Genomic DNA, 67066 nt, shown 5'->3' on the forward strand with positions numbered 1-67066 from the left:
ATTTGAATCCAAAATAAAATAATTTGTTCATTAGTGAGGATTGAATGAGAGAAAAAGTAAAGGAGAAAAGAAGAAAGAGAGAGGGAGAGAAAAGAAAAAAGAAAAAAAGGAGAATTAAGTGTTTTGGAGTGTAACCTTCATTGAAAGGAAAAAGAAAAGAAAAAAATGGTAAATGTAACACCTATGGGTAATGTAGTTCAAGATGAAGAGAAAAGAATAAGATGAGCAGAGAATAAAAGGACCAATGTGGAAGAAAAATAAAAAATAAAATAAAATAAAGATAAGAAGATGAAAGAAACAAAAAAAAGTGGAAAAAGTTATAAAGACTGTGGATTTTTCTTGATTTTGAGAGGTTCTCTTCTTCCTTTTTCTCTTCTCTCCCTCTTCCTGGTCGGTGGCACTGTACCCCAGGCTTTGCCCCTGTGGCCTGCTTAGATAGAGATTTGCAGTTGATGTGTTTCTATGGAGATTTCATATACTAGGCTTCAGTCTTGTTGGTAGTCAAGGCTTGTTAGCGTTTGCAGGCTCCAACAATGAGAGAGTCCATTTTCCCGGTGCCTCTCTCCTAGTCTCTTCTTCCTGAATTAGCAGCCTAATTAATGATCCAGCTATGAGGTTGCCGCTGCTTCTGCCTGGAGAGTAAGAGGCTCAAAGACCTGGAAGATCCCCACTCTATCCCCACTCAGTGCAGGGTTCTGGGTAAGGCTCTGTCAGTCAGAGCTGCCAGCGTAATCAGGGAGGGTTGGGAGCCAATTGCTCTCAAGGTGTTTTTCTATGAGCCTTCAGGCTTGTCTAGTATGCCTCAGCACTCTGTGGGACCACTGTCCCCAGGCTTTTTGCACTTTGTATCCTGTATTGGCTGAGAAGAAGATGCCCTAGTCACTGCCTGCAGAACAGGAGGTCTTAAAAGCTGCCAAGTCCGTCTTTTTAGTGCACAGCCCTGAGTATGAAAGCTCTGCCAATCAGAGCCACCAGCTTAAGCAGGTGGGGGGGGGCGTGTTGACTTCTGTTTAATTCCCCAGGTATACCTAGTTAAGTTTGCCTTAGCATTCCATGGGATTGCTTTTTGCAGTATTCTTCCTTATTAAAAAGCCTATAGCCCAGCCTGTCTAACTTCTGCAGTGTTCTCTGAGGTTTGTTCTGTAGGAATGTGTTTTTCACTCTGTATCAGCTGACAGGAAGTTGCCCCTGCCCTTAAGTGCAGAGCAAGAGACACTAAGAAATATCACATCTCTTGTCTTAGATCACTGATCTGAGAGAGACCTTGTCAACTAGAGCTTCGTGAGCCAGTTGAGCAGTGAGAAGACTGCGGGTTAAGCTAATTTCAGTGATTGGATCCGCAGATCTGCTCCAGAGACAGTCTGCAAGCTGCCTGCGTGCCCCTCCGCCTAGCTCTTCTGTATTTTTTTTCCCCAGGTTATTAGCCTGAATGGCTGGGTGAGGCGCCCCTCCCTGCACACTGTTGCTGGGGGAGCAGGGGCCACACCGAGGTTCTGGTTGCAGCCCATGCAGAAGCCTCTGACCCTGTCCCTCTGTCCAGGACATGGGTGCCCAAGCCCGGAGCGCTAGGAGGAATTTCTCACACACTGTCCATACTCACCGACTATGATATGATTGAACAACATCTCTATTCCTTGTTCCTTTTCTTCTTCTTCAGGAACCCCTATGATGCGGATGTTATTTCTCTTCATGTTGTCACAAAGCTCTCTAAGAGTTTCCTCTGACTTTTTGAGTCTCTTTTCTCTTTTCTTCTCTGCTTTCATGCCTTCATTCCAGTTGTCCTCTAACTTGCTGATTCAATCTTCTGCTCTATCTATCCTGTTTTTAATTCCTTCCATTGTGGTCTTTATTTCTGATATTGTATTTGTCATCTCCGACTGGTTCTTTTTTATACTTGCTATTTCTTTATTTTCAAACTGCCCCTCCATTGTTGTTCTAAGATCCCTAAGCATCCTTACAATCATTATTTTGAACTCCGCATCTGGAAGTTTGATTATTTCCATATCACTCAGCTCATCTCTCAAAGGTGTCTCTTGTGGTTTCATTTGGGTTGCACTCCTTTGTCTTCTCATCATGGTGTTTTATTTGTAGAGTTGGTTGAGTCTAGGCTTGGTGTTGTCTGCCTCCAGTTTTCAGTTGTGTTATTTCTAGGTCTTCTTGGGTTGGTATCAGCTATTATTTGTAATCCGCTTTCGGATTTGGGCAGCTTTGAAGTCTTGATTTGTTTGTTTTCTTAACAGGTGATAGTCTTGTTAACTGATCTCAGCAGGGGGCTTCCTTGAAACTGTAACCAGGAATGCTGTGGGTGTAACCTGAGATGCTGAAGGTCTCTTCCACCAACTAATCTCACTGGGGGCAGGGTTTTTTCTCAGCTTCAGTAGGGGGAGGTGTATCTCAGATCTCCATGGAGACCTGAGTTACTGCCCCTCCTCCCCATTTCTTGTTTTCAGCTGTGTCTTGTTGTGTTGATTGGAGCTGGATAGATGTCCGGAGATCTCTGATCCAGAAGCACTTCAGCTCTGTTTTGTGAAAGGTTCAGTCCCTCCCCCAGCTATGGCCGCCTCCAGCACGAATGAGTCAGCTTTTTTATTTTGTTTCTTGCATACCTTAGCCCCTCACAGTCTGTCCCTCTCCCTGTCCTTTCCACTTGGGAGATAAGCTGGTCTTTTCAACCCACCTTGCTCCCTGGTCGCCAGGTAAGTGGCTGTGAGCAGTAGTTTCTGCTCTTTTTCCTCTGTGAAATCCTCTTTGGGCTCTCAGCCTCACTCCCCCCCCCTTCTGTTCCTGTAAGCAGAGGAGATTCAGGCACTCCTTACCAGGATTATTGTGGCTTCCTCTTTGCTCCTTGGTTTTTGAGAGCTGTTCTTGCAGTTCAGTGTTGGTTTTTCATGCTGATTTTTCCTAAATTGATTTGTATTCCAGTTTGGTGTTGAGAGCTGGGCATCTGTGCGTCTGCCTAGTCTGCTGCCATCTTGGAGTTCTCAATCTCAGATTTTTTTAGAGATTAAAATTTTACTACATGCTCATGTAGGGAAGGGTGGGGATAGAGAGAAAGGAAAATTTTATTTTTGAAAAAAAAAGTGAGTAAATTTCTATATTAAAAATCAGAACATTTCACCTAAAATGTAAATTTGTAACTTCTCTTGAGAAATAGGCAGGTCTGAGAACACTGAGTTTATATTCCCAAAGGCTACTTACTGGCTGGAAGTGACAAGTGGCTTTCCCAGTGTTCTCTGAAACTTGCCATTCATGTCTCAGATGGGAAAGATGCCAATTACCATTAATCATGACACTTGTACTTTTGTTTTATTGAAGGTAAATTTTGGGAGAGACAAGTGTAAGGCCAGTGGCCACAGCTGTCATGGCCATTCACATGCAGGTTCTCATAGAATTCAGGCAGACAGTAAAGAAACAGTGGAGCCAAAAAATGGTGGGACATTCCTTTATTCAAGTCTCACACCAGCTGACGAGCAAACTCACAGGGAAAACACTTCCCTTTCACTCATTCAGAGTTCACAAAGCCCTGACACATTCTCCGGTTCCACAACCAAGAAAATCTTCTCTGGTTCCTCCTAGAATCAAAGGCTCCACCAGTCTCAGCAGAGCTAGCAAAGCCCCTCAGCTCTCTGGTTCCCCAGCTACACACCATCTCTCTCTCTCAGCAAAACTGGCTTCTTCTTCTTCAGCACTCTGCATTCTCTCTGCAAAAACTGGCTGGGACCACAAAAACCCCTCCTCCAGCAAACATTAGCAAAAAAAAAAAAAAAAGGCCCCTCCCAAGCAGTAATGAAATCTGCAATTTGCAATCAACTGCCCTGCTCTGAGGGCAAGCACACACCTGGCTACCCAGCACTATTTTTTAACAATAAAGGTGAGCAAACTCAAAAAATACAAATTTTACAAACTCGTTTGCCCAACAACAAGAGACTTTTTTTGTACTCTTATCTTTCTTCAAAACGGAATAATTGAAAAGGGCTGCTCTTTCAACCAAGCTGGAGTTTACTTTGATTATTTTCCAGGCCCTACAGGCACTAAAACTGGTACTGCTTGCACTACAGGAATTTTCAATTTAAAATGGATTACGTTGTGTTGCATTTGGCAAACAATGTAATTTTCTTCTTCATTATGTTCATTGTTTATTGCTTTTTTTCCCCTCTCCTCATTGCAGTGTAAGCTCTAGTAGAGCGGAGATCTTCATGCCTAGAACAATGCCTGACAATGGAGGGGACATAATGAATGCTGAAGAAATTCACTGAGCACCTATTATATGCGGTCATTACAGAATACTTTCACAAATGTTATCTCTTTCAACATATTAATAACATACTTTCAAGCGTAGGTGTTATCATTCCTATTTACTAATAAGAAAACTGAGTCTGGGAGAGCTTAATTGACTTAAATAGGATCAGACTGCTAGGTGTTTATAGAGCCAGGATTTAAATGCAAGTCTGACCAATGATTGCCCCTTGAACATTTCTTTTAAAAGGATCTTCCATAATACATGGGCCAAAATGTTTTTAGCTTCTTAACTCTATGAGAAAAATATGTTTTCTATAAAGTTGTGTTAAATATTTTACATATTTACACCCTTTTATGTACATTTTGATCTTCAGCTGCTAAATTTCTGTGGGAAGGAGGAAGACACCATAGTCTTCCTCATGTTGGAGCAATCCTCTTCACACTGGAATCAATGGGTCCAATGGATTGCTTCCATTTCTAGTTAACCTAACTCTCTGTATAGTGATAATAATCAAATTGAGATGTCTTCTTTGAATTTCACATTCAAATTTTTTACAAAATTATTTCCAGCTTTATCGCTCACAGAAATCTCAAACTCAGTATATTCAAAATCAAATTATTTAACTCCTTCACAAGCTAGCACTTTCTTGCTGTCTCTACCCTTTTTAATTAACAATATTATCCATTATTTGTTCAAACATATATGAAACCCAGAATTCTGTAATTATCCAAACCTACAAAGAATAGAAAATGAATGCATGCCAGAAAAGACAGATTTATATATCAAATAGTGACAACACTTTGGTCAGATAACAAATAACAGAGGAATGTAAGAATATGCTATGAAAATATGCAGAGTTAGGGTAGACAATTAGAGGCAGAGGCAACCTAGAGTGAAAGTCCTGAGCAGACAAGAGTCCAGGGGCCTCACTGACCCTGGGCTGGAAGCAGCAAAACAGCAGTATAAGATTCAGTAACAGAAATGTTTAGGCTCTCAGAACAGAGATAATAAGTCAGCATGTTCCTTGTCCTTTACTTCACATCCTGAAAACTTCTGCAGTCTGCTTCCTTGAGTTATTTGTACTGGTTAATAAATATCTGAGTAAAGTTGGGGATGATGGGGCTTCAGTCCTTTGGTCTGCGGACCGGAGCTGTTGCCTCCCCTCGGCCCCTTGGAGCATCTGGTCTCTGGGTGGTTCATTGTCACTGCGACAGAGGCAAATATTAAAGTTTGTTTGCACACCAAAGACTGGAGGTGCTCTCCCTTACACGAGGAGTTAGGGAAGTCTCCCTGAGCAAAATGGAAGAAAACATTCTAGCTGAAGTGAAAGTTGGGATTACCAAAGCAAACAAAACCAACAACAAACAAAGAAATGCAAAACAAGCTAAAATAAACAAAACAACAAAAACAAGAACTACTAGAATTCCAAGAAGCACAGTTTGAAACCAGTGTTATGGAGGATGGGTTGAAGGGGTTGTGAAGCTGGAAGACCAATAAACTGGTCCTGATGAGGGATGAGGGATCAAATATAGCAATGAACCCGGAGACAGATGCGATGTAAAGTGAGACAATGATAGGGAGTCTAGGATGACTCCCTGGTTTTTGCCTTGAGTGAGTGGGAGGATCATGAACCCTATTTAAAAGATGATGGCTTCAATTTGGGATATTTTGAACTTCAGGATCTGTGGAAGTTTCAGGAGACTATTTCCTGTCTCAAAGTTAAAAAGAAAAGCCATACTTGACATTCCCTACTCTCACATCTTAATTTTTTATTACTTAATATTCATGGAGTTCATCCCCAAATACTAGAAGCTTATTTAGGGCAGGGAATACTTTTTATTTAGCTTCCCATCTAAGTAACTAGTGGTATAAACACTTTTTCCCTCTGTGTGACTAGTATCTTGTCTTTCCTCTGATCAGTGAGAACAGACCTTACACCTCTTCCCTCCCACCCTTCCCAAACCCCCTACTGCAAATCCTACTTGTTATGAAAATCAAGATAGTTAGTAATATGCTAGTGAGAATTACTACTGAGAGAAATAAAGTGAATATGACAAAGAAAGATGTGAATTATATTTCAATGTATTTGTTATAAAAAAAGAAAAGAAAAGAGATGAGAAAAAAAGAAGAGTTCAGAGAATGAGATGATTATTTATTTTATTTTATGTAGTGATGGTTGCTGAAAAATAAAAAGTGAGAAGTAGAAAAAAAGCACATTTAAATTTTCAGGAAGTGCAGCAAACTGTGTCAGAGATATTGAGAAGGCCATGGGAAGAAAAGATTTTAAAGATGGTTGCTGTGTATTAAGAATACACCCTGAAAAAGTTAGAAAAGATATGAAGTGTTTGAACAGGATTTTGTTTTATTGACAGTGTTTTCGAGAAAGTCCGCTCCGCTGATACTCAGCATAGGGTGGAGGTAGGCTAAGAACTAACACAATAGCTAGTTGGATAATTGATTAGGCATTTTTTCAGTTTTATTGAGGTATAATTGACAAATAAATATATATATAAAGTATACAATGTGATCATTTAATATACACATACTTTATGAAATCATTATCAGAATCAGGTTAATTAACACATGCATCAAACTCAAATAGTTACCTTTATGTGTCTGTGTGGTGAGAATGCTTAGGACCTACTCTCTTAGTATGTTTCAAGTACAAAGCACAGTATAATACAAACCATAGTCACCATGCTGTATATTAGAACCCTAGAGCCTATTCATCTTATAACTTTGACCAGCATTTCCCCATCTCCCCCTACCCCCCCAGTCCTGGTAATCACATTTTAATCTTCAGCAGGAAATCTATCTATATCTATAGCCCTCTCTCTCTCTCTCTCTCCATATATATCTATATTTATTAGTTGGTTTCTTCAAAAGTGATTAGATGAAAAATAATTACTGTAGTTAAATAAATTAATTTCTGCTATTACCTTCTCTGCAGCAAGTTACATAGGATTGTTTATATAAAATGCAGCTTAATTGCAAATCAGTGCTTATAATTAGGAATTGTGGGACTTATTATTATACAGTTTCAGCCTCATGTTTTTGAGCACTATTAATAATTTTTATATGCTTTCTGCAACTGAAAATTATGTGAAACTTTCATGCTTTATTTTCAGTAGTTCTACAGTGTAACAGACTTTAGAGGGGGCTCCATCTCAGAAGCCTCATATAAACAGAATGTAAATTTGTTTTGCTTATAGCCAATGTTTTATATGTGATTATATCAAAGTAATATCCTAATCTGTTAATAATTAGTCTATGGATTATATTCAGCAAATATTTATTAAAGGTCCACATTGTAATAGGCATGGCTATAAGCGCTAAAATAGAGATCAATGTAGAACCTCATGAAAATTACATTTTAATACAGAAAGACAGATTAAGAAGGAAAAATAAGTTAAAATATGAACAGTAGATAGTAGGGTGGAGTAGTTTGTGGTAGACCAATGCTCTCACCAACATCAACTAGAAGACTTGGATAAGATACAAAATTTATCTGTTTTGAGCAATCAGAAGTTGCAGAATCAAGATCTGGCCAGCTGGCTCAGTGGATAGAGCATCAGCCCTGCTTGCAGATGTCCCAGGTTCGATCTCAGTCAGGACACACAGGAGAAGTGACCATTTGCTTCCCCTTTCCTCTCCTGCTTCTCTCCTCTTCCTCTCTCTGGCTCAATTGGTTTGAGAGTTGGCCCCAGGCACTGAGGATTGCTCAGTTGGTTTGAGTGTGTCAGCCTCAGATGCTAAAAATAGCTTGGTACTGGAGCATCAGCCTCAGACAGGGGTTGCCAGGTAAGTTTCGGTGGGGGCACATGTGGGAATCTGTCTCAATATTTCCCCTCCTCTCACGTAAAAATAATAATAAAGTTTCAGAATCAACAAGAAAGGAGAGGCTAATATTCCAGAGAGGTGAGCACCAGAGAAAGATGAGCTTATCTTCTGTAAGAGAACTTCACATTTTTTCCCGGAGTATTTGAAGACACGGAACACAGGCTAGCTGTGAGAATCAAGGTTGGGTCCCAGCAGAAGGCTTCCTCTTGGGAAGAGAGAAAGTGGTGGACCTTTTAGCAAATGTGCAGGGCTGAAGAGACAAAGTTAGAGACTAGGGATTGTGCATACTTCTGCCTGTCTCTTCAAGACTGCCTTGAACTAAACCTTCCTGGGCAGGAAGTAACAAAGTAAGGCAAAACCCTTTGATAAAGAGAAAGGCCTCTCCACAGTCTCATGGTGCAGGAAATAAAGACCTGTTAGGGGAAGAGACATGGCAAACTCACCAGGCTCTTAGTTAAACTCCTTAGAAAGGATATCAGATGCTTGATATTTTAATTAGGGAGCTCAGGAAAGGCCTCACAGAGATGAAGACACAGGACACAGGTATCAAAACTTGAGGGAGGTGAGGGAATATGCAGGCTATTGAGGAAAGAGGTCTAGGGAGAAGTGTGCCCAGCACAGTGAGGGAAGAGCAAAGGGCCCCTGTGGTGGAGGTACAGTGTGTGAGCAGATAATAGTGAAAGTTGGGGTCAGAGAGATGCAGGTGGAGAGTGTAAGGCCCTGGGAACTACTTGAAACACTTTAGGATTTGATCTAAGTGAGATAAGAATTATCTGGAGGACATATTTTAAAATCTTATATTTTTGGAATAATTCTGAAAGAGTTTGTATGCTCCAGCTTAATTATTACTAAGACAGCCTAGCTTCTGGGTTGAAAACAGACTGATGTAGGTAATGTTGGGAGTAGAAAGAACAATTAAGAATGGTTTCTGTTTGTTTCTTTGTTTGTTTTTAAATAACTCAAAGAGATGACAGTGGGTTGAACTAGAGGAAGATGGTGAAAGGGGAAGGATTCCAGGTAGAGTTTAAAGGTGAAGTTTATAGGATTTACTGAGATTGGATTTAGAGCATAAGAGAAAAAGAAGAGCCAATGAAATCTGCAAGAAATTTTGGCCTAAACAAATGGACAGATGGAGTTGCCATTCATTGACAAGGACAAGACTGTGGGGTGGGCAGGTGAGCATTTGTAATAGAGAAGATCAAGAACTCAGAACTGGAAAGATTAACCTGACAGTGTCTGTTAGACATATAAGCTAAGATTTTATGTAGACAGTTGGAACCTGGAGTTCAAAGGGGAGGTCTGGGATAGAGAGTTTTAGATTTGTCAGTTATCATCAAGGAGATAGTTTCAAGTCAGAATGCTGGATGAGATCAACATGGGAGTGAGGGGTAGATAGAACTAGAATTAAGGCCCAAAAACTGAGTCTTGAGGCAGTGCACTAGTAAGAGGCAATGGAGAAGAAGGGGAATCAATCAGTGAGACAGAAAAGGAAAAACAGAAACCAAGTGAAGAATATGTCTTAAGGACAGGTGTACCAACCCTCTGCAATTAGGACAATAAGATGGTGAGAAGTGACCATTAGCTTTAGCAACATAAACATCTCTGTAACCTTTCTAATAATGCTTTTGCTGAAGTGATAGGAGAAAAAACTTGTGAATAAGGGGAAAGAAACTCAAGACAGTGTATATAGAACATGTTTTCCCAGAATTTTTTTCTGTAAAGAAAAGTAAAGAAACCAGGTGTCATAGCTGGAGAGAGAAATACAATTATAGAGAGGTAGAGCTTTCTGGTGTGTGTGTATGTTTAGTTTAGTTTGATTTATATAGTATTGGAGAAGATAGAAATGGATCAAACTGATGATGTAGGAAAGAAGGAGCAGAATTGCTAGAGCAACGTCCTTGTGTAGGTGCAAGATGGGAATGAATGCTCATGTGGAGCAGTTGATCTCAGCCATGAACAGGCAGTTCTTCCATAGTAACAAAGAAAAGGCCATGTGTATGGTACAGATGTAGGCAGATGGGTAGATGTGGGGAATCTAGTAGTTCTCCTTGATAATTGCTATTTTCTCTGTGAAATAGAAAGCTAGTCATTAATGGACAGTGAGGGGAGAGGAGGATGCACAGGAGGCTTGAGCAGAGATAAGGAGGTATGAAGGTATTGCCCAGGAGAATGGGGAAGTGAATAGTCTTGGCAAATAGTGTGTAACTGCAGGGCAGTATGAAGGTCTACTTAAGATACTGATCATGCCTTTAAAGTGAAACTTCTGATCCTGGATATGAGTTTATGTCTAGACACATTAAACTCTAGGTGTATAGAGGCTAGGAAGGTGAAGAGTTAGATTTAATCAGGGAATAACTTTGACAAGAGAGAAACAGCTTCCTATTTCTTGTCAGTTCAACAACTGTAAAGGGATATTTTATGATTTTACGATGCACTTCTCTTATTTCTTAAAATACACTTTGTAGGCTCTGAGATTCCTTTATTGTAGAATACCTAGCCATACTCTTGTTCTTTATTTTTCTGTTGAGGTTTCTGTCATATTATCACTAATGTACAGGAGTTCCTTGCATGTTATAAGTATTATTCCCTTGTCAGTTTAATAATAACTAAACTTTTCTTCCAATCTATCATCTATTATCTTTTTTCATAATGTTCTTTGTTGAAATGAAAGCCTGAATTTTAATCTAACTAAATATATCTTCCTATTGCTTTACGATATATGAATTCTGGGTTTTACTTTAAAAATCTCTGTCTACCTCTTGGTCAGATGGATGTTATTTTATATTGTCTTCCATTACCTTTATGTCTTTGTGATCACAGGAAAGTTTAATCCATCTGAAGGCTACTTTGTATGTGGTGTTAAGTAGGGGACTAGTTTTATTTTTCTTTAATAATGAGTCAGTTTCCCCAATGCCACTACTCAGTAATTTCTTCTTTTCTCATTGGTATGTGTTATCAGGTATTAAGTTACCATTTATTCAATGATCTCTCTTTGGGTTCTAAGCTAAAATCCATCAGCTTATTTGTCCATTCATGTGAAAAACCCATATTAGAAATTCTTGGTAGGCTCATCTCACATTTTAACAGATATACTAATATATGCTCATCATGTTTGAGATTAAGGTAAGAAGTCCCACCCTGCCAATCTCACCCAAGACATCATTTTATTAGTCTTTAAAAAAACATTAAAAATAGAAAAATAAAAGCAAAGAATTATTTGCCCCCCAAATGCTCAGAAATCATTCATTTATTTACTCATTCAACAAATACTGATTAGCTGTCCATTGTGTGCCACAATTCATAATGGATAGTGATGGGGATAGCAGGGTAGACAAAAGGACAGGTCACTGCAATCATAGAAATGTCCAGTCCTTGGTGAGAAATAAATATTAATCAAATGATTACTCAGGCAAATTTAGCATTATAATTGTGGCAAATGGTCTAAAGAAGAGGTAGCTGTTTGATGAGAAAGATTTGACCTGATTAGACAGGATATGATGTGGTGGGAAGAAAATGAAAGTTGATATTCATAAGATGGGTGGGAGTTAACCAGGACCGAGGGACAGGAGAAAATTCCGAACAGAGAAAAGAGCATGTACAAATCATCTAAGATAGAAGGAGCATCTGTAGTAAAAAGGTCTGGGGGAGACAGAAGATGTGCTTGTGTATGGTGATGTTTTAGAAGCCAGAAAGCAAGAACGCCTAGACACAGCCAGCTAGGGAAGAAAACAAAGAAGCCAAGAAAAAATATATTCTAGACTAGGTTACCTCACCAGAAGTGAGGTTGTTTTGTTTGTTTGTTGGTTTGTTTTGCCTTTATGTCCATTTAAAAAGTTTACATTTAGGCCCTGGCTGGTTGGCTCAGCAGTAGAGTGTCGGCCCTGCATGTGGAAGTCTCAGGTTCAATTCCCGGCCAGGGCACACAGGAGAAGTGCCCATTTGCTTCTCCACCCTTCCCCCTCTCTATCTCCCTCTCCCCCTCTGCAGCCAAGGCTCTACTGGAGCAAAAGTTGGCCTGGGCACTGAGAATGGATCCATGGCCTCCACCTCAGCTGCTAGAATGGCTCCGGTTGCAGTGGAGCAATGCCCCAAAGGGGCCCAGCATCGCTCCCTGGTGGGCATGCCTGGTGGATCCCGGTCGGATGCATATGGGAGTCTGTCTGTCTGCCCCTCCCCACTTCTCACTTTGGAAAAATTCAAAAAAAAGTTTACATTTATTTCATAATTTATAAACAGACATTAACAAATGATTTTTATATTGGTAATTGTAGTTTTTCATCCTTTAGAGAATGCTGCTATTTTACTTTGCACTCAACTTGAAATTAATCTTCTCTTTTCTTTCAGAAAGAAGTAAACATGATGTAAATCTCAGATGAAAAGTATTTGTTCTACCTAATTTTTAAATACTTCCTTAGGTGCTTCCCTTAGCAAGTGTCCTTTCTCTCTTGTTCACCACATCATTCCAGTGAGGAGTAGGTATTCATTAAATATTTGTCAGATTGGTTAATTAGTAGAGCAAACAAATAAAAAATTCTAGATTTAAGGATATATATATATATATATATATATATATATATATATATGTTTGTTTTTTTTTAAGTAAGAGGAGGGGAGACAGAGAGACAGACTCCCGCAAGTACTGCAAATACCCTGACTGGGATCCACCTGACAACCTTGTCTAGAACTGGTGTTCAGATCAATTGAGCTACTCGTTGCAAGAGGGGAAAGAGAGAACGGGAAGAGGCAGGGGGAGAAAAGCAGATGGTCTCTTCTCTTGTGTGCCCTGACTGGGAATTGAACATGGGACATCCATATGCTAGGCCAATGCTCTATTTACTAAACCAACTGGCCAGGGTCAGGATATATTCATTCATAGCACTCTAGGGGGGGCATATGTCAACATTATCTATTAAGTACAGACCCAACCTTGAGAACTATCTCTGGTCATGTTTTGCACAATTGCCTAAGAATTCATTTGTTGGCTTTTTTTTTAAATTGAGGATCTAAGTAAAAAATACTAAAATAAGAATTGATTTATACTTTACTTCACATTTTTTTCCTTATTTATTTCAAAAATATACTTTGACAATGAAAATTGAACTTTGTTAGTAAACTATGTTTTATTGAGGCTAATTTTGAAAGAGAACTTCAGAGAAATACAGATAGCTTTAAAAATAAATATTTTAAGTGACGTCAGAGAAATGACGCCATGAGGAGTGCGACCTACAAATCTCCCCAAAATTTTAACAAGTTCATCAACCAGAGACAGAAAAATCTATCCTTGGAGAGTGGGAGTCCCACACACTGAAAATGAAGGTATGATGGAACGAAAAATTGACCAAATATATAATCAACTCTGAAGGAAATAAGACGGAGAAAGAACACTCCACCTTCCTCACTAATCTGAGCAAGGGCTTCTTTCACTTGGAACTGAGAGTCGGAGGGGCTAAGGGTGTGGAGGAAGCTAGGCTGCGGCACAGATGTTTAAGCCGAGGAAGAGTGTGCCTGTGGCGACTCAGCCCACATGAGCTAACGCCCGTGCCCTCCTGGCAAGGATGGGCGAGCAGCAGCTGCCAGCGGTGCGTGGGGAGTGCGCCAAAGCAAACTTCCCTATGTCCGAGCTTCTTTGGGCGGGCAGGGCACCACACCCAGCCATTTAAGCTAACAATCAAGCATCGGGGGAGGGGCACGTGGGCAGCTTGCAGTCCTTCCTGGAGCAGATCGGCGGATCCAATCACTGAAATTAGCTTAACCCACAGTCTGCTCACCTTCCAACTGACCTATGCGGCTCTAACTGACAAGATTTCTTTTAAAAGTTCAGCGATCTAAGACAAGAGGCATGATATTTTTTAGTGCCTCTTGCGAAAGGGGTGGGGGCAACTGCTGATTGGCAGAGCTTTCATACTCAGGGATATACGCTAAAAAGAGGGACTTGGCAGCTGTTAAATCCTCCTGTATTGCAGGCAGCAACTAGGGCATCTTCTTCCCAGTAAAAACAGGCTACAAAGTGCAAAAAGCCTTGGGACTGTGGTCCCACAGAGTGCTAGGCATGCTGAACAGGCCTGGAGGCTCATAGAAAGTCACCTTGAGAGCAATTGGCTCCAAGCCCTGCCTGATTGCACTGGCTGCTCTGACTGCCAGAGCCTTACCCAGAGCCCTGCATTGAGTGGGGATAGAGTGGGGATTTGCCAGGTCTTTGAGCCTCTTACTCCACAGACAGAGGCAACGGCAGCCTCATAGCTGGATCATCAGGCTGCTAATTCAGGAAGGAGAGACTAGGAGAGAGGCTCCGGGAAAACGGACTATCTCATTGTCAGAGCCTGCAAACGTTAACAAGCCTTGACTACCAACAAGACTGAAGCCTAATATATGACATAGCCATAGAGTCTCATCAACTGCAAATCTCTACCTAAGTGTGCCATGGGGGCAGAGCCTGGGGTACAGAGTCACCAGCCAGGAAGACAGAAAGAACAAGGAAGAACTTAACCTCTCAAAATGAAGAAAAATCCACAGACTTTATAACTTGTTCCACTATTTATTGTTTCTTTCATCTTCTTGCCATTCTTCTTCTTCTTCTTCTTCTTATTATTATTATTATTATTATTATTATTTCTTTTTCCTCCACCTTGGTCCTTTTATTCTCTGCCCATCTTATTCTTTTCTCTTCTTGAACTACACTACCCATAAGTGTTACATTTCCCATTTTCTTTTCTTTTCTTCTTCCTTTATCTCCATGAGGGTTACACTCCAAAACCCTTAACTCTCTCTCTCTTTTTGTTTTTTTTCTTTTTTCTTCTTTTCCCCTTTTTCTTTTTTCTCCCTCTCTGTTAGTTTCTTCTTTTCTCCTTTTACTTTTCCTCTCATTCAATTCTCAATCACAAACAAATTATTTTATTTGGGACTCAAATTTTTTGTGTGTGGCACTTTGGGTGCTTTTTACTTCACCTTTTAACACATTAGCATTCCTCCCAACCCCGGCTCTCAATTCTATCTAGTTTTTGCTCCATTTAATACAATAGTAATTTTTTTTCTTTTTCCTGTTTCTCTCTTATTCCTCTCACTATATCTCTTAGTCGACCATCACTTACAAGCAAATCATTTTATACTTCATCCAACTTTTTTCCTTTTTTGCATTTTGTGAGTCCATACCTCCTTTTTTGCCCCTTGAACGCTTCCCCCCAACTCAGGCCCTTCATTATAGGCACTTTTTGTTCCATTTAGCATAATATAATTCACAGTTCATCATGATAGTTTCCTAAGGATGAGGAAAGAGGAGGGGAAGAGAAGAAAAAAAAGGGGAAAATAATAAATTTTTTTTCCTTCTTTTTTTCCTTCTTTTTGTCTTTTTACTCTTTATTAATTCTCATTAATGCTATCAACAAGACCACCCTCAGATGCCATTAAGAAAAAGGAAATCGAATATCATGGATACAAAAGATAGAGAAGTAGCACAGATAGATGCGGACAAATCTATGGAGAAAAAATTTAATATATTGGAAACCTTGGAGCTAAATGACAGAGAATTTAAAATAGAAATTCTAAAAATACTCAGAGATATACAAGAAAACACAGAAAAGCAATTTAGGGAGCTCAGAAAACAACTCAACGAACACAAAGAATATATTACCAAGGAAATTGAAACTATAAAAACAAATCAAACAGAGATGAAAAACTCAATTCATGAATTGAAAAATGAGGTAACAAGCTTAGCTAATAGAACAGGCCAGATAGAAGGTAGGGGTAGTGACATAGAAAACAAGCAATTTGAGGCACAAAAGATAAAAGAAGAGAGAGACTCAAAAATTAAAAAAAATGAGAAAGCCCTACAGGAATTATCTGACTCCATCAAAAAGAATAACATAAGAATAATAGGTATATCAGAGGGAGGAGAGAGAGAAAATGGAATGGAGAATATATTCAAACAAATAATAGATGAGAACTTCCCAAGCCTGTAGAAAGAACTAAAGCCTCAAATTCAAGAAGCAAACAGAACACTGAGTTTTTTTAAACTCAAAAGACCTACTCCAGGGCACATCATAATGAAATTGGCACAAACCAATGAAAAAGAAAAAATTCTCAAGGCAACCAGGGAAAAGAAAAATACAACATATAAAGGAAAGCCTATTAGATTATCATCGATTTCTCAGCAAAAACTCTACAAGCTTGAAGAGAGTGGACCCCAATATTTAAAGTCCTGAAAGAGAGAAACTTTCAGCCAAAATACTATTCCCATGAAAGCTATCCTTCAAATATGAAGGAGAAATAAAAGCATTCACAAATACAGAAAAGATGTAGGAATTCATCATCAGAAAACCCCCACTCCAGGAAATACTAAAGGGGGTTTTCCAACCAGGTACAAAGAACAAAACACAAGTAAAAGCTCCACCAAGAACACAATAAAACTAAATTTAAACTGTGACAACAAAAAAAAAGGGGGGGGAGGACTGAGATTAACAGTAGCAAAGAATGATAGAGTCTAGAAACATCCATAAGATAGGGTACTACAATGAATATGGTAGGTACCCTTTTCATTACTTAATGGTAACCACCCTTGAAAAAAACCACCACAGAAGCACATGAGTTAAAAAAGGTAGCAACAGAAGAAAGAAGTATGAAATACAAACAAACAAAAACAAATGATAGAAAAACAAAAGAGAAGAATCAAACAAGACACAAAACTTACAGAAAGAAATCTAAAAAATGGCAATAAGGAACTCACAAGTGTCAATAATTACACTAAATGAAAATGGATTAAACTCACCAATAAAAAGGCACAGAGTAGCAGAATGGATTAAAAAAGAAAATCTAACTGTATGCTGCCTACAAGAAACTCATCTAAGCAACAAGGATAAAAACAAATTCAAAGTGAAAGGCTGGAAAACAATACTCCAAGCAAATAACATCCAAAAAAAAGCAGGTGTAGCAATACTCATATCTAATATTGCTGACTACAAGACAGAAAAAGTACTCAGAGACAAAATGGTCATTTCATAATGAATAAAGGGACACTGAATCAAGAAGACATAACAATTCTTAATATATATGCACCAAACCAAGGAGCACCAAAATATATAAGACAGCTACTTACTGACCTAAAAACAAAATCTGACAAAAGTACAATCATACTTGGAGACCTCAATACACTACTGATGGCTCTAGATCGTTCATCCAAGCAGAAAATCAATAAAGATATATTGGCCTTAAACAAAACACTAGAGCACCTGGATATGATAGACATCTACAGGACATTTCATCCCAAAACGACAGAGTGTACATTTTTCTCTGGTGTACATGGAACATTCTCAAGAATTGACCATATCTTGGGCCACAAAAATAACATCAGCAAATTCAGAAATATCAAAATTGTACCAAGCATATTTTATGATAATAAAGCCTTGAAACTAGAATTCAACTGCAAAAAAGAGGGGAAAAAACCCACAAAAATTTAGAAACTAAACAACATACTTTTAAAAAATGAATGGGTCTAAGAAGAAATAAGCGCAGAGATCAAAAGATATATACAGACAAATGAAAATGACAAAATGACATATCAGAATCTTTGGGATGCAGCAAAAGCAGTAATAAGAGGGAAGGTCATATCACTTCAGGCCTATATGAACAAACAGGAGAGAGCCCAAGTAAACCACTTAACTCACACCTTAAGGAACTAGATAAAAAAGAACAAAGACTACCCAAAACCAGCCGAAGAAAAGAAATAATAAAAATCAGAGCAGAAATAAATAAAATAGAAAACAGAAATACTATAGAAAAAATTAATAAAACAAGGAGCTGGTTCTTTGAAAGGATCAACAAAATTGACAAATCCTTGGCAAGACTCACCAAGGAAAAAAGAGTAAAGACTCATATAAACAAAATCAAAAATGAAAGAGCAGAAATCACCACAGATATCATAGATATACAAAGAATTATTGTAGAATACTATGAAAAACTATATGCCACCAAATTCAACAATCTAGAACAGGGGTCCCCAAACTACGGCCTGCAGGCCACATGAGGCCCCCCGAAGCCATTTATCCGGCCCCTGCCACACTTCTAGAAGGGGCACCTCTTTCATTGGTGGTCAGTGAGAGGAGCATAGTTCCCATTGAAATACTGGTCAGTTTGTTGATTTAAATTTACTTGTTCTTTATTTTAAATATTGTATTTGTTCCTGTTTTGTTTTTTTACATTAAAATAAGGTATGGGCAGTGTGCATAGGGATTTGTTCATAGTTATTTTTTATAGTCCGGCCCTCCAAGGGTCTGAGGGACAGTGAACTGGCCCTCTGTGTAAAAAGCTTGGGGACCCCTGATCTAGAAGAAATGGATAAATTCCTAGAACAATACAACCTTCCTAGACTGAGTCATGAAGAATCAGAAAGCCTAAACAGACCAATAAGCAGGGAGGAAATAGAAAAAACTATTAAAAACCTCCCCAAAATAAAAGTCCAGGCCCAGATGGTTATAGTAATGAATTCTATCAAACATTCAAAGAAGACTTGGTTCCTATTCTACTCAAAGCCTTCCAAAAAATTGAATAAGAAGCAATACTTCCCAACACACGTGATGAGGCCAACATAACCGTCATACTGAAACCTGATAAGGACGGCACAAAAAAGGAAAACTACAGACCAATATCTCTAATGAATACAGATGCTAAAATACTAAACAAAATACTGGCAAATCGAATACAACAACATATTAAAAAAATAATACATCATGATTAAGTGGAATTCATCACAGAATCTCAAGGATGGTTCAACATACATAATACGGTTAACATAATACACCATATCAACAAAACAAAGAACAAAAACCACATGATCTTATCAATAGATGCAGAAAAGGCATTTGATAAAATACAACACACTTTATGTTTAAGACTCTCAACAAATGGGTATAGAAGGAAAATATCTCAACATGATAAAGGCCATTTATGATAAACCATCAGCCAACATCATATTAAACGGCATAAAACTGAGGACTTTCTACCTTAAATCGGGAACAAGACAGGGTTGTCCACTCTCTCCACTCTTACTTAACATGGTGCTAGAAGTTCTGGCCAGAGCAATCAGACAAGACAAAGAAATAAAAGGCATCCATATTGGAAAAGAAGAAGTAAAGGTATCAGTTTTTGCAGATGATATGATCCTATACATCAAAAGCCACAAAGACTCCACAAAAAGATTACTAGAAACAATAAACCAATACAGTAAGGTTGCAGGGTACAAAATTAATATACAAAATTCCATAGCCTTTCTATATGCCAACAATGAAATATTAGAAAACGAACTAAAAAAAAAAATAATCCCCTTCAGGATTGCAACAAAAAAATAAAATACCTAGGAATAAACATAACAAAGAATGTAAAGGACCTATATAATGGAAACTAATAAGCATTGTTAGGAGATATCAAAAAAGATACAATGAGATGGAAAAATATTCCTTGTTCTTGGATAGGAAGAATAAATATAATCAAAATGACCATATTACACAAAGCAATTTATAAATTTAATGCAATTCCCATCAATATTCTGATGACATTTTTTAAAGAAATGGAACAAAAAAATCATCAGATTTATATGGAACTATAAAAAACCCCAAATGTCCCAAGCAATCCTAAGAAAAAAGAATGAAGCTGGGGGCATTACAATACCTGACTTCAAACTATATTATAGGCCCACGACAATCAAAACAGCATGGTATTGGCAGAAAAATAGACTCTCAGACCAATGGAACAGAATAGAAAGTCCAGAAATATAACCACATATATATGGTCAAATAATTTTCAATAAAGGGGCCAACAACACACAGTGGAGAAAAGAAGGCCTCAACAAATGGTGCTGGGAAAACTGGAAAGAAACATGCAAAAGAATGAAACTCAACTACAGCTTGTCCCCTTGTACTAAAATTAATTCAAAATGGATCAAAGACCTAAATATAAGACCTGAAACAATAAAGTACATAGAAGAAGACATAGGTACTAAACTCATTGACCTGTGTTTTAAAGAGCATTTTATGAATTTGACTCCAAAGGCAAAAGAAGTGAAGGCAAAGATAAATAAATAGGACTGTATCAGACTAGGAAGTTTTTGCTCAGCAAGAGAAACTGACAACAAAATAAACAGCCAACTAAATGGGAAATTATATTTTCAAACAACAGCTCAGATAAGGGCCTAATATCCAAAATATACAAAGAACTCATAAAACTCAACAACAAACAAACAAACAATCCAATTAAAAAATGGGAAGAGGACATGAACAGACACTTCTCCCAGGAAGAAATACAAATGGCCAACAGATATATGAAAAGATGCTCATCTTCATTTGTTATTAGAGAAATGCAAATCAAAACTGCAATGAGATAACCACCTCACACTTGTTAGATTAGCTATTATTAACAAGACAGGTAACAAGCAAATGTTGGAGAGGCTGTGGAGAAAAAGAAACCCTCATTCACTGTTGGTGGGAATGTAAAGTAGTACAACCATTATGGAAGAAAGTATGGTGGTTTCTCAAAAAACTGCAAATAGAACTACCTTATGACCCAGCAATCCCTCTACTGGGTATATACCCCCAAAACTCAGAAACATTGATACGTAAAGACACATGTAGCCCCATGTTCATTGCAGCATTGTTCACAGTGGCCAAGACATGAAAACAACCAAAAAGCCCCTCAGTAGATGACTGGATAAAGAAGATGTGGCATATATACACTATGGAATACTACTCAGCCATATAAAATTATGACATCGGATCATTTACAACAGGGGTCCCCAAACTTTTTACACAGGGGCCAGTTCACTGTCCCTCAGACCGTTGGAGGGCTGGACTATAAAAAAAACTATGAACAAATTCCTATGCACACTGCACATATCTTTTTTTATTTTTATTTTTTATTTTTTGCATTTTTCCGAAGCTGGAAATGGGGAGAGACAGTCAGACAAACTCCCGCATACTCCTGACCAGGATCCACCCGGCACGCCCACCAGAGGTGACGCTCTGCCCACCAGGGGGCGATGCTCTGCCCCTCCAGGGGGTCGCTCTGCCTCGACCAGAGCCACTCTAGCGCCTGGGGCAGAGGCCAAGGAGCCATCCCCAGCGCCCGGGCCATCTTTGCTCCAGTGGAGCCTTGGCTGCGGGAGGGGAAGAGAGAGACAGAGAGGAAGGAGGGGGTGGGGTGGAGAAGCAAATGGGCGCTTCTCCTATGTGCCCTGGCCGGGAACCGAACCCGTATCCCCTGCACACCAGGCCGACGCTCTACCGCTGAGCCAACTGGCCAGGGCCTGCACATATCTTATTTTAAAGTAAAAAAAACAAAACAGGAACAAATACAATATTTAAAATAAAGAACAAGTAAATTTAAATCAACAAACTGACCAATATTTCAATGGGAACTATGCTCCTCTCACTGACCACCAATGAAAGAGGTACCCTTCCAGAAGTGCGGTGGGGGCCGGATAAATGGCCTAAGGGGGCCGCATGTGGCTTGTGGGCCATAGTTTGGGGACCCCTGATTTACAGCAAAATGGTGGGATCTTGATAACATTATACGGAGTGAAATAAGTAAATCAGAAAAAAACAAGAACTGCATGATTCCATACATTGGTGGGACATAAAAAGGAGACTAAGAGACATGGACAAGAGTGTGGTGGTTATGGGGGAGAAGGAGGGAGAGGGGAAGGGGGATGGGGAGGGGCACAAAGGAAACTAGATAGAAGGTGATGGAGGAAATCTGACTTTGAGTGATGGGTATGCAACATAATTGAATGACAAGATAACCTGGACATGTTTTCTTTGAATATATGTACCCTGATTTATTGATGTCACCCCATTAAAATTAATAAAATTTATTTTAATAAATAAATAAATAAATAAATATTTTATTTATTTATCAAGGCAACAATTAACATTTTTTCTCCCATTATAAAAAGATTCTTTTTAAAAAACCAGCTCAAATTTTCAGAAATTACACAACTACCACAAACTGTGGCATCTCATCTTAGTGTTAAATAGTCTATTTGCATAGACAGAGTCTGGGGGTTGTGTTGAGGGGAACTGGATTGAAGGATTTGGAAATGGTCAGTGAATTAATACTGGAGCCCAGCCCTCTACCAGGAACTGAAGAGAGGTACTGGAAGATCAGGACTGTCATAAAAATGAAGTCGAGTGGGGAACATGAGTGGGTTGTAGACATTGGGGGAAGGGTGCAAAGAGGGTTAGTTATTTACACTAACACTTAGGGAGCACTAGTAATATGCCAGGCTTTATTCTACATGTTTTTCATGCATCATATAATTTAATTTTGCAACAATTCTGATAAGTAAATACTCTCAATGTACTCATTTTATTATGGTTATCAGATATTTCCTTGTCTACTCTCACCTAAAAGTAACTAGATATTGTCCTTTAATCTTGTTTTTGCCTCCTTAGGTCCGTGTTTCTTTTGCTTTTGAGTTTCACTCCTTTTCATAAAACCTGTCAAAATAGATTCGCCCTAAAAGATCAAGTGTCCATGTGGCTCCTCCTCCCCAGGCTCCAGCAGTGGGAGGACTGGCAGCAATCATGGAACAAAGAAAGAGCTGTCTCTATGTACACACCAGTAAGTAGGTGGGATTTTTTTTGTTGCCATTAATTTATTTTCCTTCTAATTTCCAAAATTAGAATATTGTGAATCTAGGCTGCATAGATGTGCCCCATGCACCTTCAGTTTCCCTCCGTTCATCTCTTTAAGTACAACTCTGGTTCTGACTTTCTATCAGAAATGGACACCTGTTTCTAGCCAATGTTCACAAAAAAATCAGTCACAAAAAGTCTAAGTAGTTTAATTTTAGATGTAGAATTGAGCATGGTTGGCATCTAGTATAACTTTCATTATCTTAACAAACGGGAATGCTGAGGCTTGAAAGGTCTGGAGTAGCCCAAAGCATGAGTAATTGTTCTTGACTTTTTGTCTAGTGTACAGTGTACTAGACTATAATGGAAAACCATTTAAAGTCAGCAGAATTATCTTCACAGCCAGAAGATATTCTTTTCTTTAAATCCTCTACCCACATTTCATTGTTTCTTCAAATTTGTACCTATTGTTTCAAAATTGTATTGCAGAGAAATCCATTTCAGTGACCGTACAATCTAATAAAAACACATTAAATATATTGGGCCACTACTTGTTTAGAGTAAGTAGTGCATATTTCATGCCTCTGTTTAAAAAGTTTCAAGATGAAACAACTCCCTCCCAAATCACCATTTTCATATCCTCAATCACTTACCTAATGTGAAAGATGAAAGTAAATATCTAAGATGAATTCTTTTCTGATGCTCTCCCACCTTTTTTTGGAATGAGGAAAAAGTGATCCACTCTTAAAAACATTAGAAGTTAAACAGGAGGCAAGAGTTTGGAATTGTCCTTGAGTCAAAGACTATGATGATAGCCTGAGTAAGTTTCTAGAAGATGAAAAAAACTAGCTTGCTTCTTTCATCTCTGGAAAGCTTCATGCTAGAGCTCATGATGTCATCATCAAAAGGATGATGTGTATTTATGAAATCATTGCTAAAAAAACATAGAAATAGAAGGATGACAATTATGGTCTCATGCTGATGACCCAGGCTTATTTATTAGCTAAGATTCGGTGATAAATTATATAGATATTAATTCAAGAAAACAGCTCATAATGTGGTTATTTACTAATAAGATAGAGCACAGGACTCATACATAGACTGTAAGGCATATACTGTTTGACATTACTTACAAATTTAAGTAAATGCTCAATATGCTAATAATTTTGGTTCTGTGTGTATTGGTATCGGGATGGTACATGTTTTCAAGAACTGAAATGGGGTTGAGAATGAAGGTTGGCTTTTCAAACAGGTTTCTCCAAACATCCTTGAGGAGACGAACTAAACAAAATGGAACAGACAAGTCTCTCCTTTGTGGTCAGAGTTTCCTGGTGTAAGTTCATAACTGAAAAGTACAGAAGAATGAGTCAGAAAACCCTGTCATTACTTTCTGAAGAGCTGAAAGCATTCTGCTTTTATGTTTTAATCTTCCAGATTAAGTGCTGCAATAAGTCATCTGGTTTAAGTCCACTTCAAATCAAAACGCAAATTTTATCCCATACTTTTTTTTTTTTTTCCCTCACCACAAATTCTGGTTTGTGTGGTAGCAAAGGATGGGAGAAATTTCCACTAGATGTCCAGGGGTCCAAGTTAAATGACAAGTTATAAGAAGGCAGTGGTTGGCTTTAATTGTGACAAGGGATGATTTTGAAGAAAATCAGTAGCTCACATTTAGCCAACAGTTTAGGACCTCAAGCAACGCATTTTCTGTAATAAATAACCCTTGCTTTTGTTATTTTCTTGTAGCCTTGATAAATATATATAGTATACTGTTGTTTTAACTTCTGGTAACTTTCTGTGGCATTGGCCGTGAAATTTCTTTAAAAAGCCCTCCAAGACCTCAAAGAAATATGTGCCTACGGACGAAAGCCGTGTCTCAACTCCACCTGGAGGTCTGCAGTAAATTAGTTTCAGCAAAAAGTTAGTAAAGCAGTCTCCCTGCAGTCACCCTCCAACAGGTGAGCCTCGGGCAGCTGTGACACTCAATCAGACGTCCCCGGCCGGCAGGCGGTCGCCGCGGGTGGGCCTCGACCCCGGGCCCGGGCCCGCTGCGGCCCGAGAGGCGGAGCCGGGCTGGGAGCGCGCTCGGACCCGCGCCTTCCCCGGGACTGGCGCGCTCCGGGAGGGAGTCTTTGTACCGTCAGGGCTTGTGCTGGGCAGGGCTGCCCGCTAATCCCGCAGGCGGACACCGGGGCGGGGGGCCGGCGGGGCGGGTCGGCGGCGTCCGTCCGCCGGTGAGAAACACCTGGGGCAGGTAGGAGGGTGGCGGCCCGAGGGAGTTCCCACCTGTGGCGCTCTTAAAGAAATGGAGACTTAAGAAAATACTAAGGAGGGGCCGATCGGTGTCTTTCGGACGCGTCTGGAGCCCCACCCTCGGCCACAAGTAAAGCCCCTGGAGAACGGAGCGGACGCTGCAGAGAGAGACCGGGGACAGCGGCTCCCCCAGCGCTCCGCCTGGTCTCCCGCCGAGGGGCCGCCCGCCTGCGTCCCGGCCGCGGCCTCTGGCCCCGCGCAGCCCTCCCAGCCCGGCCTCCGGCGTCGCGCCCGCGACCCGCCCCGAGCCCTCCCATGGCGGCGGCCCCAGCCACGCGCTCCCGGGCCCGAGCCCTCGGCCGGCAGCTCCTGCTGACCCTCACGGTGAGTGGCTGTCCGGGCCGCGAGGGGGACACTCTGGGGACCGCGGCGGACACGGGTGGCGGGCCTGGGGCTCACTGGGAACGGGAGCCGGTGGCGGTGGGGGAGGGCGGAGGGCAGGAGGCCGGTGACCCGGGCGCGCGATCCCGAAGGGGAGAGAAGCGTGTCTCCCGGAGATGTAATCAGCGCGGGCAGGTGGAGACGGAGCCGGGGTGCGGACGCCCTTCCGAAAGCCTGGCCTCCGGGGACGCGCAGCGAGCGCCGCGCCGGCGCTGCCCCGGCTCCTCGCGCGCCTCCCCGGAAAGGTGAGGTCCCTGCGGCTTCCGTGCCGGGTCAGGTCATTGAAGGGGAGACCCTCTGCGTGGACGCGCTGGCTTTATGTGAACTTTTGTAGTTTCCACTTTTTCCTGTCACCATGTGAGGTTACCTTACCCTGAATTTTGGAGAAAATGATCATCCAGATCTCTTGTCATCTGGATTCTTCTGCCCCCTGCCCTCCCGCTTCCTTTCCACTTTAAAAAACGCAATAGCGAAGACCCTACCCAACCGGAGCTGGGAGCTGAAAGGAGTGGCCGTATTTGCGGCGGGAAAGCCCTCTTCCCGCGGCAGAAAAGAATGGGATCTCCCCCTGGAAAGTTTGGGATCAAAGGTGCCCCAGACTGGACTTCCTGGGTCGTCTGGAAGGAGAGACTGGAAATAGACCGACTGTATGCGGGAGAGTGCTCAGGTCGCTGGTGCCCTTTGACACTGGGACTTTGGCTGTTGTTGGGTCTCCAGTCAAACCTGAAGGACAAGGAGACGGACCGACAGACAGTGGGAAGATTCCTGGAGTGGTGGAACTGGGGGAGTGGAGGGGGAGGGGGACGGAAAATTTTGGATGTTTTCCCCTTCTCTACCATTCTTATTTTAAAGGAATTTCTTAATTTTTAAAGTAGCAAAATTGTAGTTGTTACTATTATTAGAAGGTACTTAGTACTCCAGGGACTCCAAACCCTTAACTAAACTCCCGGGCACATTAATACCATAGAAAAAGCCGAGTGTACCACAGTTAACAACACCTTAAGGTTGAGGAAACCGAGAATGGAATGAGTAACGGTCACAAAATATGTAGCCAATGACAAAGGAATGAATTTTGGTTAGATTCCTAATAAAGTTGCCACCTCTGTTTTACACCATTGGTCATTGTTCTTTGAAGGAAAGAGGGTGATTAGTCACAGGTGATAAATAGCATTGCTTTGTATATAATTACAGAACGTTCTACCTTCATCTCAGGTCCCTTTTAAAAGAAAGTGCTTGTAAGTGAATAAATAAATCAAATAATCCCCATTTCGTGACCTTCCTTAGCTTTACAGCAGGATAGACCAGAAGTGGGGTGGAGAGGAAATGATTCCAGGCTCTGGCTGCACCCCTCATTCTGATGCAATTAAGCTTGAAGGAAGGCTTGCTCTGCGCCCCACAAGTTGCTCTGATGCTCTTGGGCCTGTCACCACAGCGCCCTGCCAGCCTGGGCTGGTTGTTGCCATTGTGAGCTTCAAGTGGAATCAATGCGTACAGACTATCTGAGTAGAAGATACTATTAAATAAGCATGACTTGGGGGAGAGGGGAGACACCCTTTACATTTCTCGCTCCTGATATACCCCAGGAATCCTCCACCACTTCACTAATCCACTCTTCGCCACTTCCTAATATTGCCTCACCTCACACATAGCTTAACCACTTGATATCTGACTTCTCTCCAAATACCTAAGGAAGCTTCTCTTTCTAAGATCATGCGGCATCTTTATTGCTGAATCCAAATTCTTCCTTACATAATTCCTCTTTGTAGATTGTCCCTTTATCTTGAAATTTACTCTTCTTTTCTTTTGATATTCTTGACCACTCAGAATTGGACCTTCTATTCTACATCTTGTCCCTAAAATGTCATACAGATGCCTACATATAGGAAATTTATTTTGCTAGTTTGGGTCTCTTTATTGAACAATAGGTCTTTATATCGCTCTACCTCTGATGTATGGCACAATGTTTATCTTCCCAAACAATGTTGCTTTTCTTCTAGTGTCCTTCCTGTATTTCAATAAATGACACTAAGGTACACATTTTTCCTCAAGTAAAAAGTCTGGAAGCTATTTGTTTTTCCTTCCTCACTGTTCCCCTCCCTTAAATAATCATTCAGTCCCATTAAATCTACATTTAGAAATATCTCGTGGATATTTTTATTACTATCCATCACCTCTGCTGTTACTCTTTGCTATTACAAATATTGTCACATTGAGTAAATCTGTATACATATGTTACTTCATATATGGGCAGGGGTATCAGTATAATAGAAATGGGATTGCCAGATAAAAGTATAAATGACTGTAACTTTGGTAGCTATCACCAGCTTCCTTTCCCCTCCATGAAGGTTGTATATGACTAACTGGAGAGCTATTTTATGACACATGGCATATAACATCATTGAGGAGATATATACATATATATTATACTGTACTATGTATATATGGTATGAGACTACATACAGTACTTGATCTAGGCAGTCATTTGGCAAAATATTAAGGTGAATCCATATTCATATAGAACACCATAGAAAATTCCAAATAGATGAAAGATTTAAGTACAGCATATGCCATACAGATAATAGAAGAAAACATGATGAATTCCTATTTAAATTTGGAGTCCAAAAGGCCTATCTATGGCTCAGATTTGAAAAGCCGTTTATTAAAATTGAGAAAATCAATTATATTAAAATACACATAGACAAACACTTGTCCATGACAAAAAAACTATACTGAACAAATAAAAAATATCCTAAGCAAAGTCAAAGGTAACTGAGACAGTGGGAAAAAAATATTGTCAGATCATATTTTAAAAGGTTAATCTAATATATAAGGTGCTCTTCTCAATCAAGTCTAACATGAACATGGACATGAAAAATTCACATAAAGTAATAAATTTGTCCCATAAAAATATTTCAGCCTCATTCATAATAAGCAATGATGGATTTAAAACTACCTTGAAATGTCATTTCTTATTTGGCAAACATCCAAAAGTTTGACAGCATGCTGTGTAGGCAACAATGTGACTTAATAGAAACTCTCATAGATGTAACATAAAAGTTACTGCCTTTGGGGGCTGTATACAGTTACATCAAATGCAAACTAATCTGTTTTACTTCTTCCTTTCCAATTTGTATGCTTTTAATAGCTTTCAGGTTTTTGTATACTAATACTGCATTATTTTTATTTTTGAGACTTGATAGTATCTTTTAATATGTGCTAAGACTAATTATCCTTTCATTGATTTTGTTTATAATTGTCCTGTCTACTCTTAATTAATGATATTTTCTTATGAACTTTTGAATCAGCCTGTCTTGCTCCAGAAAAAAAATACTGTTAGGATTTTTTTAGGACTATAAAATTTATAACTTAGTGAAAATTGATATATTCATATTGTTTATTTTCCTTTTCAAAATAAAGATCTATCTCTGTGCAAGTCTACTTTAGTGTCTTTCAGAAATATTTTTGGATTTTTCTCAAATAGGTTTTACATGTTTCTTGTTAAGTTTATTCCTTGGCATTCTATCTTATTGCTTTCAAAAACAAGTTCTTCTCTTCTAGTATATTATTTAACTAGTTTTATCTATGTGTATAAATACTAATGATTCCTACATTTTAATTGTTACTACTGCTCCTTTGCTGAAACTCTCTTAATGTTTTGTAGTAATTTATTGGTTGATTTGCTGGGGTTTTCCAGGTGAATCAAATGTAAATAAATTTATTTTTTACCTCTTTCTTTCCAATTCATTTGCTGTTTAATATCTTCCTCTTGCCTGATATATTTTAACATAGTGTTAACTGTAAATAATGACCTTGGGAAGTCTGTCTTGTTTCTGAGTAGTGTGGCTACCGTTTTTATTTTCCCATTAATGTTGTGATTTTAATATAATATAAAAATCTTATTGAAGAAATACCTATTGATTCTATTTTGGGGCAATTTAAAAAATATCTAAGAATGGTTATTGAATTTGCTCAAATGTCTTTCAGCATCTATGGTGTTGATCCCATGCCAGGCCTTTATGTTAGGTGAAAGTATGAGGACCCTAGACCAAGCAAGTGTTATGAATGTGTAACACAGATCCACGCAAGCTCCAGTTTACTTCAAGCTCCCCCCTGCAATGGAGGCTTTGTATTTGGTTCCCACGTTAATGTGGGCAATTCTAGTCTAGGCGGACACGTGCATTGATTCATTCTTTTCAATGGAATCCAAAAAACAGAGTAAGATCTTTTCAGATTAGAAGTCATTTCTATGTACCAATCTGTGTCCCTGCATTATCCTCAGTTATTTTCCTAGCAGTTCCTTTAGGGTGTCTACAGAGAAATGTATTCATCATTTTCAGTGTTGATAAGGGGATTGTGTGAATATCCTAGTTGCCATTATTGGAAATCAAAATTGTTCCTCCGATCCATTGTCCACCCTGGTCAGACTTACCTTCTTCAAGTTGAAAGCGTCTTATATATAATTTATCTGCTTAAAACAAATTTCTGTCTTATTCTCTTTAGGAAATAATACCTCTATAGTTTATAGTGCTATTTAGAATCTGTCCATACTTACTTCTTTTAAAACATAAATTTTGTCCCCTCATTCTATATCTATCAGCTATTCCTGATTTTCATGTTCAAGTCTGTGTCATCACTGGGCCTTTGCATATGCCATTCTTCTCTTTAACACATTTAAGCTCTGCCTCTTCTTGACATGGATAACTTGTAGCCACTCTTCAGGTGACATTATCTAGCTCTTAAACAAAGTTAGTTTCCCCTGTTCTGCCATAGTACCCTAGCATAGCATTATTGTACTTCACTGAAATTACTAATATACTTTACTCTTGAATCAAGTGTATCATGAAGATCGTGTCTACTTCTTTGTGTCTGACACATAGTAGAGATTCCATAAATATTTGTTGAATGCATGAATGGATATATAGGACACTTATCCAAAGTATTGTCTTAATCCAGCCATTTTTTGCCTTTTCCCCTGTTTATACCTTAGTCCAAGTCACCATCTTCCCTCTCTTAGATTCCTCCTGTAGCTTCTAAATTGGTCTCCTTGCTCCCACTCTTGCTTCTTTATGGACTAGTCACCAGATGATTCTGTTGTAAATAAAGGCTTGCCAGGTTATGCCTCTCTGCTGCTTCTAAAGCTGACATTGCTTCTCTTTGAACTCAGAATGAAGTCTGCAGTTCTTCACATGGCCTTTTCAACCCTACTTGATATGCTTGTCGCTTTAATATCATCTCCTATCACTCTTTCCTCACCCTGCTCTGCTATGATAACCTCCGTTTTGTTTCTCCAAGATACAGGTAACATCCCTTTCCAGGGCCTTTGTTCTGGTTTTGTTCCACTTGGAAGACTCTTCCATTGGTGAACTGGTTTGCTTCCTCATTTCATTCCCTTTGTCACCTTCTCTCTCTTTGTTTTTTATCTTGTAACATTTATTTCTTAGCATTATGTAACTTTTGTGCATTTGCGTATTAATTTTTTTTGTCTCATTATAACGTCATCTAGGTTAAGGACTTTGCTTTGTTTATTGTTGTAGCCTTTGAACACTGTGTAGCACCTAGTACACAGCTCATAGACTTTGCCTGAATAAGTGGGTGTATGCTTTCAGTCACTGTGAGCTGGAATCCTCAGTCATCTGACTCTTTTCCTGCTCTCTCTGGACTCTACAGCCATTGACAACTCTTCTCATGTTCATCACAACGAAGAGAGTTCATAGACATTCTCTTCTTTGTGTTCACCCCCCAATTTCTAAGTGAAATATAGTTTCTGCTTTACCTAACTCTTCACATGTAATTAAAATTAGATAATGAAAGGACCTTTAATGTGTATTGGGAGTAAAAATTTTTATCCAGGTTTTGCTGATTTTTCCCTGGCCAGTTGGCTCAGTGGCTCAGAAGAAAAGAAAAAATTTTGCTGATTTTAATTTTTGTTTATAGACTTTGTAAACAATGATGTAAATGTTAGTTTTACCTATATTGCATTTGGTTAGACTATAGAAGAAAAATTGTGAATCATTCAGAAGCATTCATTATAAAATTTCAGAAAGAACAGAATTAAATTTCAGTATGTTCAAATATATATTGTATTGGAGTTTGTTCACCATAAATCACTAACTCATTTAAAAATTTTTGTCAATATTTTTATTTTCTTTTTTCTTTCTTTTTAAAAAAAATTTTCTGAAGTGAGAAGCTGGGAGGCAGAGAGACAGACTCCCACATGCACTCTACCGAGATCCACTGTGCATGCCCATCAGGGGGCGATATTCTGCCCATCTGGGGCATTGCTGCATTGCAACTGAAACCATTCTAGCGCCTGAAGTGGAGGTCATGGATCCATCGTCAGTTCCTGGGCCAACTTTTGCTCTAATGGAGCCTTGGCTGTGGGAGGGGAAGAGAGAGACAGAGAGAAAGTAGAGGTAGAAAGGTGGAGAAGCAAATGGGCACTTCTCCTGTGTGCCCTGACTGGGAAAAGAACCCTGGACTTCCACAAACTGGGCAAACGCTCTACCATTGAGCTAGCCAGCCAGGGCCAAATATTTTCTAAAATGACCTTAATTCTTATTTATGAGAAAATTCACCTTCAAAGTTAAGTTTGTATTCCAAAGTTCTCTATTTATTCCTGTTGAATATTACATAAATACTTTCCAACTCACTCCACAGCAGTGAATAAATGCCACTTTTTAAAAGCATTGGGATTTTCGTTAGGCTATTATTGATTTGGTACCATAGTTCATTTAAGCTGTTGACAGTTAATGAAAACATTTTGCTGGCTCATTAAGTTTGTTTTTGTTTCTCTTATTTACACACCTGTGCTGCCTCCGTAATAGTTTCAGTGCTCTCCTGCCTAAGTTGTCATTGGTTCTTCAACATACCTACTAGGATTGTGAAATTACGATTAACTTCTTTTATAGAATAGGAAACAAAGCCCAAAAAAGTAAGGAATTCTTTGAGTTTATATGCTTTGTGAAGGAGTGAGCCATGACTCTCACTTTTTAATTTTATTCTTCCTCTTGATACAAATTTTTTTCTGACTTTTTACTTCAGTGTATGCTTTTAATGTTATTTTGATAATTATGTAAACTGACTTATAATCATAGAAATTTTTTTATTTAGACAAATTTAACAGGGTGATATTGATTAACCAGAGTACATAGGTTTAGAGAAAACATAATTTAAATAAACTATATATACATTAGAAGTATCTTTTTAAATGCATAATATTGAATTGGTTTTTTAGGTCTTAACATTTGCCTGTGATGCCTGCAATAATGTGACACTGCATGTTCCATCCAAACTAGATGCTGAGAAATTTGTTGGTAGAGGTAAGAAACTTCCAAGATATGTAAAATCCTAATTTGTGTGATCTTGTAAAATGAATGGAACTTTTAGAACAATAACTGTGTAGGTACTAAGAGTTATAACAAGTATAGTACTTTATCATTTATAATGTGTATGGTATCATTCTAATAAAAGGAATATTTTATTTTTTAATTGAAAAACATGATCATATGAAGTAGATAAAAAAAGTTTAGTTTGAGTACTAAAAATTTATTAATATTTACATTAATTGAAAGATATGGTATATGTTTTAACATGCTTCTATAAAATTAAGAAATAGTATTGAAACTGTTTCTTAAGTTTAATTGTTTTTGGATTTTGGGCCTAAAACCAGTGGTGGGATTCAGCTGGTTCATACCAATTCAGCAGAATCAATATCTAATTTTTTGTTGAGTTCAGTGAACTGGTTGTTAAAAGGGCACTTGGAATCAGGGTTGTCTAAGGTGGGCGCCTGAGCAGCCACCCAATATGGAAATCACAAATGCACTTTCCTTACTCTTTTTTAATGTTCATCTGCACAACAGCATATTCTAAGTGCCCATAGTAATGTTCATCCCATCCATGGGTGAAAAATTGCAAGTGAGGATGCCAATCAAGAAGCCATATGGAAATATCTTAAATAACAGTTTTATTGCTTTTTGTCAGGTATTATTTAATATTTTTTCATTAATATTTTAAAACTCTTATAATCTAGTTTTGTGTTCTTATTTAAGTATTTAATGCATGAAATAATAAACTACCTTTGGTATATTGTATTTTAATACTTAAAACAGTCAATAAGGCAAAGAACCAGTTGTTAAATTATTTGAATACCACCACTACCTAAAATATTTTGGCATCTTATTGACCTTTTTGACTTTCACTTATTATTTCTTCTATATTAATTTTTTTTACATGACTTAACTGTATAAAAGATCAGATTAATGAGAACACAGAATATGATGACAATTTAATAATAGATATAAAGAGTTCAATAACATTTTAATTTAATCTTTTGAGTAGTGAGTTTTTTTTCATGCTCGCTGACACCCGGGAGTGAGTTTTTTTCAAACAATGAAATTAGTTTTAGTTACAGTTCTATTAACTTAAAATCATGTTTGTTTGATAACAAGTTTATGGAAATAAGAAGGACATACAATTACCTTTTTTTAATGTTGCCTTACACATGTACAGTCGTATTCTGGATGGTTAGGAGGCATGAGGAATGTATATGACGTTTGTACTACTCAAAGGGTTAATAACTGTTAATCTTAATCTTCTAGATTATGTGTAACTTCAAATGTACTAATTTTCAGTTAATAAAGAAAATTTTTTTGTTAACCAGTGACAGTTCAATAAATTCAATAAAAGAGAAAAAAAACTACTGTGAATGCTTGGGTAAAAAAAAAGAAAGATTTTTTTTTTTTAGTGTTGGTTTAAATATTCAAACAATGAGATTTCTGTGTCTTTATTACAAGACAAATGTCTCTTCTTTAAAAGGATATAGTATAGATATTAAAAGTGATATACTGTCAGTAGTATTTATTTTTCACACAACTTAACTAACCATAGTTTCATATATTCTTTTAAAAGTAAAAAATAAGTTCTATGTAATTAATTTTAAGTTTTTGCCCCCCCCAATCTATATATCATTGTTAAAACTATATATTGGAATTTTTTACCTTACAAAGACTGCTTTGTGTATTTTTTTTACAGTTGACCTGAAGGAGTGTTTTAAGTCTGCAAATCTAATTCATTCAAGTAATCCTGATTTTCAAGTTTTAGAAGATGGTTCTGTCTATACAACAAATGCTATTCTTTTGTCCTCAGAGAAGAGAAATTTTACCATATCACTTTCCAACACTGAGAACCAAGAAGAAAAGAAAATACTTGTTCTTTTAGAGCACCAAACAAAGGTATATCAAACTACAAAATGAAGTATAATGAAGTATTTTCTTCAGGTATAACTGACGTTTCCAGGGAAGATGTGGACTCAGAAAGGAAATGGGATAGTTTAGCTTGAAGAAGAATGAAAACCATGATGCAAATTAACAGTGTTCAAAGGGTACAACAGTGTACAACATGGGTTAATTAGAAGTTGTAATTCCTTTTCTTTGGGACATAGGAGAATTTGAGATATGCAACAGCATGAGACCTTGTGGTTAGACACAAAGGAACATTTCTTGATCGTTACTATAAAACAGATTTTTAAAAACAGGTTTTGAAACTCTATCTGGAAGCATATTTTGCAGTCTTAGAAAAGCAGATGATTATTTTAGGTTGAGACTTGGACCTCACCTATACTTATTATATTGTAACATTCAAGGTCAAAGTGACTTCTGTTCTATCATTGGCTATTACTCACTGTAGCAGTTTGAGACTTGTCACCATGTTTCTCTCCCTGTTCTGACACAGATCTCATTGTTGGGCCCCAGCTCTTCCTAGTTGCTGATGAGCGGATGATGCTTATAGCAAATTTAGAAGGGCGCAGTGTCTACTTATTTTCTTTGTATATCTCTCCTTCCATGTTTTTGCGTGGCAGTGTGGAAAGAGTAATTTCTTTTTCGGTTTTGATTCTAGGCTTCCAATTTCATCTCTCTTTATTCTGTGTGGCCATCAAGTTATTTTCTCATGAGGATGGCTGGGATAACAGTTACGGCATTTATCTTTTCATGATCCTTTTGCAGTGTTGATGTTTAGTTTGATTTTCAAGCACTACGATGGTCATACACCTCATAATCCTCATGAGAGGAAAAAGATGTATCAATGTTCTAGTATTTGAGAATAGTATGGTCGTTGACTTTATTATATTTTTCTTTTTTTCTAAATTGAGGTGCTAAAGCGAAGTCATCCTAAAGAAAAAGTTCTAAGACGTGCCAAGAGAAGATGGGCTCCAATTCCTTGTTCAATGTTAGAGAATTCCTTGGGCCCTTTCCCCCTGTTTCTTCAACAGGTACAATTTACTTTCTTTCTACTGTGATGGTCTGTGGTTTCTACTGTTATTTTTTAATTCAGACAATGAGAATTTAAAAGACAGTATTTAGGAGATATATGAATATATGAATGAATATGTACATCTATGTTTCAATAGATGGGTATAAGTATATATCTTTATATCTGCACATACTTTTCTGTTTTAATCATGCAAAAGTCATTAATAAAACTGTAAAAGCCATCTAACAATCTCAAACACATGGTTCCTTAATGAATTTTTGTATAAAGAAGGGTATCACAAAGCCTGGGTATACTCTAGAAAACTCACAAACATCGTTCGTAAAAAAGGATGGAAATTGCTAATAAAAGACCAAATGTTGTGAAGGAAGAAGACATATGTTCCTTTCTATTACTTATCCCCAAGTCTACTACTTAAATCATACTAGATCCACACTTTCTCCCATTCTCTTTTTTAAAACTTTTAGTGGAAACCTTCGCAAATCTTTTTGCTTTCTTCCACTTGAGTGGGCATTACCATTCAATCTATGATTTGCATTTTCTTTCCCTGAGTTCTTGAAATGGTGAGAGGGAAGCCTCCTTTACAGTTCACTCCAAAGTTAACGCAACTGAGAGAATAGCACATTGCAGTTGAGAAATAAATTGTTAGAAAATAATTGTGTTTATCATCCTGATCTGTGGTCAAGACCTTACCAAGAGGTTTAAAACAACTTGGAAAAAGGTTGCTTTTTGAATCGAGTACCAGAATATTACACTTGCCAGGTTATTACACCATTTCTATTCTCATTATACCCCCTCCAAACACACATAAACTCAGCTCCTATAACACAGAAGATGATGACAAATAACAAAAACTAATTAAGGAAAGCATTTTCCCAAGTGTTTGCCATGCAAAGAAAACATTTCAAATGCAGTAGTATCTCAAATAGTATATCATATGGGGAGGGAAAAAGTAGGTTTACAGTTGTGAATATGTAAAACAGGTTATTCTTGTAATGGTATTTATTAATTATTCTATTATTTATATTATAACTATAAACCTTTTTTTGTCTACTGCTGTATAAAATAAAAATTCAGAATTTTTTTTAAAAATGACATTTTTTTACGCTCAGAATTATCTAAGATATTTTCTAAGACAGGAAAAGTCTTAGATGTTTGGTCCATATAAGAATTATTTTGCTTTTAAAGTATTCCTTAGTTATTCTGGAAAACTAAGAAGCCACTACATTATTCTCCTCATGCTTTGCTCTCAAAATTTCTCAATTGTCAGTCATCCTTATTCTTTAGTTGCATTTTTTCCATACATCATAATAAAGAGAATGGTTAGTTATTTCAGTAAAAATGGCAATGTGATTGTATAAATACATAGATGAAATAAAAATTTATCTCATGTATAAAATATCTGTCTTCTAGGTTGAATCGGACACAGCACAAAACTATACTATATACTATTCTATAAGAGGGCCTGGAGTTGACCAAGAACCCCAGAATTTATTTTATATAGAGAGAGATACTGGAAAACTGTTTTGTACTGATCGTGTGGATCGTGAGCAGTATGACTCTTTTGAGGTAAAGTTTAAAGTTTACATGTTATATTAGTAATTATTACTCGTGGCTTTTTTGTTTTCCATTCTCAATTTATTTACCCCTTTCTGTTTTTCTGAGCTTGTCATTTTTGCATCCGATGGCACAACTTTGGCTTAAGGCCAAAAGAATTTCATCGATTCCATTAGAAAGTTCTTGGTATTATAGTTTTACTACTTTATTTTCAAAAGAAAAGTACAACTTCAAAGACAGTTATTTAGTTAACAGAGAAGATCTGTGAACCTCTTCATGGTAGGGCAAGGGATGGAAAGTGCATGAAGTTTAGAATTAAGACTCAATATACTTGAAGTGGGAGATAATTAACTTGTGGTGAGCAAATAACGTCTATGAACAATGCTTAGGTGGGATTATTTAGTCTTTTCATCATCTGGGTGACTTCCCACGGTGGAATGAGAGGTATAATGTAAGAATTTAACCTAAGGCATTGATTTCCCAGCAAGACATGGTCATTTAACTTAATTCAATTTTAATTATTGTACATCTATCTTGATTAACTAAGTATTCACCAGCAGACCAAATTTACTGAAAAGACATGTGAACTTTGAATTAAATACTTAGGAATAGAGTTGCTACAACATGGCCCTCTAAGTCTCTGTGTTGTTCTATTCTTTTACGATAGTTGTTCTGAGAAAGACTGGAATTGAAATTCATATTATAAAATCAAAAAGAAGTAAATTATATTCCACATACAGCTTACAGCCATTCAGTTGTTCTATTTCTGACTCCCTGTTTTTTAAATATAAAAGTCTGTATGATGATAGTTATCTAAATATGATCATCAATATGCTTAAAATTATAATTAGTAAAAAAGAAGGCATTATTTAACTGCATGTGGGAAATTTGAAATTCTAAGATTCCAAAGTTAAAAATATCCAGGAAATTGTATTTAAAAGTCATGTACCTGAAACTCTTAAACAAAACAAAACATAATAATCCTTAAGACTGTTTTGGGAAAATAATAATAAAAATCATTATATTCTTGAACAACAATACAGCAATGGTGAGGAAAACTTTATTATATTAGACAGATTCAAACATTAAATGCTATATACTACACTGTGAAATTAACCACTTTTTGTGGCATGAAGGTTATGTCCATATCCAGATGTAATAATAAAGTGTAAGCCTCATCGCTCACTGCAATGCGGAAGAGTCTACCACTTAAAAAGCCAACATTAGGCCCTGGCCGGTTGGCTCAGTGGTAGAGCATCGGCCTGGCGTGCAGGAGTCTTGGGTTCGATTCCTGGCCAGGGCACACAGGAGAAGCGCCCATCTGCTTCTCCACCCCTCCCCCTCTCCTTCCTCTCTGTCTCTCTCTCCCCCTCCCGCAGCCAAGGCTCCATTGTTGCAAAAGTTTGCCGGGGCACTGAGGATGGCTCTGTGGCCTCTGCCTCAGGTGCTAGAATGGCTCTGGTTGCAACAGAGCAACGCCTCAGATGGGCAGAGCATCGCCCCCTGGTGGGCATGCTGGGTGGATCCCGGTCGGGTGCATGCGGGAGTCTGTCTGACTGCCTCCCCGTTTCCAACTTCAGAAAAATACAAAAAAAAAAAAAAAAAAAAAGCCAACATTAGTTTGAAGCATATTTTCATGATTGTTTTTGCTCTTATTATTTTACTCTCTTTGCAGCTGGTCGCTTTTGCAACAACTCCAGATGGGTATAATCCAGAATCACCACTTCCCCTGATAATCAAAATTGAGGATGAAAATGATAATTACCCAATATTTACAGAAGAAATATTCATTTTTACAATTGCTGAACATAGCAGAGTTGGTGAGTACCCAATTTAACAATTTTTGGCAACTGGGGGTTTCAATTTAAAAATTCAGTGTTCCTATGAACTTCAGGAGGCAGCATATCCTGCTGGTAAGGAAAAAGGGCTCACTGGGTCGCCTGCTGGGGTGAAATCTCATTCTGCCTTTCATTAGCTAGTTGTGTACTGTGACCCGGGCAATTTGATTACTATGTAAATTGTTTTCTATTTATTGATATTAGAGAGAGAGAGGAAAGGGGAAGGAGATGGACAGAAACATCAATCTGTGCCTGGGATCCAACCCACAATCTTTGCATCTTAGGTTGATGCTCTAACCAACTGAGCTATCCCACCAGGGCAGCCCCGTGGAACTTAAAAAATTCTGATGAGCCGTTAGTTTCCTTATCTGTAATGTGAGGTATCAATATTCAAGTTTGTCACAAAGATTAAATACAACGCATGTGGGATGCCAAGCACAGTGCCTGAAAAATAAGAACAACTTAATAAATGTTACCTTGCCTTTCTGGTAGAGATAAAATAAACACTTTCAAGAGAACACATGCCAAAAAGAGTAAACCTTTGAGCAGCTGAAGTCTTAGCCTTAAAGAGATCTACTGATGTTCTGTAGTGACTAAATGATTGACAGTTTTCTGGGAATAATCATAAAGGCCACTGAGAATAAAACAAATGCTTTCTCATCTTGTGTGATGAACCATTTTAGCTGGAAGACACAATGCAATTTTTGAGCCTTCCTCTAGAAAGATCTAACTAAACCAAGAATTTTCAGAGCAAACTTACCGATATGATCAAATTTAAGTACAAGCTTACAAATAGAAAAAAGGTTCTAGGATACTTAGAACTCTAGAACTACAAAGACCATGAAAGGATATTATCAATATTTATAAAATTATGTATTAAATATAATAAATATTAATATGGTCACCAAATACCAGAAGCTTAGACTGCTGAGATATTTAAGAGAAAGGGATACTTTATATAGAAATTCACAATATATTATTATATTATATTGTTATAAAAACTGTTATTACTTTGATATATAAGTAAGTGTTCCAAAACATATTCGAAGTAGATGGGCAAAAATGATATAGAGGGAAAGTTGAAAATGTAAAAGTTTTGGAAGTTAAAGAGGATTTTTTAATATGCAGGTTCCAACGTGGGACAGGTTTGTGCAACTGATAAAGATGAACCTGGCACACTTCACACGCTCCTGAAGTACACCATCCTGGAGCAGTGGCCAGCGTCGCCCACCCTGTTCTATATGCATCCATCCACAGGTGTGATTACCACAACATCATCTCAGCTAGACAGAGAGGTAACTTCAGTATTCACAAAAACTTGGTTTGCCACGGTTTTATATAGTAGTATCTGTGTATTTCTGTATATTACCAGTGAATATGTTTTTCAGAAGGACATGGTGAATCTCATTTTAGAAAAATAATCATTTTAAGTGTGTTAAGGGTGGTCATTAACTTTGCAGTGTGCTCATTGTGATCCTCTAATTTGTTCTCTCCTGAATTGTGTTTTATAAGATCAAAGTTCCTAAGAAACTTCTATAGTATTAAAAACAAATATCAAATGTGAAAAGAAAAACTTTCAGAAATGTGTAGAAAATTTTTATCTACAGATAACAGCTGGTTTTTCTGTCTGTATCAGGTTTTCCTCAGTAGGTTCATTTGCAGTCTTCTTCTTGCATAGATTAAAAGAAAGTTTATATTTCTCTAATATTTGGCTTATTATTTTCAATTGACTGATAGAAAGCTTTATGTGGATGTTTCACAGGTACCTAAAAAGCATTATATCTAAAATCAAACTTCTTCCTTTCTAAACATACTCTTTTTCTTACATTAATACATTCTTTTCTTTCTTTTTGTGACAGAGACAGAGAGAGGGACAGATAGGGACAAACAGACAGGAAGGGAGAGAGATAAGAAGCATCAATTCTTTGTTGCAGCTCCTTAGTCTCCTTAGTTGTTCATTGATTGCTTTCTCATATGTGCCTTCATGAGGGGAGGCTAATGCAGAGTGAGTGACCCTTCTCAAGCCAGCGACCTTGGCCTTCAAGCTAGCGACCTTTGGGCTCAAGCCTGCGACCATGGGGTCATGTCTATGATCCCATGCTCAAGCCAGCGAGCCTATGCTCAAGCTGGTGAGACCATGCTCAAGCCTGCAATCTTGGGGTTTCAAACCTGGGTTCTCTGCATCCCAGTCTGACACTATCCACTGTGCCACCACCTGGTCAGCCAACACATTCTTTTCTTAGTAATAATTTCTTATTATGACTCAAATTCATGTTCTCTAAATTGTGTTGGATATCTCCTCTTACCCTCTAGGTAAAATCACTTTCTTTATTGAATCTACAAATAAATTCCTAAGTGAAATTGGCACCTATTTATCTTAATATAAATTCATTTATTTTTACTGTATGTGCTGGTGAAGAATATGAGATCATTTGCTGGATAAATGAATGAATTAGTGTTTTGGGACTACACATAAGTATTGCACATTCTTTGTGGAATTTATGTACTCAGGAAAAGCAGATTATAAATCATTTCCTTTTCTATAATGAAGTCTTGAATAGATCCTTCTGAAAGAATCAGTTGAAGACTAATGGAGGAACTTTGGAGTGCATTTACCCCAGAGCACTCTGGGGCTACTTTGAGACTCCAGGATCCCAGTTTTCATTGTTACTGTCAACCTTTTAACTTAACCTGACCTGTGGTGGCACAGTGGATAAAGCGTTGACCTGCAACACTGAGGTCACCGGCTCAAACCCTTGCACTTGTCTGGTCAAGGCACATATGGGAGTTGATGCTTCTTGCTCCTCCCTCCTTTCTCTCTCTCACTCTCTCTCCTCTCTAAAAAATCAATAATAAAAAAAATTAAACGTCAGAAATTTACCTCCACTGGAAGATATCACAAGTTAATAGTTAGGCCCTTAAAACATCATTGCTTTGTTTTATCAACTAATTGGTTATTTCTGATAAATCTTAGTTCACTACAAGCAGATTATGTATTTCCTCTTGAAATTACACTAGAATAAGGTTTTTAGAACTTTTAAATGTGATATGGCTATTACTTTTCAAGTCAACATGTGTGATTGGTTATGAGAGAAAAGCAAATCAGAAAGATTTTGTGTATAAGAAGCATAAAGATTGAAAGACATTTTAGGTTTTAGGAAATGTATGAAGCTAAGAAAGTTGAAGAAGTGATGGAATGAAAGAAAGAAGGTGGCTGTGTAAGAGAATGGTGAACATTCTAAATAGAAGTTTAGGGTAGTTTTTCACATACTCTTTCGTCTTATGAAAGGAGAGGAAGCATGTAAGAAATGTATTGTCGTCGTTGTTTTATAGAAAAGGAGACCTAGGAAAGGAGAACTTTCCAATTGCCCGAGATTACATTTGTTATTCTGGGACTTGGGAATAGAACCTAGTCTGGAGGTGTTATTACCAGTGTTTATAATCATTCTCTCTCTCAACTATTTATGATGACTACAACCATAATGAGGAGAAACACATGTTCTTAACTAGTGATAATAAGCCTTCTGCAATCTCTGATAAATGGAAAGTCCTAGAAGCCAGATGCAATTTTTTAGAGACAAAAAGTGACACAGCCAAGATATTTGTTTTCATTCTAATTTAATGATCTTTTTATCAATGTAAAGTAAATGTTTAAAATCTACATTTTTTTACAGAATGGTATTCATGTTATTGTTTTCTTGTAAGTCTGGTATAAAAGTCACTGCTGTGAATTTTTGAACATAAGAATGTGCTTTGAACAGGAGGTAATGATTTTGATTAATTACTAGGCAATATTAAATGTAGTAGGGCTGGCTACATCTTTCTGTTGAGGAAAGCTAAAACCAATCGATTCCATAGTTTATATAAGTAGCACTTTAAACTTGAGAAACTACTCTATTTTCATAAATTAATTAATTGAAAATTATTAGTTTGAGGAAATTATCCTTCTGCCAGCACATGAAAGCTATGAAATTTAATAGTGTACCTCTTAAATTTTTAATGCAAGGAAAATTGTAGTGTGTAAAATAAGATTTCACTTATAATCTTGCTTTCGTTCAGTGATTAAATTCTTACTCTTTTTTTTCAGTTAATTGATAAATACGAGTTGAAAATAAAAGTACAAGACATGAATGGTCAGTACTTTGGTTTGCAGACGACTGCGTCTTGCATCATTCAGATTGAAGATGTGAATGATCACCTGCCAACCTTTACTCGTACTTCTGTGAGTACATGATATTAATAAAAGGGAAATGCACAACCTAGTGTTAATTGCAAAATATGCACATATCTCCACCTATGTCGCATGATTTCAAATGAAGTATCCCCTGTATAGCAGTTTGGAGTTAGGGTTTAAATCGTGTTAACATAGTACTTTGTGAATTAGAAGAAGCAGGCTTACTTTACATGGTGTTCTATATTTGTGAGAGTTACTAATAATTAAATTCCTTTTGTTTTTATTTTGTTTTAGTATGTGACAACAGTGGAAGAAAATGTAGTTGATGTGGAAATCTTACGTGTTAGCGTGGAGGATAAGGATTTAATTAATACTGCTAATTGGAGAGCTAATTATACTATTTTAAAGGGCAACGAAAAAGGAAATTTTAAAATTGTAACAGATCCCAAAACAAATGAAGGAGTTCTGTGTGTAGTTAAGGTAAGAATAAATTAGTAAATGTTTTTAGATTATATTATTACTGATTAGTATACTAAACTTAATAAAAAGAGAGGAATTTTTGTAAATGTAGCAATAAAATGTATAACTGTAAATGCTATGTTCTTCATATATAACTGGATGAATATGTTCATTTTGGGAACCATTTTTTTTAAATTGAGGTATAATTGACCTAACATTATATTAGTTTCAGGTATACAACATCACTTGATACTTGCACATGTTGCAAAATGATCACCACAATAAAGTTCAGTCACCATTCATAAATACAAATTTTTTTTTTCTTGTAATGAGAACTTTCAAGATCCACTCTCCTGGCTACTTTCAAATATGCACTATAGTATTATTAATTATAATCACCATGCCATAATTACATTCCCATGATGTATTTATTTTATAACTGGAAATTTTTTCATTTTGGCCAATTGATTCAATAGTCCATAAGTAGCAGTTTAAATTTCAGAAACAACTCTATCTTTATGAATTAATTAAAAATTACTAGTGTGAAGAACCTTACATAAAGGCATGCTTTTAAAAGAATATTTAGATATATATGTGTTCAAATAATATGAAAATAGAATGCACTTTGTAACCAATAACTCTTAACAATTCAAAAACTCGTACAGCTGTGATGTCAGTGGGACGTACCAGGCTTTTCTAGCCCATTCTTTCTGTAGCTGGGTCAAGGAGCCTCCATTTCCCAAATGATGAGTTGTTGCTCCTGGTCAAACCCATAGAGAGGCTGTTTGTAGTTCCTTAGTTTCCCGGTTCAGAATGAGAAGCCCACCTTTCAAACGTGTAAATACTTCTAAAACATTTTAATACAAAATTACTCCTAATTCAGGAGCCAGAGTTAGCTTGTAAAGTGATCTGAGCTTTTTCGGTGTTAGGCGAGTCACAGGCTTATGTATCTGCTTCATCTCTACCTGGAACGTGACTCAATCCTGGGGGTTTCCTTTTGTACATATTACAGGGAGCATGGATCAAAAATAATGAATGCATCTTTTTTTACAATGATGAAAAGCAACTGCAGCCTTCAGTTTCTCTTTGTTTCAAAACGACAAAGAAATGTCCTTTAAATTTTATCTCTTTTGTCACCTACCCCTTGCCCTAATCCTTGGTGTTCTAAGAAGGAAATTTATTTCTGTAAAGTTTAAGACCTGACACAATTTTTGTCTTTTACTAACTGGTTTCACTCATTCCCATTACAGCTACATATTAAGCAAAAATAAAAACCTGCCATTAAACTTGATACTGTCAGTTTTTTGGAAAGTCACTAGGATGGGAAAGATAAAAAAGAAAGTGTAATGTTCCTAAGCTTTCTATTTTCTTTTCTTTCTTTTTTTTTTTTTTTTTGTATTTTTCTGAAGTTGGAAATGGGGAGAGACAGTCAGACAGACTCCCACATGTGCCCCACCGGGATCCATCCGGCATGTGGCATGCCCACCAGGGGGCGATACTCTGCCCATCTGGGGTGTTGCTCTGTTGCAACCAGAGCCATTCTAGCGCCTGAGGCAGAGGCCATGGAGCCATCCTCAGTACCCGGGCCAACTTTGCTCCAATGGAGCCTTGGCTGAGGGAGGGGGAGAGACAGAGAGGAAGGAGAGGGGGAGGGGTGGAGAAGCAGGTGGGCGCTTCTCCTGTGTGCCCTGGCCGGGAATCGAACCCGGGACTTCTGCACGCCAGGCTGACGCTCTACCACTGAGCCAACCAGCCAGGGCTGCTTTCTATTTTCTTATCTCTTCTCTCTTTAAAATGTTTTATAATATTTGACCCATGTTTTTGTTTTTGTTTTACCTCGAACCAGGTACAAATAATTTCATTTATCTGAGGAGGGTAAGATAAACTGTCCAAAAATTAATAGAGTAGTCAATAACTGTTGATTAGGGTATGGACCTCCTAAAGTGTATCTCAAATGGTAACCCTGAAGCACTTTCATTAAATATTTAATTAAGTTGTTATCAGGACCTGTGATGTTATTTGTGTTACACCTGCAGTTGGGAAACAGGTGTTTTATTTGTTTGTTTGGTTTGGTTTTGCTGGCTTCACCAAATACTGAGTCCTCCCACCACCTCCATCTCGGTGGATGTTTAATATTCTCATGACTATTCCCAACACAGCACTCACATAGTTCTAAGTTTAATTAATTCTTTAGACTAGTTAGCATTGCCAAATATTAAACGTCTTGAACTGATTTTCAACACACTTGCTTTTGTAGCCTCTGAATTATGAAGAAACACAACAGCTGAACCTGCAGATTGGTGTTCTTAATGAAGCTCCGTATTATAGAGAGCGTAGTTCAAGATCAGACATGAGCACGGCTACTGTTACTGTTAATGTAAGAGATCAGGATGAGGGCCCTGAGTGTATCCCTGCACTGCAGACGATTCGAATTAAAGAAAACGCACCAGTGCAAACAAGGAGCAATGGCTATAAAGCATATGACCCAGAAACAAAAAGTAGCAATGGCATAAGGTATTTATAATTTAATTTAATTAACTCCAAATTTACCATGTTTTTTTTTTTTAACTTATAATTTATTTTGACATCAGTATTGTCATTTGGCTTACAATCCTTTTTGTTACTTTAATTTGTTATTAACAGGTATAAGAAAATAAATGACCCAAAAGGATGGATCACTGTTGATGAAAACACAGGATCAATCACAACTTTCAGAAGCTTGGATAGAGAGTCAGAGGCCATCAGAAATGGTATATACAATGTCACAATCCTCGCATCAGACAAAGGTAAGGACTGTTTTTTAAAGCAGATACATACATCTTCAATGCAAGAACCCTCAGCTGTTAAACCAACAGCATCCATTTTTTTTTTTTTTCTGAAGCTGGAAACGGGGAGAGACAGTCAGACAGACTCCCGCATGCGCCCGACCGGGATCCACCCGGCACGCCCACCAGGGGCGACGCTCTGCCCACCAGGGGGCGATGCTCTGCCTCTCCGGGGTTTCGCTCTGCTGCGACCAGAGCCACTCTAGCGCCTGGGGCAGAGGCCGAGGAGCCATCCCCAGCGCCCGGGCCATCTTTGCTCCAATGGAGCCTTGGCTGCGGGAGGGGAAGAGAGAGACAGAGAGGAAGGAGGGGGTGGGGCTGGAGAAGCAAATGGGCGCTTCTCCTATGTGCCCGGGCCGGGAATCGAACCAGGGTCCCCCGCACGCCAGGCCGACGCTCTACCGCTGAGCCAACCGGCCAGGGCCACAGCATCCATTTTTAAGTCAGCTGTATACATTCTTAAAATGTGTTTCTCCTCAGCTGACATACAAAATAATTGAGAGGTTTGTTATAATTTATTAATTCATGTCTGCTTATGAATAACACTCTCAGGTGTAGGTATAATTATAAAATAACTTAGTCATAGAATTACAACTTTTAATGATTTATAGAATTAAATAATCATTAAAAATTGAGGAAATGACTTCAGTAAAATTAGCTTCAATTTATCTAGTCAAACTCTTAAAATATTTACCTTGGTAGAAAAATTTATTTTAGAAAGAACATATATATTGCCCCACAGTGTACAGTTCTGTCTTCTTACAGGAAACTAACAGTATACTTAGGTTTAGAATTCTAAGTAAGGACATTATATAAAAAATAAAATTTAGTTATGATTAATACTATATTATAAAATTAGAAAGATATGACCACAAAGATTATGTGGTTCATTTATTGCATAAAATATAGTTTTACTATAACATACATTTTAACTTTAAGTCTATTTAAAATAAATATGCTAACTATAATAATAAATTACACTGTAGCTTGCAAAATTGGAATTTATAAGTAATTTTGAAAGATGTTTTAGATAGTCTTATTCTCTCAAATCAATGAAAAATGTCTTATATTTGTTGACTAAATGGGTTAAAGCTGTTATCATTAATTTAACTTCAACCAATTAAGACTGTTAAGGCCTCAGCTTCTCATGTGCCTTAATTAAGATGGAATTTTTGGTCAAACATAAATAAAAAAAAAATATGAGGCCCTGGCCGGTTGGCTCAGTGGTAGAGCGTCGGCCTGGCGTGTAGAAGTCCCGGGTTTGATTCCTGGCCAGGGCACACAGGAGAAGCGCCCATTTGCTTCTCCACCCCTCCCCAACATTGGAGCAAAGATGGCCCCGGCGCTGGGGATGGCTCCTTGGCCTCTGCCCCAGGCACCTGAGTGGCTCTGGTCGTGGCAGAGCGACCCCCCAGAGGGGCAGAGCATCGCCCCCTGGTGGGCAGAGCGCCACCCCCTGGTGGGCGTGCCGGGTGGATCCCGGTCGGGCACATGCGGGAGTCTGTCTCTCCCGGTTTCTAGCTTCAGAAAAATACCAATATATATATAGGTATTTTTACCAATATATATATATAAATTTCCATATATATAAATTTATATTTATATATATTTCATATATATATGGAAATTTATATATGTAATATATAAATTTTCATATAAATTTCATGTATATATGAAATTTAAATTCGTTGTTTTTACATTTTGATAGCTCTTGACAAATGGTTTGTTGATAGATAAGATAAAAATTACTGTCTGAGCCCTGGCCAGATAGTGAAGTGGTTAGAGCATTGTCCCAAAGCACAGAGGTTACTGGTTCAGTCCCCGGTCAGGGCACATACAGGAACTGATTGATGCTCCTGTCTTTCTCTGTCTTCCTTTCTCACTAAAATCAGTAAAAAAAATTACTGTCTAAAATTAGACATTTTGAATATAACTTTTTTCTACATTCTCCTCTGTTGTGAAGGAAATAAAATAATTGAGAGAACAAATATTTTTATGGTGTTTAATTGAGAGGACCTGTTAAGCATCATTGTCACATAAATGTGTAAAAAGCCCTTTCCCATTTTTTTGAAGAAAGGAGAATAATTATTTCTGTGACTTTTTATTTTATGAACTGAGATAACACAAAATATACTTTTGTTTCTTTCTATTGTTTACATTTTTCTAATATCTATACTGGCTAATTTCAGTTTCATTTGAGCCTTCCCTGCTAGTTCCTAAAGAAAGATGCTCCCTCCTTGGGGGCACTGACCTCCGGGCTATGCTCACTTCCCTCCTTCCTACTTCTCCAAGACCTTGTTTCTTCTTTCTGAAACACTCTCTTACAGTTTCTATATCTTTACTTTTCAATATGTCCCTTTTTTCCTTATGCTTTTTACTTTTATGAAGTTCTCTGAAAAAGTTTAATTTCTCTTTTTTTTTCCATCTTTTCTCAATCTAAACTCCTGGCAATTTTACCCAGGTATCTTCTTTATACAGGTGAATTTCAGGTTTCTCTATTTCTTGTGTATTTCAAATGGGGAGAAAGTATTTTCAGTTGTTTCAAACATTTAACAGGACAGTGTTATGCACATAAACCGTGAGGTCATGGGGCCTCCACTTGACATGACTTTATATCTGGAATTAGTACTTATTCATACACATAAAATTATACTAATGTTAGAAGGTGAGGACCTGGCCAGTGGTCAGTGGATAGAGCATTGGCCTGGAGCATGAACATCCCAGGTTTGATTCCCAGTCAGGGCACAGACTGGAGAAGTGACCATCTGCTTCTCCCCCTCCACTTCTCTCCCTATTTCCATCTCACAGCCAGTGGCTTGATTGGTCCAAGCGTCAGCCCCGGGTTGCTGAGGATAGCTGGTTTGGAGTGCATCATCCTCAAGTGCTAAAAATATCTTGGTATATGAGCATCAGCCCAAGATGAGGTAGCTGGGTGGATCCCGGTCATGGTACATGCACGAGTCTGCCTCACTATCTCCCCTCCTCTCACCTATACATACATACATACATACATAAATAAATAAATACAATTTAAAAAGAAGGTATTACATGCCTGCACTCAAGTGAATTGGAGAGTGTTCTGTATGTCTCCATCTGATTAAAAACAGCTGTGAAACATTGTGAGCCAGATACCTAAAATCTTTGGTTTAAATGTTTTATAACAATACTAATTACAATGTGCAAAAAGACAAGTTTAATGGGCAACTCAAAATGTTTAAGGGGAAGAGAGATTCAAGCATTTAGCACAAAAGTAAAAAAGCAAACATGTAGGAACAATGCAATTAACCTAATGAACCAGATTCAGTTGGTAAAACTTGTACTTTCAACTCTGTGTCTGGACCCAAATGGAAAGAAATGTTCAGGACATCCGGCACTCGGGGAGAATAAGAAAGTGGCACGTAGTGTGAGAACAAGAGAAGCTGAGGCGTGAGGCAGTAGTGCTCTGATAGAAAGTATGCCAGGTAAACAGTATATCTCTCTCTCTGCCTTCCTTTCATTGTATCGAGAATGTAGGTGTGCGTACTGTGCTTTTCCATCTTTTTGAATTTCCTTGTGCTTTTAAATATACCGGAAATGTCCTTTCTCCTTTTAAAAATTATCCAAAACTCACGTCCATAAAAGTTTCCATGTCCATTGTAGCTATGTAGTGAATGAATGACAAATCTCAATAGCAGTTACTGTCTGTACAACCCATTTGAAAGTGATGGTATTTTACTTTTAATATTCCCTAAGGGCATAACCTGTGACGGCTTGTGACTGTCATTTATAGGTGATGGGTGCCTAATAAGTATCTTTTTAAAGTTTTTAATGCATAATTTTCTAGTGAAAACTCAAAACTAAAAATGTATTTTTACATTCGATGTTCTAGGTGGAAGGACATGTACCGGGACACTGGGAATTATACTTGAGGACGTGAACGATAACGGCCCATTAATCCTGAGACAGACAGAGATAATCTGCAAACCCGTCATGTCCTCCGCGGTGATTGTTGCTTCCGATCCTGATGACCCTATAAATGGCCCACCCTTTGCTTTCAGTTTGGACAGTGATTCTGATTCAGAAGTACAGAGAATGTGGAGACTGGCGAGACTTAATGGTATGTATTTCTAAATATGATTTTGTCCTTTTCAACATCAGGATGTCTGAAATACTTTTTAAATGAAATTTCTTGAGGTGACATATTAAGTTTCAGGGGCACAACTCAAGTCTGATCTCCTTCCATCATAATATATTTGACCCCCTTTACCCTGCTTATCCCCCCACCCTGAAATACTTTTCTTGATGAAAGAGAAGAATAATTCACTATGTGAGAACCACCAATGAAAAAAGGCAATTTCTCAGATTTGGTGTGGTAAGAAGTGGATCTCTCTAGTACTTATCTCTCATCTGTTTTGCGCCATGATTGCCTTAGGAGCTAACGTGAATTCTTGTTTATTCTTGCTCCACATACACACACCCTTTGAGTGGGTCTAATATAATCACTTCCTGACTTGTGTACCTCCCACCTCCGCAGATTCTGTACATGCTAATGGTTCCACATACATCACAGGTCTGTTCTCCAGGAGGCAAGTCTGAGACAGAGTTTTTCAGGCAGAACATTTATTAAGGAATTTGCTTGGCATCAATGGCTGTGACAGGAAGGGAGACAGGATTGGGCAAAAAGAGAAATCAAGCTGCAACTCAGGCCAATGGACAGTCTCAGATGACCCTACGGGGAGTCTGAGCTGACTGGCTTTTCAAAGTGGCCCCAAGTAGAGTTTCTACTTTCTCCTTGCTCAGTCAGTGGGTTGGGCTACCCTGAAAGGCACGACCTTTAGTGGGAAGACACGGTCTCTGAAGGTACTGATTGTCCCCCAAGCAGCTAGGACAGGGAGTCCCTCATGGCAGGGTATCTGTGTGTGTGTGTGTCACACACAGTGTCCACTGTGTATCTCTCCTCTCTCTGCTGTATTAACTCCTGACCATTTCTTATCTATGTTTTCTACTTGGGATTCTCCCCCAAATTGACTCCTATATTACTTCTGACTTGAAGCACACTGATGTCTAGGGAGGCATGAGTAGGCAATGTAAAGGGGCCACTCTCCATGCCACCATGGCATCACTCCATGCCCCAGTTCTTAATGCATCAGCACGTTCTTCATCGCCTGACTACACTGCCCACAGGCCACAAGGCCCAGTCTCCCAGCGCTCCGGCTTTCGTCACTCTAGGTCAGGGGTCCCCAAACTTTTTACACAGGGGGCCAGTTCACTGTCCTTCAGACCGTTGGAGGGCCGGACTATAAAAAAAAACTATGAACAAATCCCTATGCACACTGCACATATCTTATTTTAAAGTAAAAAAACAAAATGGGAACAAATACAATATTTAAAATAAAGAACAAATAAATTTAAATCAAACTGACCAGTATTTCAATGGGAACTATGGGCCTGCCTTTGGCTAATGAGATGGTCAATGTGCTCCTCTCACTGACCACCAATGAAAGAGGTACCCCTTCTGGAAGTGTGGCGGGGGCTGGATAAATGGCCTCAGAGGGCCGCATGCGGCCCGCGGGCTGTAGTTTGGGGACCCCTGCTCTAGGTCCATCAGGCTGAATGGGATCTGTCTTTAAAGTGTTCTGGAATGGTTTTCAACCCCATGCTTTCAATGACTATTCTTCAATTTCCCCGTTGGGCAAATAAGAAAATTAAGGTCTTGAAAAAAGGAAAAGGGAAAATAGAATGAAGTAATAGATGAATCATGTATTTTTAAAAAAGTACACTGAATGGTCATATTAAAAATTATAAAATGCTGATAAAAACCAGTCTCTTAACAAGTTTATTCAGATAGGAAAAATTTTTTCAAGGAGAGATAAAAATTTTTTCAAGGAGAGATAAATATTTTATTACAAAAATCAAATGACCTTTTTTGAGAGACAGCAGAGATAACCTTTTATACGCAATATGTTTGCAATGGCTGGGGATAGACCTACTCAGTCCATTCTCATTACAATCTTGTAAGTAGCAGTAGTGCCACCCCATTAGGAGCATCCATCTGTAGGGAAATGTGATGACTATCCTATCACTCAATGTTTATGCTCAGAAGAAATCAATGACGTTCTATAACACTTGGTTTTATTTTCTTGCAGATACAGCAGCACGACTTTACTATCAAAATGACCCTGCATTTGGACCATATACAGTACCTATCAAAGTTACAGATAAATATGGCCTGTCACAAGTCACTCCAGTAAACGTTATCGTGTGTAACTGTGTTACGGAAAATGATTGCACACTTCGCGTAGATCCTAGGATTGGCAGCGGAGAGATGAGACTCGGGAAGTGGGCCATCCTCGCAATATTGTTGGGCATAGCCTTGCTGTTTTGTGAGTCCCTTCATTAACTCAAATAATAGCCTTTAAAATAACTTTCAAGACACATTCTTAGATCAGCACTTCTATCTATAGCTATTCATTTGTACATAGCTGTATTCCTATTTAACACACCAATTCAATTTATATATTGAAAATCCATTTATTTATAGTTCTGCCTTTTGCTCAGCATAAACAAAGTTTAACACAAATACAGCAGTTAGCATGTCTTTGTTGGATATCTGGTTCGGGCAGACTTTTCTATTATATGCTACTTTAACACAAGCCAAAGTATATGCATTTTCCAGAAAGCTGCCTTTGTATTAGTCATCTTAAATTTGTAAATTTGCATTGTCTTATGGTAAATGCAAGTAATTTCCCTCATCCTCCAGGTATCCTATTTACCTTAGTCTGTGGGGTTACTGGGGCAGCCAAAAAGCCCGACGCATTTCCTGACGATTTAGCCCAGCAGAACCTCATTGTGTCCAACACTGAAGCCCCTGGGGATGACAAAGTGGTAAGTAGTTTGTCTTTTCTTTAAATGTTTATTTTTATTGATTTTAGAGAGAGAGGAGGGGAGAGCGAGAGACAGAGATGGGAACATTGATCTTTTCCTGTACATGTCCTGACCAGGGATCAAACTGGCAACCTCTGCTTTGAGATGATGCTCCAGCCAACCAAGCTATCTGCCAGGGCAGTAGTTTGTCTTTTAAAAATAAATGCAAAGGAGAAATTGGCCTTGCCAACTATAATTACCTTTTTTGAACAAACTTATTTTGAAATCAGGTAACTTACTATATAAATAAAATGTTACCAGTCTCATGGATCATTTAAAAATAGCATTGATTCCCTGTGGCAATAGATGGCATTGCAATTTAGCCATATAGTGTTACTTAATAGTAAAAATCTTTTAGCATGTCAGTATTATTTTCCACTTCAAAGGTTTCAACTTCAGAACCAGTTTTTTATATATTGAAACTGTTGTTTGTGTTATAAAAATGTTTTATTTACTATTCACAGATCATTAGCATAATTGCTTAATTTTTTTTTTCTAGCAACAACAATTAAATGACTATAAGCTTTGATCAGCATGGGAAGAACTTAAATGGAGTCTTTCTGATTCTAATTTGGGTTAAAAAGGAGCCTTAGGTCAAATACATGAAACAGTAATGTCAGCAAGTGACTTACAGCCCCAAGTTTGATTGCTAGCCTAATATGTCAATGAAGAAGGAGTAGATTCTCTATAAAAACATGATTGATGGTTACAATAGGCTAGATTTAGAAAACGAAAGAATGTGACATCTTGGAAGGTTTTGGAAAAAATAAAACTTTGAGTTCTCTATAACTACATAAGGTAGAAAGTTAGTGGCCAAAGCTTCAGTATTCTTATTTGCCCTGCTGATGTATTTTTATTATTTTTATTTATTTAGATTGTAGAGATTCATTGTTGCAGCTAAGATTTTTATGGCAACTTTATTTCTATGATTCTTGTTTTAGTTGAAAGGGAACTAGATAAGACACTGAATGAAACCTATCGTTATTGCTGTTTCTGCCCTCGTCAGGTGGATGGAATGCATTTACACTAAGCAGGGTGACTGTATGTGAGACAGTCGGAATGGAATCCCGATTTTGAGGTGTGGGATGCTGGGAGGTTTTAACACATGAAGTAGTACAATATTTAAGAAGTTTTGAAAGACACAATGTACGTTAAGCTTTCTGATTTGTCTCAAGGTACAGACCATTTTATAGCTGCTATTTGCTTCTTGTATTGGACACTACATCATAAAGATGAGATTATAATAGTTAGGTACTCAGGATTGCCAAGCAAGATTTAATTCCTGCCTTCAAAGATCTTACCTTCTAGCTCAAAAATTCAGGACATTATCTACATGGTTTTCTTTTTCTTCCCCTTCTCCTTCTCCTTCTTCTTCTTCGTTTGTCATGTGTGTGAGTGTGTGCGCGAGTGTGTTCTCTGTATTTCCCTAATATGAAGCGTTTTGTTTCAGTATTCCTCAAATGGCTTCCCAACCCAGACGGTGGGCAGTTCGGGCCAGGTAGTGTGTGGCACCGTGGGATCAGGAGTGAAAACTGGAGGGCAGGAGACCATTGAAATGGTGACAGGAGGACACCAGACCTTGGATTCCTGCCAGGGCCCTGGACATCATCACACTCTGGAGTCATGTAAGGGAGGTGGACAGCACACCCTGGATCCCTGTCAGGGAGGACACATGGAGGTGGACAACTGCAGATACACGTACTCAGAGTGGCGGAATTTCACTCAGCCCCGTCTTTGTGAAGTGAGTTTCCCTAAGTGCCTTACAACTCTATTTTAATTTCTGTCCAACTTTCTAAATGACTTTTGGTTTTTATTATTAGTCTACTAATTGGAAAGCTGTTTTCCTTAATTTTAATTTAGTTACTATGTTCAGATATGAAGTGGATCTTTCTCTCACATGTTGGTTGATTTTTAGTTCTTAGTAATGTGAGATATTAAAATAATTTTTCTCATGAGTTTGTGTCAATATTTCCCACCTGACAGGTCATATCTTAGCAAGCCACATTCTCACACTAGACAATTCCAGCCTGCACAGTCACTATGCCTATGTAGAAAGATCTGACCCCACTTCAATTTGGGATCAGTTTAATGGATGTGTTTCGCCTAACCATATTTTCGAAAGGAAAAGTTACTTAAAGTGAACACTTGTGTATTTGTGCCACGTGTGTGGCTCTTAGAAACGTGCTATATAGTGAATTTATAGTGTGATTTATGATACAGACCAATCATGTGCATTTTTTATATGTAGGAACCCATTAGAGGACACACTCTGATTAAAAATTAAACAATCAAAGGTAAATCAAAGCCTTTATTTTTATGTTCATAAGTTTTGGTGTTTAAAATAATAATAATAAAATATGTTGTGTTTTTCCCATGACAGAGGGTGCAGCTGTGTGATCAGGATGACAGCCCTGGACATGCTCAAGACTACGTCCTTACGTACAACTATGAAGGAAAAGGGTCCATGGCTGGCTCTGTAGGCTGTTGCAGTGAACGACCAGAAGAAGATGGACTTGAATTTTTGGATCACTTGGAACCCAAATTTAGGACACTAGCAGAAGCATGTGTAAGGCGATGACTGTGTATTAATAAGTCTACAAAAGCCAGTGGCTTTATCACCTTTTCTTTTCTTTTTTTTTTTTTATAAAAAGCCAGAATTTTTTTTTAATAGAAAACATTATGTTTGGGACTACCCCTTTGTTTTGTTGGGATGTCTTTAGGGAAATGCACACTTACTAAGTAATGCTGTAAATAAGTATACAATTTTCCCAATTTTTAATAGAGTTTTCAAGTTTTTATCTTCTGCCCAAGGAGACCTAAAGAAATAGAAATATTAAGGGAGTCTGCATTATTGTTTACATTTGTGTATAACGACAACTGCCAATTTATAGTGCAATAAGGTAAAACTAATTTAAGTCTTTATCACAGACTACTTAAAGTATAACCTAATAGAAAATTATAGAGACCTTGCTTTAAGGTGATCTCCAATTATCTAGAAAATTAATTTTTTTGTGTGGTGCTTGAAGACTTGTTCTCCTAAACATTCTTAATAATATTGTTTTATTCTTATAACAAGATCTCTGTTTATAATACAAAGGGAGATTCCCAACCAGGCACTAACTATCATAACAATTCCATTTTGGTGGAAGTGAATTTCTAGGTTGTATTCTATATGAAATCTACATTTCCTCTGTTACCCACCTTGTCAGCAAAATTTAAGCTAAAAAAATGCTCTAAGAATGTATTTTTATTCCTGCAAGGTTTTGGTCTCCCTCTCTTTCTCTTTCTCCTCATTCCTCCTCCTTCCCCTTTGTTCTCCCTCTCCTTCTCTCCTTTCCACTTTTCTCTCCCCTCACCCTTTTCTCTCCTCTTTGTTTTTTTCAAATTTTTACTTGAGTTGAAAAATCTAAATATTTTATAAGCCTTCCCTTTCTTTTCTCTTATAAACTGGGTTATTCTGTCTTTCTTTTATGTAAGGGCATGCATTCTTGGTTTTCTTTAAAATCAATGTAATGTTGACTTTATTGTTTCAAATATCTTGGTGATTGCTTCATTATCTCTTTAAACAAAGAACCTTTACTTTTGCAATTGTAGAAATGTGTGATCTTTTATTAGTTGCAACTTTTTATGTTAACAAAAGAAATAATGTAAATAAAATTGGGATGTGGCTATTTAGTTTATAATGTGGTTTTAATGCAAAGATGCAGTTTATACATACAAAATAGTGATGGTTTTTAAAATAAGCTTTTTAATACAGGGATTATGAAAGCTGTCTAGGAACAGCTATTTTATAACTTTTTAGATGACATGGCTAGTCATACCAATGTGTTTGTAAAGTTATTTTTTTAATGTTTTAAGATTACAGTTTTTAACAATGTAAACTAAATTTTGAAACAATAAGATAAAATTAAACTTAATAGTCAACCAAATTCCAATGAATTTGTTATATATGCTAACTATATGGGTATTTTAAATGTATTTCTAATATTTATAATTATTAATATACCTTTCTTGAATTCACAAGGTTGGCTTATAACAATTATTTTAAGTATTAACATTGAATAATTATTCAATAATCAATTTATCTTTTCAGTAGTTTCATTACTGATCAGTCAAATGTGCCATTTTTCAAGATTATTTTTAATAAATTATGTACTAAATTCTTATATATTGCTGGTGATGATAAAGTAAATCAAGTAGTTTTTAAAAATTGAAATGAGGTTGTTAATCATGTGTGTGATACAAACTTATGGGCTTTTATTTTCTTACATAGAGAAATGAGTCTCTTCTTTAGGTTCCTGTTCTATAATTTTTAGACTATTGAGCTTGCATTGGAGAGCTAATTGTTCCATTGTTATAATTATTTTGTTCTAAAGACTGTGACACTATAGGATATTGGTTAAGTTGCGTAATTTCTCTGTATCTGGCTTTATTTCATCATAAAATGGGGAAGAATAATAGAACTCCTTTCCTAGGGTAACTATAAGACATTTGAATAAAAAATGGATTTTAAGCATGAAAGTCACACAGAATGATTCACCTAAAAGGTATTCCTAATAATATAAGTAATTTTAAATAAGTCATGTGCACAACCTATTGCATATTCACAAAAATCAATCAAGAAAATAACGGGAAGGCTTTATTATTATTATTTTTAACTTTAGAATATTTGTTAATTATGTGTCTCATCCTCATGCTCCCTTGATAACTGGCTATTATATGTTCAATGGTTCAGAACATACATTACAAAGATTGCTGAAGCATCTGCAAAGGGTCACTTAGTTTGAAATACTTTGAAACTAATCAGATGGAAAGAAGCACGTCCACTTCCTAAAATGGGCACTAATTCTAAAGTCCTATAAAATTATATATATATGCACATAAGATTCCTCCTGTCAAGGCCTTCCTGAGCTGTCTCCGAGCTGCCCTGCCAGAGAGATGGCTTGCCTCAGAGGCAAGCATTTCCTTGCCTGGCAGTTTATGTCCCTTTGGCAGTCACCAGTGCAACCCTAAGTGCAGACACTCCTGAGAGAGTGCATCGATGCAGACGCTCCGTTCCACGCTTACTAGCCCTGGGATTTCAGAAGTCACTTAAACTTTGAGTCTCATTCCCTCACTTGTATGATCTGGATGGGGGACTTGGCGGGGTCTACTTCATAGTTAATTCATGAAAAGAGTTGGCATGGACTTAGCCCTCAATATATGTTAGTGAGCTGGTGCTATTTTATGAGAAGAGGACGCTTCAGGTGGGAATAATCATATCTCTAACCTCCACTTTGCTTTCCAGCAAACATCTCGCCCAGGCGTTGCCATTCATCTTTCTAGAAACTTGACCAGTATGTCACTGATGGCCTTTGGGATCTTCATGGCTCATAATAGTTTCCTGGTCTCATTCACATAACAAACATACAGAGAGGCTACTGTTCTGCCATCATATTTTTAACCTGCTTGAATAAATGAAGCTCTTAGTGGTAACATGATATCTACGTAGATCTATAGTTCTTATTCAGTTCTGCCAGACCCATTATCCTCCTAGTACTTTAAACTTATGCAGAGACAAACATATTACCACATCAATCCAGGTTTTTCTGGGTTTTCTATATAAATAGTGTCTTCCAGCCCTGGCAGTTGACTTGGTAGAGAGAGCGTCTGCCCAGCGGGCAGATGTCCTGGGTTGGTCCCTGGTCAGGACATGCAGGAGAAGTGACCATCTTCTTCTTTTCCCCTCCTTCTCCTCCTTCTCTCTTCCACTCCTGCACGATTGATTCTAGTGTTGGCCTCGGGCTCTGAAGATAGCTCGTTTGATTCAAACAACATCCCCAGATAGAGGTTGCCAGGTAGATCTTGGTTGGGGTACATGTGGGAGTCTGCCCCCATCTCCCCTCTTCTCACCTTAAAAAAAAGGAACAAAAAGTGTTTTCCTAATTACATAGACTTAAAACAGAATCCTCAATTCTTTTTTTTTTTTTTTTTTTTTTTTTATTTTTCTGAAGCTGGAAACGGGGAGAGACAGTCAGACAGACTCCCGCATGCGCCGGACCGGGATCCACCCGGCACGCCCACCAGGGGCGACGCTCTGCCCACCAGGGGGCGATGCTCTGCCCCTCCGGGGCGTTGCTCTGCTGTGACCAGAGCCACTCTAGCGCCTGGGGCAGAGGCCAAGGAGCCATCCCCAGCGCCCAGGCCATCTTTGCTCCAATGGAGCCTTGGCTACGGGAGGGGAAGAGAGAGACAGAGAGGAAGGGGGGGGTGGAGAAGCAAATGGGCGCTTCTCCTATGTGCCCTGGCCGGGAATTGAACCTGGAACCCCCACACGCCAGGCCGACGCTCTACCGCTGAGCCAACCGGCCAGGGCCCTCAATTCTTTTTTCTTTTTGCATAGCACATCTGATTTGTTGCCCAAAACTGCCCAACTTTCTCAGAATTTTAAACACAATTTCATTCTTTCATGAATTTATTTTGCATACTTTCACTTAATGTGTTCTCCAGTACAGCCATGTAAGGCCTTCCTAGTACAGACTGTGCTGGTATGAGAAGGCACAAGGTGAACCAGCACTGCATGCACCCACACACTAGTACAGGACAAGACACAGTATAGCTTTTTTTTTTATTCTTTTTTAAAATTTTTATTTATTCATTTTAGAGAGGAGAGGGAGAGAGAGAGAGAGAGGAGAGACAGAGAGAGAGAGAAGAGGGGGAGGAGCTGGAAGCATCAACTCCCATATGTGCCTTGACCAGGCAAGCCCAGGGTTTCAAACCGGTGACCTCAGCATTTCCAGGTCAACACTTTATCCACTGCACCACCACAGGTCAGGCGACACAGTATAGCTTTGAGTGGATGTGCATATGCAATGGGCCAGTGCCTGTAAAACACATCACGTGATAACCTGACACATGGTAACAGCTCATAAAAAAATCCAGGTAATGGAAGAAAACTGGACTATTCTAGTGCATGCACTTTTTCTTGTGGTATTCTCAAACCAACTGTTCATGACCAGGAGGAGCACCGTACTTTTACTGGACTCTACACCTCTCCATGTTTCTCCAGCCAGTATTCTGGTTCAAACCCACAGCATCATTCAGCTGCAATGGTGTTTGTGCCTCTAATCTCTTTCCTCCTTCCAACTACCATCAAAGAACAGATAACCATCATGACGTTTTCCTGCCTAAGGTACTTCTATGGTTTTATAGAAAATAAATATGAGATGCAAAATTCTATTTAAATACTACCTCCCTGTACCCCACACACACCTTCTTTGCGCCATGTTCTTGATGAGCCTTCATTTTCAATATCTTTACTTACTCACTTGTTACTCACTTTTTCCTTTAGGAAAATATGATGTTTTGAAGATCTAGTTCAAATACCATCTCTAAGCATAGACATTTATGTGTCTAAAGCACATTGCTTGCTGTTCAGTTTTCACTTAGAGGTTTATACATACGTTTGTGTATGTGTCTGTATATGAGTGCACTAGTGTGTCTGTGTTTCTTTTCATCTGGTAAGCTTTCTGAGGACAAAGAAAGGTGTTACATATTTGCATGTCAATAGAATGCTGATCAGTACATTTTGATGAGTCACATTATATTGACCAGGTCACAAGAAAAAAGGTAAAATAAATTGTTTTCTGATTCTTAGCATATTATGTTACTTTCCCTTCACATAAATTTTCCATTATAGGTAGACATAATGAATGTTTTATTCTGCATTGAATTATTTGTTTCAATACAGAGATATTGAATGCATAGACATCAAACATTTGTATACAACTTAGTGCAAGAAAGTAAGATGGTGAAGCTTTGGAATTCTGAATATTCCTCATTCCTGAGTCCTAACATAATAACTAAAGAAAAGAGGCAACTTCTCCCTTAAGGTGGTGAGGGTGACAGGTCATGTCTGGATCTTGTGAGTCACTCCTTACCTCCAATAATTGCATGACCTTCTTGTAATCAGTTGCACCATATTGAAATGTGAGCCGCAAAGGGTCTTGACCATCTTTACCACTGTGTGCTCAGCACACAGAACAGTAGACTCTTAGTATGTTTGTTATGTAAATAGATGAATGAATTCACCTACTTATTAGGTACTTGGTCAAAAATAATCTGCAACTTTGCCTAAGGAACCATTTTTTTTTTCAACGTGAAACTCATTGACCAATGTGAAAATTGTATTCTTGACAGTTTCATTGTCAGCAATTTTCAATATTGTAGTAAAGATAATTTTTGCTAAAGGACCACTTACTCATCCCTTGTGATAAAACAACTAAAAGTCACTAATGTTTTAGGGATTCAAGAAATAATTCTTAAGGATTTGTTGAAGCCATGTTCATTATTAAATGTTGAAAGTTAGGTCTTGACACAAGTAGTCTCTTGAGAAACCAGAAGACAAGGAAGATGGTGCTGATCTAAAACTTCCTCTGAGTTAGACTGGGAGAACATTCTACAACAGACAACACGCTGCTCGTGTGCTTGGAGAGAGAAGGAGACCTTCAGACGAAGACCAGAGGAAAGGAAAAGAAACATGCAGGCGTGAGCCTGGGAAGTATCGACTGTATTGTACTGTGAACTGATCATTTTGCCTGGGAGATAACACATAAGAAGTGAAGCCCTATCCCCTGTTTTCGGCCAACTTGTAGCAAACAGACCTATCCCACTAATGGAGGGCAAGGCTTAGTAAACGCAAGACAATTATACTTCTGGGTTTTTTGTTTTGTTTTATTTTTGTATGATTTTATGGTTTTTTTGGGTTTTTTTTTCTTTTTTATTTTTGGTATTTTTCTGAAGCTGGAAACGAGGAGAGACAGTCAGACTCCTGCATGCGCCAACCGGGATCCACCCGGCACGCCCACCAGGGGTGACGCTCTGCCCACCAGGGGGCGATGCTCTGCCCCTCCAGGGCATCGCTCTGCTGCGACCAGAGCCACTCTAGCGCCTGGGGCAGAGGCCAAGGAGCCATCCCCAGCTCCCGGGCCATCTTTGCTCCAATGGAGCCTTGGCTGCGGGAGGGGAAGAGAGAGACAGAGAGGAAGGGGGGGTGGAGAAGCAAATGGGCGCTTCTCCTATGTGCCCTGGCCAGGAATCGAACCAGGGTCCCCCGCACGCCAGGCCGACGCTCTACCGCTGAGCCAACCGGCCAGGGCCGATTTTATGTTTTATTCAATCCCTGCACCCCCAGGTCTGGGTCTCAGTCTGAAGACTGAATTAGTTGGTAATACCCTGTCTTTTCAGAATATAACTCTGATGAAATAAGTAAATCAGAAAAAAACAAGAACTACATGATTCCATACATTGGTGGAACATAAAAACGAGACTAAGAGACATGGACAAGAGTGTGGTGGTTACCAGGGGTGGGGGGAGGGAGGATGCAGGAGGGAAGGAGGGAGAGGGTTAGGGAGAGGGGGAGGGGTACAAAGAAAACTAGATAGAAGGTGACGGAGGACAATCTGACTTTGGGTGATGGGTATGCAACATAATTGAATGACAAGATAACCTAGACATGTTTTCTTTGAATATATGTACCCTGATTTATTAATGTCACCCCATTAACATTAATAAAAATTTAAAAAAAGAGAATATAACTCTGAAATGCAGTCTACCTCCTTTCCCTGAGAGTCACCAGCAGGACTGAGCCCACTGCATTAAGCACAGTATTTGTTGACTTTTATATTTTCCCAGTCTCACTTTTCCTATTCTGAGTCTGCCTCCAGAATTATCTCCCAATAGATAACTTCTTTCACATCCATGTTTCAGGCTCTGCTGTGAAGGAAACTAAAGTGTGACAAGTGCAAGGAAGAAATCTCCTGAAAAAGAGTTGCCTCTCTTTTTGTTTCCTCATCAGTTGGCCTTGCCTGTCTTTGGCTCTCAGTAACCATGACTTGTTCACCACTATTCCCAGAAAACTCACTTTCTCATCATTAGTAATGACTTCCTCATATCCAATGCAATGGTCAGTTTTTAGCCCTAATCTTTCTTGAGTTTTCAAAAGTCTATGCCCCAGTTAATTACTTCTGTCCCGTTGACAAACCGTCTTCTCTTGGTTTATGAAACACCGTGTTCACAGAGTGTTCCTCCTCACTCATTGGTCACTCTCTTTTAGTCCAGGAGAAGCTGGTTCTTTTCTCCCTCCTGACTCCTGGGGTACCTCAGGGATCTATCTTCACTTATTTTATAGATTTTCCCTTTTAGTCTCAAAGTTAAAAAAATGTCAATTTGGATATATAATAGACATTTTAAACTTTATTTGCCAAATAAAAACCCTTGATGTCTTAAGCCAAACGTGTTCCTTTCCCAATATTCCTCATTCATTCAACCATTCATTCACTGCCAGGCTTCCCCAAACTACGGCCCGCAGGCCACATGCGGCCCCCTGAGGCCATTTATCCGGCCCCCCACCACACTTCCAGAAGGGGCACCTCTTTCATTGGTGGTCAGTGAGAGGAGCACTGTATGTGGCGGCCCTCCAATTGTCTGAGGGACAGTGAACTGGTCCCCTGTGTAAAAAGTTTGGGGACCCCTGCTTGACACTGATGCTCAGTCCAACGGCCTTGGTAGCATCCTGGATCTCCTCCTTTTCTCACATCCTCTCTTCAATACATCAACCCATCTTGTGAGGTCTTACTTCAAGTTATATTACAAATACAAATTTAATCACTACATTTACAGGATAAGCCACCATCACCTTTGACTTTCATCTGCCAGTATTGCCTTCCACAATCTGTTTTTCATTGTAGTGATTTATAAAATACATAAATTGCTCCCTCCTCAAAGTCCTTCAATGGCTTCTTATGAACAGATAGAATTAAAATAGAAACTAAACTCTTTAATAAAGTCTATGAAATTTAGAAAAGTTTTGTGTATGTTGTTTTTTACTACTTCATGTGTCAACACCCCTCACTCCACTCCAGCACCCCTTGGCTCCTCTCTGTTCTCTGAACAACCAAGCTGATTCTGACTTCCAGGGCATTTACACTTGCTGTTCTCAAGGCTGGAATGCTTTTCCTCCAGATCACTGGTTCCCTCTGTCATTCAGGTCTCCAACCAAAGTTCACATCTCAGAAAATCTTTCCAACATAGCTTCCATAAAATACCAACTTCTCAGGTTATTTAAACTAGCTTAGGTGTCAGTACTGTTTGGTCTTTCTAAAGAGGTATGAAAGGAGACGCATGACTTCAGGAATCATAGTCCATCATATGTGATCTAAAAACATTTGTACTGCCCCAGTTGAGAGCATGGGATAGAAAGGCAAAAAATAGGTAAAGCATGAGGTAAGGGAAAAGATTCAAAAATTAAAAAAAAAACAAAAACCTTTTACCATCAGGGAGAGACAGACAGAACAATCTCAAAGAGAAGTAGGGTTTTGTTTCAACACTGACACAAACTCCTGATGAATAAGACATTGCATTGCAGCACTTTGTATGAAAGTAATGGAGGCACCTCTCTTTGTCTCATGTTTACTGTACCATGATGCTAAAAGCCTTATGAGACAGTTTTAGTTATCCAAATGGGAAAAGAGTACCAAAATAATAGGGGATTTTTTTCTTTTTCCCAGTGGCTGTGGACAGCAAAGTAAATGGTAAGAATTGTGTCTATTGTTAATCAGAAGAAAATCTGAATTATACAGATGGTTTACCTGGAAACCATTTTAAACCTAAGCCCAAGAGTTAAAATATTTTTCTTGAAATGGGAAAACTGAACCAATGGAAGCTTGCTAGCCATGAATATTTCCCCAAGGACAAGAAACATCTAGACTTAACTGAGTATGTGGGAGAAATTCTTTGATATACACCACCACTGCAATTTATTTAATCAAGTGAGATAATTTGAAAGTAAGAATAAAAGAGTCCAGATAAAAACAGGCAATAACAGGCCAGAAAGTACTGCATATTTTATCACGCCCAGCATGTAAGGATCTGAGGAAATACACAAAGGCAGCCTGGAGCTTTTCTTGTTAAAGTACCCATTGGACAGATTATATAGATGCTATAATGAGGGCTAAAAATGAGGAATGAAGATGTTGCTTCTAACTCAAAATGAAACACACACACAAAAATTAAGCATCTGCATCTTAGGGAAATGCTGAGGTCTAAATTCCTCCAAAATTAGTCTCATAATTTTATGGGTTTTGTATCTGTTATATTTCATGGTGAGTAAAGAGCCTCCTACAAGAAATTGAAGAGAAGAATAAGTTAGAGGCCCTTGATCAAACTTGGAGAAAAACCTGGCATATTCTGACCAATTGTTGTAATACAGTATTTCCTTCTTCTGGGAGAGCCTGGTGGAGAAAGGCTCAGCCCATTTATTTTCAAGTAATAACTTTTATATTATAATAAGGGAACGTGGCAGAAAATAAGATGTCCTTTGACTTATATTATGTCATTAGAACTTGTGTATGCTTATTACTTTCCATATCACTCTGGAGAAAGAAAACCTGACTTTTAGTGTATAAGATGAAAAAGGAAAAGTTAAGATTGGGTAACATCAGTGCCAATTATCCTGGGATTACTATAGAAAAGCAGGTCACCGTAAAGGAGAGAAGATGCCATTGCCATATCCATGGTGCTTCCCTTTTCCAACTTCTTTTTGTCCACCCATTCTAGGAGGAGAGGAGTATGAGGAGGCAGTGGTTTCCAGCCTCAGCTAGACTTTTTGAAGAAACAGTATATCAGTTGAAATCAGATAATTTGTTGTTAGTATAGCAGCTTAATATCATCTTGAGCAGGAAATAAGCTTTCTGGTACATGCCTATGTGCCTACTAAGAATATTATTAGCATTTCATTTTTTTATTTATTTTATTTTATTTTTTATTTTTTTGTATTTTTCTGAAGCTGGAAACGGGAAGGCAGTAAGACAGACTCCCACATGCGCCCGACGGGGATCCACCCGGCACGCCCACCAGGTGGCGATGCTCTGCCCATCCGGGGCGTCGCTCTGTCGCGACCAGAGCCACTCTAGCGCCTGGGGCAGAGGCCAAGGAGCCATCCCCAGCGCCCGGGCCATCTTTTTGCTCCAATGGAGCTTCGGCTGCGGGAGGGGAAGAGAAAGACAGAGAGGAAGGAGAGGGGGAGGGGTGGAGAAGCAGATGGGCGCTTCTCCTGTGTGCCCTGGCCGGGAATCGAACCCGGAACTCCTGCATGCCAGGCCGACGCTCTACCACTGAGCCAACCGGCCAAGGCTAGCATTTCATTTTTTTAATGTTCAGGTGGGCCCTGTGTATTAGGGTTGTTTAGTGAAACAGGTATCTGATGTAGTAAGTCTAGAGTTTATCTATTAGGGAAGTGTGTAGCTGATTATAACACTGAAAGGCAAACACAGATATGATGCTTGATAGCAATACAAGAAAAGAACCACTTGTTCATACATTAGCCTGCTCAATAGCTAATTGGAGGACGGTTCCTTTGCATCTTGTAACAGAAGGGCTGGGGAAACAGGGCAGGCTGCAAAGAAAAGACAAGTCAAGAGTAGCAAGTCTTGAAAACATAATGTTAGTAAATATACAGTTGTCAGTAAAATAATTAATAACAATAAATTAATTAAATAATTTAGTGCCCACGAGAAACTGCTGGGAAAAGCTGCTTCTCTAACTCCTGAGCTAGTCTACAGACATTTCAACTGCGAGATATGCTACGCCCCCAAACTGATGGAGAAGGACGTCTCTCC

At 38.4% G+C, this 67066-nt stretch overlaps 1 protein-coding gene across 2 annotated transcripts; it reads left to right on the forward strand.

Moving 5' to 3' along the window:
* Positions 1 to 24784: 24784 nt before the first annotated feature.
* DSC2 (desmocollin 2) lies at positions 24785 to 57340 on the forward strand. 2 transcript variants are annotated; one of them, XM_066246232.1, is made up of 17 exons: positions 24785 to 25332; positions 32624 to 32708; positions 34420 to 34619; positions 35537 to 35656; positions 37069 to 37224; positions 38888 to 39032; positions 40179 to 40345; positions 43138 to 43272; positions 43519 to 43704; positions 45941 to 46197; positions 46327 to 46469; positions 50377 to 50604; positions 52634 to 52870; positions 53248 to 53372; positions 54862 to 55152; positions 55660 to 55705; positions 55792 to 55927. In XM_066246232.1, exons 1-16 carry the CDS (start codon positions 25264 to 25266, stop codon positions 55693 to 55695), a joined length of 2580 nt encoding a protein of 859 aa, XP_066102329.1. In that variant the 5' UTR covers positions 24785 to 25263; the 3' UTR covers positions 55696 to 55705; positions 55792 to 55927. The 2 variants fall into 2 exon arrangements, with proteins under 2 accessions (XP_066102329.1, XP_066102328.1); XM_066246231.1 differs by lacking the exon at positions 55660 to 55705 and having other exon boundaries at positions 24788 to 25332; positions 55792 to 57340.
* Positions 57341 to 67066: the final 9726 nt, after the last annotated feature.

This window comes from Saccopteryx bilineata, chromosome 11 (assembly GCF_036850765.1).
Source record: "Saccopteryx bilineata isolate mSacBil1 chromosome 11, mSacBil1_pri_phased_curated, whole genome shotgun sequence".
NCBI lineage: Eukaryota > Metazoa > Chordata > Mammalia > Chiroptera > Emballonuridae > Saccopteryx > Saccopteryx bilineata.

Excerpts from the sequence above, each read along its gene's own strand:
- DSC2 (XM_066246231.1), top strand. The coding sequence starts at position 25,264 with ATGGCGGCGGCCCCAGCCACGCGCTCCCGGGCCCGAGCCCTCGGCCGG. Across the intron at positions 34,620-35,536 it reads TTTTAGAGCACCAAACAAAG|GTGCTAAAGCGAAGTCATCC; the intron begins GTATATCAAACT and ends TTCTAAATTGAG. Across the intron at positions 52,871-53,247 it reads GGGCATAGCCTTGCTGTTTT|GTATCCTATTTACCTTAGTC; the intron begins GTGAGTCCCTTC and ends CTCATCCTCCAG.